The sequence below is a fragment of the Mytilus trossulus genome, chromosome 6 (assembly GCF_036588685.1).
Source record: "Mytilus trossulus isolate FHL-02 chromosome 6, PNRI_Mtr1.1.1.hap1, whole genome shotgun sequence".
Lineage (NCBI taxonomy): Eukaryota > Metazoa > Mollusca > Bivalvia > Mytilida > Mytilidae > Mytilus > Mytilus trossulus.
In genome coordinates, this window is record NC_086378.1 from 79,737,283 (window position 1) to 79,798,230 (window position 60,948).

General features: G+C 32.2%; 3 protein-coding genes across 3 annotated transcripts in view; 2 read left to right on the forward strand and 1 right to left on the reverse strand.

Annotated features, from left to right (window-relative positions):
- LOC134721957 (cilia- and flagella-associated protein HOATZ-like) overlaps positions 1 to 1,029 on the forward strand; it is a 16,202-nt gene extending 15,173 nt beyond the window's left edge. The window contains exon 4 of the mRNA XM_063585296.1: positions 756 to 1,029. Coding sequence (XP_063441366.1) covers positions 756 to 923 — 168 coding nt within the window. The 3' untranslated portion in view covers positions 924 to 1,029. The remainder of the gene's footprint in view (positions 1 to 755) is intronic.
- A 12,960-nt stretch (positions 1,030 to 13,989) lies between these two features.
- LOC134723789 (uncharacterized) lies at positions 13,990 to 18,291 on the forward strand. The gene is made up of 3 exons (XM_063587337.1): positions 13,990 to 14,022; positions 17,368 to 17,447; positions 17,900 to 18,291. The coding sequence occupies exons 2-3, from the start codon at positions 17,387 to 17,389 to the stop codon at positions 18,268 to 18,270; spliced, it is 432 nt and encodes a 143-aa protein (XP_063443407.1). The 5' UTR covers positions 13,990 to 14,022; positions 17,368 to 17,386; the 3' UTR covers positions 18,271 to 18,291.
- Positions 18,292 to 54,673: 36,382 nt separating this feature from the next.
- On the reverse strand, positions 54,674 to 59,638 carry LOC134723790 (uncharacterized). Its single transcript, XM_063587338.1, has 3 exons — positions 59,562 to 59,638; positions 58,676 to 58,791; positions 54,674 to 55,142 (listed from the first exon to the last, which is right to left on the reverse strand). The coding sequence occupies exons 2-3, from the start codon at positions 58,770 to 58,772 to the stop codon at positions 54,769 to 54,771; spliced, it is 471 nt and encodes a 156-aa protein (XP_063443408.1). The 5' UTR covers positions 58,773 to 58,791; positions 59,562 to 59,638; the 3' UTR covers positions 54,674 to 54,768.
- Between the last annotated feature and the right edge of the window lie 1,310 nt (positions 59,639 to 60,948).

Genomic DNA, 60,948 nt, shown 5'->3' on the forward strand with positions numbered 1-60,948 from the left:
CAAACTTTTTTTTATTTGAATATATGGGGTTCTTTGATATGCTAAATGAATTCTTGGATTCTTTGATATGCTGAATCAATCCATGGCCATGTATTTAGAATTTGAATATTGGACCATAATAGGTAAATTTAAATTTTTAAGTTCATAAGGCCACATTCATTTTGTGTCAGAAACCATGATGTGTCAACTATTTAATCACAATCCAAATTCAGAGCTGTATCAAGCTTGAATATTGTGTTCATACTTGCCCTAACTGTTCAGAGTTTGACCTCTGCTGTTGTATAAAGCTGTGCCCTGCAGAGCATCTGGTTATATATCTACTGATACAACTCATGTATGCCTTAATTCTTTAAAATCTTTTTTATTTCCCATTTATGTGCATAATATTTTCTGGTCTGTGCTTCCTTTCCTTCGTTTGTTGGTCCCTCTGTCCTGCCACAGGTTAAAGTTTTTGGTCAAGGAAGTTTTTGATAAAGCCCAATCAAATTGAAACTTAGTACACATGTTCCCTATGATATAATCTTTCTGATTTAACCCCATCTTCAGGGTCCACTGAACATAGAAAATGATAGTTTCGGATGAAGCATCTGTGTACTATGGACACATTCTTGTTTCACAATGTGTTTTTTTTTTTTTTATCATTTATTAAAGCAACAGTGCATTTTCAAAGTGTAATTTATTATACAATAAAATGGCTGTGCATCAGTTTAAATGTTGGAATTTAAAGATACATTGTTTTCATAATTTGCTTTCAGAAAGAAGAAATTTCAAGAGGTAAAAGTACTAATGGAAAGAAGAAAGTTAAGGAAGCATTTGTAGAAAATGACTATGACAATCCTCATGAAGAAACATATGAAGAAGCTTTAAGACAATTAGATCAGTTTCAAAAAAATAAATTTGGTGAAGATTCAGACTCAGATTAATTAGTACAAGTATAGCTATTGGTTTAAATTTATTTTATACTTATTGTGATATCTCATTTTATTGTTTACTACTTGTTGATTTGTACGAATAAATTGGAAATAGAAAGATTATGTTGTGAATAATAATAAGCCAACTTTAAATGACAATGCTGTTGAACATGAAATGTAACTTTGAAGATTTGTACCATTTTGATATTTCAACACTAAATATATGGAAATTTTACAGAAAATCTGTAGCTTTTTCTTGTACATTTATTTTGACACTTCTGTGATTAACAGATAGAGAATCCTTGCATGCGATACAAACCAATGATTCTGCAAAACTAGTATATAAATACAGATTTTGGTTAAAACAAGTATAAATATGGACCTAAGTTATTCAAGATATTTTCATTGATCAGTATAAGTTCTCAGGTTTAAGATCTGTTCTTCAAAATACTCTGCATGATTTTAATTGTTTGATTTGTTATAAGAAGTAACGAATCATATGTTCTGATAGCCATTTACCTTTTTTTTCTATTTACAATAACAAGTTGTCAGGAGTAGGTCTTCTCTGTAACTTATAACACCATTATGGTAGCATCATTCTTCATGTGCAAAGCATTTTTTCTTTTTTAATGATACAGATGAACGATTCATGGCTGAAGTATTTTAACACATAATAAGAGTTTACCAGATTATTATTTAGCTCACCTTGCAGATGAGATATTTTCATCACTTGGAACAATGTATCTTTCATATTTTTGACTTATGAGTTTGAATGTTGCCTTGATATTTTTCACCTTTCTTTTTAATCCATTCAAATGTCCATTGAGTTAAAAAAAAAAATCTCCCCTAAAATACTTGGCAAAAAGTTAAGGACAATCCTCTTTTTGGGGGTATCAGAATGTAAAAATATTTGTCCTCATTTTTGACGAACTTGGGACTTTTGTGATCTGGCAACAAGGCATTATATAACCTCTTAACAGCTTTATATTTTACAAGGTGGAGGACCTGGATGCTGTATGTAGATGCCTTATATTATACTGGTCTTGACCTCATTTTCGTTGTTCAGTTACAAATCTTGAAGAAGAAAAAAATTTGTAATGTTTATTTCTCTCTTATTATAAGTAATAGGATAACTATAATTGAAAATTCGTACTTTGCAAGTTAGTCAGACAGTTTTCACTTGACCTCTCCCTTATTTCATGGATCAGAAAACAAGATTAAGTTTTGTTGGTCTAGTCCATATCTCAGATACTAAAGTAATCTGTCTAGACTAGCATATGTGATATATGGTTCAGTGGTTATAGTTGAGTTCTTGTGTTTTGGTCTGTTTATCTTATACTCTATGCCATAGATCTACTATGTTTAGTGCATGGAATGATTACAAGGTGTACATGTTCAACTGTCAGGTGTCACGTGACCTTGACCTCATTTTCATTGTTCAGTAGTCAAAGTAATTTTTTGAGTTTTAGTGGGTTTTTTTCTAATACTATATGCAATAGGTCAACTATATTTCAAAACTTGGTATACAGAATATTTTATGATGTCACACTCGCAGGTTTTATTTGACCTTGACCTCATTTTCACGTTTCATTGCTCAGTGTTCAGTTTTTGTTTTTTCGGTCCGTTTTTCATAAATTATAAGCAATAGATGAACTAAATTTGTTGATAGAAGGGTTGTAAGCTGTTTATGTCTGTCTGGCATGTATCAACTGGCCTTGACCTAATTTTGGTGGTTCGTTGGTCAATGACAAGTTTTTATGGTTAAGTTTGTTTCTAAGATACTATAGACAATAGGTCAACTATATTTAATTCATAAATGGATTGTAAGATGTACATGTCTGTTTGGCATGTTTAATATCACCTTGACCTCATATTCATGGTTAATTGATCAATGTTTAGTTTTCTTGGTTGAATCTGTATCTTAGAAACTATAAGCAATATGTCAACTAAATGTATTGTATTGAATTGTTGTAAGGTGTACATGTTTTTCACGTTTGTTCTATCTTACCTTAAATAAAGGCAACAGTAGTATACCGCTGTTCAAAACTCATAAATCCATGGACAAAAAACAAAATCGGGGTAACAAACCAAAAACCGAGCGAAACGCATTAAATATAAGAGGAGAACAACGACACAACACCGAAACGCAACACACACAGAAACAGACCAATCATCAGACAAAACACCACGAGAATAACAAATGTAACATGAAAACCAAATACATGAATTTGGGATAGACAAGTACCGTGCCACGTCTTATCTCAATATCTCAAAAATAAGAGAAAACACAAACGACTCAACGTTAAAATGCAACACAAAGAGAAACGAACAATATTATAACAATGACCATCTTCCTGACTTGGTACAGGACACTTTTAAAGGGGAATAAAAGTGGTGGGTTGAACCTGGTTTTAAGGCATGCCAAACCTCGCACTTTAATGGCAAAGTTAAATATAACATTGAAATGACAACATAATATTACAGGACTACAATGCAAATAAATAGGAGAACATATTAGACACAGAAAAACATGATTAATAGATAACAAAAAGCATCAGGTTTAAAATTCAATACGCCAAAAACGCGCCTTGTCCACACAAGACTCACCAGTAACGCCCAGATATAAAAGATCGAAAGTGAAAAAAGTACAAAGTTGTACAGTACTGAAGATCAAAAGTTGAAAAGGTTTCGCAAAATACGGCATTGTTTTTATGCCCGGGATAAGAACATTCTTATTATATAGAACAATTCATGCTATTGCAAACAGTAAATTTTATCAAATGAATATGAAAGAGATATACACAAAGAAACTAAAGTATTACCTAATTACAGAAAACTAAACCTGAATACATAACGCCTAAATATAAAAGATCGAACGTGAAAAAGGTACAAAGTTGTACAACACTGAAGATCAAAAGTTGAAAAGGTTTTGACAAATACGGCATTGTTTTTATGCACGGGATAAGAACATCCTTATTATATAGAATACTTAATGCTATTGCAAACAGTAAATTTTAACAAATGAATATGAAAGAGATATACATAATGAAACTGAAATATTAACTAATTACAGAAAACTAAACCCAAGTTTATCACAAAATAGACACACATCCGACTCAGTCCAGGCGTCAACGTAATTAAGAAAATTGTGACGTCACATACGATGGCGAAAAGGCAGAAACGTTATGCCACATTTGAATTTATGAAATTTAGAAACAGCATGACGTCACATATGAAAAACTATCATTCAAAAATGAGATAGAATTAGGATTGATTTAGAACTAAATACTGATAATTCATTTAAACAAAATGCATGTTGCAATACTTATTAATAGCAATTAACTGTAATATATATATATGTCCAGTTTGTTATGAATCCAACTTCAAACGTAAATTATCGTACAAAATTTAATATAATTAATAAAGAGGAGGTGATTAATTTTTCTATACGTCATACCTAAATATATAATAAGAAGACGTCAACACATTTGACAAAATCTGATGAGAATTACAAATATAACATTAAACATGTAAACTAAATACATGAATTTAGGATAAACAAGTACAGAAACACGTCTTATAATAATGCGAATTCACATTCAGCAAAACGGTCACAATCGGGAATAAGTCACGTTTGGTAATTAAAAGATTAGACGACATAATAACAAACCACAATCTACCATGTGGTATAAATGTCCTTATCTAGTTTGGTTAAAGAGACATCATATGGATCAACCAATTCGTGATGGTGTCCATAAAATTTACGGAGTGTCAATTTCAATCTGTCCTCCTCATAACTTTGTTGGAGCAGTTTCTGCGTAAGGAGCACACTCCTGTATATGAAGTCCGTATAGTGTGAACATGCACGTGAATAACGTATCAATTGTGATATGTAAACACCATACGAAGGGGCAGAGGGTATGTTACTGCTGAGAAATGGGAAATTGATAATTGGGAAGTTGAAATCGTCCCGTTTATCATAGATTTTTGTGTGAAGTCTTCTTGAATCATGTTTAGTTTACCTGATAGTTATAGTAAAGCATTATATGTAGGACTGTCAACATAATATCCATGTTAGTAAAGAAGAAGAGACATTTCAGAGTTTGCACTGTTTTAACTCATCATTGAAGGTAAGAGAAATTTGTATTATTATGAATTATCAAGATTGATCGAGATAAATTAAAGACAGTCTAGAATTTTTCGAGACTAATCAAGACATTTATCAGATGTCAAGAAATTTTTAGACAACGTAAATACTGTCAAGACATATGTCCAAAAAAAACCATGAACATGTTTTAGACAAATACACACTTTGTCAGGAATTTTTCAAAAATATAGCAGAAAAAGACAGAATGTCGAGGAAAAGTCATACATTTCAGAAACATGGCCTCTAGATTAAAGATCGAACGTAGAGAAAAATAAAGTTATGTATCTTGAAAATCATTTAATCAGAAAAAATCTGATATTGCAGAAAAAAAAGTAAAATAACAAAAATACTGAACATCAAAGAAAATTCAAAACGGAAAGTCCCTAATCAAATGGCAAAATTAAATGATAAAACACACCAAACAGATGGACAACATCTGTCATATTCCTGGCGGTATAGGCATTCTCAAATGTAGAAAATGGGGGATTGAACCTGGTTTTATAGCGCTAAACTTCCACTTGTATAACAGTCGCACTAAATTCCAGATATTATCAGAATGTGGAATGCTACGTGCAATCTTTTTATGTCAGATGACTTCTTATAGGAGTCATGCATTGCCATGTATTTCATTGTTTCCTACACTTTTGAAAACTGTGATAGGTGGGATTACCAAAATGATCAACAAGACGAAATCTACTCAAAGTCAACACAGCTGAATTCGTCCGATGATCTCTAAGTAGAGTGTTTGTTTTTAATGAAGAATGTTACCCTTTCTAGCTTTTATCTTATATGTGGGAAAATATGATACATCATTTGAAAATTTCCAGGAATATCATGTATTAAATGACGATTTCTTCCTAATTTATACGTTTTTGTCTTGTTTTCAAGCTAAATAGACTTACATAATTTTGATGCAAACTAGAAATTGTACTTTTTCAACCAAGTTTGTGGTCAAAGATACTTACTAGATGTTCAACGTTATTATTCATAGATGTGTTACAAAACATGAAAAAATCTAGTGTGTTCATGTAGAGAATTCCAGCTTTATATATTTATTGATGGTAATAGTGTTCTTATTTATTTTCGTCACAAAAAATCATATCAATTCATTGAAAATTTTAGGTATTTCACGGGTACGTTTATAAGGTAATACGTGTTCCATACGGTATCAGTTGTGCATAATTTTAAATATCGGACAGGGATCTAGACAATCCTGGATAGTTGGTTTATGAGGGGTAATTGTCTGGATGTTTTTAAAGAACTGTTGATAAAAGGATTGAATTATTTGAAATCTTTCAAAATACCCGTGATAATGGATAAAAGTTCTGCACTCAGAGTATTTATACATATAAAAAGAAGATGTGGTATGATTGCCAATGAGAGAACTCTCCACAAGAGACCAACATCATACCTCTATTGTGTTTTTGATAATGTTCTTTCTTGGTACAGGAATAACCTGGTGTGCAATTCAGCTGCAAGAGGATTGTATAGTTTTATTTCATTTTTTTTTACCCTTGAATTCATATTTATTTAATTTATACTTATAACCAGGACGTACATTGTAATTTTCATATACATTTTTGAAATTACGCAAATTAATAATCAACATTTTTATTCACAAATATGTTGCACAAAATGAATAAATCAACTGTTAAGACGCATATAAGACCAGCTGTACATATTTATCTATTATTATCATAATTTTGGATATATTTTAGAAAGGGTTAAAAATAAAATAAAATAATAAAATAAATCTTCTGATTAGGGGTAAACAATAAAGTAATATAACCTTTTTTTTTTATTAAGGGATACGTTTTGAAGATGTGTGAGAGTTTGATGTTAAAAACAACATGCATAGCCAAACATTTAAAAAAAAATAAGTTATAATAGATGTCACTGAAAATGTCTGGTGACACTGAAGTTTGGCATATGGAATTGAAGATCAAGTTGACGCTGTTGGACAAGTTTAAGAGAAAAAAAATAGAAAAAATCATGACACAGATACAATATATTTGTTTATGTTGACTGTCTGAAATCTGAAGTAAAGCTATCGGTCAGCACACACAAGTTATAAATTTTATAACGTCAATACGTCGTCATCACAAGCATATGGTCCTGAATGCTCTTCAACTTTATTTGACCTTTTAAACATTTTTTGATTCGAGCATCACTGATGAGTCGGATGTAGACGAACCGCGCGTCTGGCGTTAATGTAAAATTTAAATCCTGGTATCTATGATGAGTTTATATGAATTAACAAATATTCAATCTATTAAATGTTGTAAAATAAGACTCCACTTTTCATTACTGAAACATATTCATAATTTATATGAACAATAGAAATTGTACTTTTTCAACAAATTTTGCAGTCAAAGATATTTCTTAGATATTCAACGTTATTATTCATAGATGTTTTACAAAACATAAAAAAAAATCTAGTGTGTTTATGAATAGAATCCTAGCTGTATATATTTTTCGATGTTAATAGTGTTCTTTGTTATTGTCGTCACAAAAAATCATATCAATTCATTGAAAGTTTTAGGTATTTCACGGGTACTTTTATATGGTAATACGTGTTCTATACGGTATCGGTTGTGCATACTTTTGAATGTCAGACAAAGATAGTTGGTGTATGAGTGGTAATTGTCTGAATGTTTGTTAAAGAACTGTTAATAATAGGATCGATCGATGTATTTTAAATCTTTCAAAAGTATCCGTGGTAGTTGATAAAAGTTATGCAGTCAGAGTGATTATACATATAAAAAGAAGATATGGTATGATTGCCAATGAGAGAACTCTCCACAAGAGACCAAACTCATACCACTATTGTGTTTTTGACAAATTTCAAAGTTAAGTGTTCTTTCTTGGTGCAGGAAGAACCTGGTTCTCAATTCAGCCACAAGATGATTTTACAGTTTTGTTTCCTTTTATTTACCCTTGAAATTAAAACTCCAACAGTAGTGGCATCGACCCAGTGGTTGCAAATATACTCGGATAAAGTTTTGCATCACTTGATTTATATTTAAAACCAACACCTACGTTGTACTTTTCATATACATTTTTGAAAAAATTACACAAATTAATAATCAACGCTTTATTCACAAATATGTTGCACAAAATGAATACATTAACTGTTAAGACTTATATCAGACCAGCTGCACATAATTATCTTATCTTATGACAAAGTTAGATCAATGACTTTTCAAAGTTTTTACCTTGTACTTTATTAATGTACTTTACAGTATTGTTAGAGCTGATAAATAAATTAAAAAAAGGTCAGCGACATTTGTACTCTTGGTGATAATTGTTCATTGGCTTTCAAATCACATCTTTTACTCTTTTGTCTACTTTTTTGGCAGTTTTACTTCAAAATCCTCTGAAATTTCAAGTTGTGTTCAATTCAAGAACATATAGAGTAATATCATTTGGTCTTCTACCAGTATCAAACTGGACGTGGTCTTGTGAACCAATCAAGTCAACAGACGTTTTGAACCTATTAGTTTTCATCTTATTTGTGTCTTGTTTTGTCACAACTTCATCGATTTAACTGACTGTTTAGTCTTCAGATAAAGAGCAATATTTAACATCTTGTGAAAAGCTGAGAAATTTTACTGACCCCAACAGAAATTTGACACACTCTCTATGTCTTTCTCTTATATGTACCCAAAATTCGAGGATCCCTAACTTTTTGTTTTTAACTATTTTGAAAGGTTACCTTATGGGTAATTGTGCTTTTTGTTACGTTGCTGTCTTGTGAACATTTACCCGAAATCTCCGTGTAATCATCAATCATATTAATAGCTATATTTCAAGTAATTCAAAGACGTTTTCTTCGCATAGATAGAACACTTCATCAATCTGAGCATTGAGTTAATTCTTTATATCACGGACTATAAATGTAGAAAGATAAAATGAAAAATAAGTGAAATTGTAAATCCCGTTGAGCATGAAAAATGCGTTGCATTTCAGTAATTAACACGTCTTTTCGGTTGACCATAAACACGTATTAGAGGTTTCTAGATTTGCTACCGTACCAACCGTAGTACGAAGTGGGAGCCGTCATTTAACTTTTGAAAATTATTGATGTATACACTTTATATCAACAAATGTTTTAGGAATCATATGCATAACTGTTTAGAGAATTTTTAGCTGTAGTTTGGGACTAATTTCATGTGGTTTCTTCTTGTATTCGTAGAAAACAATAGTGTGTGCACTCGATTATGCTTTCAAGCAACCGTTGCAAGTAACCGTCGGTACGAAAGGTTTATAGTTAAGAGTTATTTCCCCGTGAAACTACATAGATACAAAGAAGCTAAATTACAAAACAAATTTAAAACTTTATAAATTTTGTTTGTAATAACTTTAAGATACGTATTAGAGGTTTCTAGATTTGCTACCGTACCAACCGTAGTACGAAGTGGGAGCCGTCATTTAACTTTTGAAAATTATTGATGTATACACTTTATATCAACAAATGTTTTAGGAATCATATGCATAACTGTTTAGAGAATTTTTAGCTGTAGTTTGGGACTAATTTCATGTGGTTTCTTCTTGTATTCGTAGAAAACAATAGTGTGTGCACTCGATTATGCTTTCAAGCAACCGTTGCAAGTAACCGTCGGTACGAAAGGTTTATAGTTAAGAGTTATTTCCCCGTGAAACTACATAGATACAAAGAAGCTAAATTACAAAACAAATTTAAAACTTTATAAATTTTGTTTGTAATAACTTTAAGATACGTATTAGAGGTTTCTAGATTTGCTACCGTACCAACCGTAGTACGAAGTGGGAGCCGTCATTTAACTTTTGAAAATTATTGATGTATACACTTTATATCAACAAATGTTTTAGGAATCATATGCATAACTGTTTAGAGAATTTTTAGCTGTAGTTTGGGACTAATTTCATGTGGTTTCTTCTTGTATTCGTAGAAAACAATAGTGTGTGCACTCGATTATGCTTTCAAGCAACCGTTGCAAGTAACCGTCGGTACGAAAGGTTTATAGTTAAGAGTTATTTCCCCGTGAAACTACATAGATACAAAGAAGCTAAATTACAAAACAAATTTAAAACTTTATAAATTTTGTTTGTAATAACTTTATATATCATAATGAAATGTTAAAGTTTTGTATCTATGTTGGTAAGTTTTTAGAAAATATGATCAAATAAAATGTATTTGAACAAAATAAATTGACCTTGATAACAAAAGAAAAATGGCAAAATTAATATTAAACCAAATATGCGTTCAATCAGTGCGCGAGAGGTCTATTACACTTGTCAATAAATATAAAATCAAAATCGAAAAAAGTCCAGGGAGACATGATCAGACATTCTTTTTAAAAATTAATACTCTAGCTGTTACAAGAAATCGAAGGTGTCAAAACGCGTGATTTCTGATTACTGTATTGATTATGATCGATTATGAATGTCATTTTACTTAATAATATTACCTTGTGATAATTTTGTGTAATATGTAATATATCTGTTGAAGAATTGAATAAAGATAAAAAAAAAATCAGACATCCGGAATGAAGTTATAAAAAATACAAGGTCGTTTACATCTTCAATTTGAACAATTATGCATAGAGATATGGCTGATGTCGTATTTACTTAGCATCCTTCCTTTTTGGACAATTATCTTTACCGTCGGGCTTAAAGTTTTTCTTTATAAAAAAAACCCTCATAAAATCAATATGTTCTATAAATTTTAGAAACATGCCCTTTTTTAATATCTTTTTCGCAGTAAACCGAGAGAGAAAACTCAGAAAAACTGGAGTTAAACTATTTTAAGTAATATCGTTTTCATGATACTAGTACATATAAACGTGAACCAAATTACAAAGAAACATTTACCAACCGATGAAAATGATCCTTAATTTTGAGTCCATAAATCAGTTGTAAATGGTGCAAAAGACATTATATATCAACACAGTATTTTCCGTAGAACATTACGAAGAGATAGACTGAAAGACATATTCATATTGCATTAGACTAAGTGTAAATATAGCGTCAAATTATTGACGTTATCAGTGAACAAAATACGCTGTGTTGTATGAAGTTTTTCTGGCAATGCTGTACGACAAAAGGATTAATGGATGGATATTGGTTTAATATTACCCCTCGTAGATTATATTATACTACTCGCAGGCATGTGCAATTTTACTCGCGACAATATTTACAAATATTAATGTAATAACAATATCTAGTGACATAACAATAATAAGCTAACACGATGAAGTAACATCGTGATGATAAATATTTCTACTCAAAAAATGGTTTTCGTTAGTGTCATAAAATTTATATTCACTAGAACACACCCGTGATATCGCGGGTCCGTCACTGAATTAAAGTATACAACTATGCGCAAGCCTTATTTTAGTATTAGTATTGTCATCTGATAAAGTCATGCCGATTATAAGATACACAGTTTTCTCTGCTTTCAAATCTTCCTGTTTGAACCCGTCGAACTGGAACTTATCATTTTTTTGTAATATTAATTATTTGGAAAACAAAAGGTCCTGGAATGGAGTATTTTTTAATCAACATCATTGTCCTATATTAGTTATAAATAAAGTTGAATTCTTTGATTCGCTGTTTAACGTCATGCCCGCTAACAAATTGAAAACTGTACCTATACGCCTTATTTTTAGTCCAGATTTACAATAGGTAACAATTTGACAATTTAGTAGTGTCAACCCTGTGATAATGACCCGTGTATATAGCATATTAATCCTGAATACACCGTTTGGTGGTGCGCCTGTCAGATGCGGAACGTACAGATGAGGTAATAGGTAAGAGGTGAATATACTATTGGTATCGGTATCGGACTCGACCCGGAACTTCTTAATTATTGGCAATATTAACTACGTGGAAAACAAAGGGGCCTGGAGTGGTGTAATTTTTAATCTACACCTTTGTACTATATTAGTTATATATAAAGTTGAATTCTTTGATTCGTCGTTTTTACGTGATGACGGCTGACAAATTCGACCTCGTAATTTTAGTATTATAGATTCTTTAAGTAATTAATATAATCAACAATTTTATTAAAAGTTCAGTGACAAAATATAAGGAAAGGGATAGATCGATAGATTTACAATGTGTGTGTTGCGTTTTATGAAAAAATGTTGCTCAAATGATCGAAAAGATAGCTCAATTAATAAAAATTTATTTAATGAGAAATCAATACAATTTTGAACTCATTTTTGCCATTAGCACGTGTACTAGTTCAGTGACGCATCCAGAACTTTTCATAAAGGGGGGGGGGACGCTCCATCCATGCTTCAGTGATTCCCTATATAATCAACCAAATTTTTGCCACGAAAAAGGGGGGGGGGGGTCTCCAAGCCCCCCTTCCCCTGGATCCGTCTATGTAGTCATTAACGACACCAGTAAGGTACAAGTAAGATATTATTAATAAGTAATTTCTAATTATTCCAATTTATATTTAAGTATTAGAAAACTTTCTTTATTCTAATCCTTTTCTTAAGATACAAAAAACAGAAATATAGCCATACAGAAACGCAAATCTATATTTAGAATATAAAGGTCGAGGCAACTCAGTTCCAGTAAGGACTGTTTGATTCATTCTCTTGTGCACAAAATAAATTTTATCGTATAATATCACGTGCAAGGTTTTCTTGAAGCAGTGAAATCGTAATAAAATAAAAGATAACGGTTTTTAGTACTGATATGCAATTTTGTTTTTCTATTTTTATCATGATACATACAATAATCTCATGCATTAAATGAAACCTCCCAAACAGCACCAACGGTTGTGTTACGTACCAACCGTACCTGATAGGTAGCAAATCTGGAAACCTCTATTAGTCCATCATGCATTGTTACTCATTAAGAGGACTGTTCAAAAACTCCACTTTGAATATATAGTGTTTTTACCACGGGTTGTCCCTTTATGTCGATATTTTACCCCTCCCTATCGCCCATTTCATCTCCACATCCTCCATCAATTTAAACAGGGAAATCGGTTTTTCGACGGAAGATTCTTGGAGTTAGATTGATGTTTAGACGAGTTGCATATACATTGTTGGGTCGTCTAAATATCAACACAACAATGTTAGATCTGTACATTTGCTTCGCAAACATGTTTTATTCTTCCCTCGCCGGGATTCGAACCCATGCTATTGAGAGATCTTGACACCAAACCGCCTGCACTGTAGCCGTTCATCTAGACCACACGACCACCTGGGCTTCATATAAATAAATCTTTCGGTGGTCGGGTGTTACCTTTCCTCGTCAGTTTAAATCTAGCGTCGTACTACAGTAAATAATATATAATACATGAAGATGTTAGTCTTACAGATCAGCTAAATTATCTATAGTAAAGGATCCTACAAATTAATGTAAGATACAGTTACAGAAAACAGTTATATGTAAAAGTACGTCTAGGGCCAGTGACCATTCCACAACAGATTTATCCATCGGATCACCAGCAGTGATGGTGATCTGTATGTTTGATACAACTATAATGTTAGAAATTCTATTCTTATCACAATGATTTCACAATTTAGTAAATATATATACAAGTGTGTGTCAGAGTAACTAATCTTATCAAATGGGATTCACAACATGGTGCGAGTGGTCAACATCAGAAAAGAAGATATCAGTGATAATAGAAAATATCAAACATGATTAAAATGGGGGGACCAGACACACACATTCACAAGCGACCGAATATGGTCATATTCAAATGTAATTAACAATACAAAGATTAATATGCCCAAAAATATCAATGATATTATTCAATAAATTATACATATTATTTACAAACCGCCTACTAAATCACAAAATCTGCCAGCGTAGAATTTAACGTAACATTCGCAATATGTTACTCTATCTGAATACATTAATTGTTTGCATGACTATAAAACAGACTGTTCGTCCCTCTCCGTGACAAGATCACGGAGCAGCAGGATCATCATCTGTGAAACCTTTTAGGACCAGGTAGGTGAAAAGTGTATTATCATAGGATCAATCAAAGCATTAAAAGCTCGGTATGTCCAGTGATGAGTGGTATCAATTAAACTATTATAGATTTTTGAATTATATAAAAAGCATATTTTATTGATACATATCAGACTTTTTAGACTCGCAGTTTATATGATTGACAGATAGTGTTCGCACACATTGTATGAAATTTTTAGAGAAAATTACTCATATTTCAATTATGTTTTTAAAGTTGTTTATGCATCAATTGAAAATGCAATGGAAAACGTATAGCAGTTCACTTTGATTGACCCTTGTGGAGGTTTTTTTATTAATGCGTTTTTTAGTGCAGCTGAATGGAATACATTGATAGATAATGAAGTTTTAAAAACCTAATTACGGATGTTCGCTTGTAATGTTTTGGAAATCTTGTCAGATTTTCCGAATCCTCGGGTTTTATCCTTTTGAGTGCCATTATCAAATTTACCCATTGTCCCCCATTTTTCTTTTAATAACTTTTGAACATGTTTAGTGATAAGCCATCTGTAAAAGTCTTATAAAATTTTAGTCAATTTTTAATAGATTTTGAGAACTTAAACGTATCATAGATAAAGGTATGAAAAGTCAAGAGCGAACATTTACCTGCTTACATTTCAATGGCTTATAATTTGAAACAAGCACAGTGACTTCCGTAATTGTTTTGCGCTTTTGATTCCTTTATTAATCCCCTATTAATATAAACTAGTTTTTTGAAAAGCTTATTATTTTGAAACTGAGAAGCGAACTCCCTTTAACAAACACTGCGATTTTCTGTCTGCAAAAGCATGATTTTGTGTAAACAAATAAATCTGTAGAGTAAATTTACATAACATAGAGTTATTTTATTGACACATTATTCACAAATTCTAATGAAGAAGCTGTTGTTTATTTATCGTTACATAATATGAGTATGTATTTATTACTGAATTGTAACACACGCCTACGTTTAAATCCCAAATTACAGAATTCTAACAGACCTTAGGAATTTTGAAATTCGACATTGTTTTCAGCTACAAATTTCAAACATTTTGTTATAAATTACGGGAGATACTTCATTCAATTATAGTTTTATGTTGTCTTTCTTTTTATACAAGATATTTAAAAATTCACAGCACAAACAATGTATTTGAATAGTACTGCTTCGTGTAAAAGCTTTTCTTTATGTACAACAATAGAATTACAAAATCGTATATGTCACATAAAATATTGTTCCCGTTTGGAATGTTGTCTGCGTAAAAAATGTTAAAAATAAGGCGTATTAGAAATCATTGAATATAGTTTTTACACTACAAAAGTCAAAAAGTCTGAAAAGACCAGTTTTTGTCTGAATTTGCATGAATTTTTACTTGACATTCTTAACTTGTCTGCATAATTTATAAAAATTATTGACATAGTATTAGTTTGTCTAAAAAGGTTCTTGATTTTTCAAAACAAGTGTCTTGACATTATTACCATTGTCTTAATATTTCTCAACACTTCCTGTATCATCTGATAAGAGTCCGTATTAGTCTCGACCAATTCTTGATTGTCTTAAATTTGTCTCGACCTGTCTTGACATATTCTTGACATTCTTAATAATGTCTGAATATGTCATGACATATTCTTGACATTCTTAATAATGTCTGAATATGTCTTGACACATTCTTGACAGTATTAAATATGTCTTGACACTATCTCAACAATATAAATTTCGCCTGAAATGTGTACAGACTTATTATGCACTTATTATGCACGGTTTATGACATATTTTTGGTTTTTGTGGCTAAAATAAGAGGAGGGGGAGGGGGGCTTTCGTGTTGGTCAAATAATTTGTTCAAAACTCTCTTTTTTAGAACAACCCAAAAACATTTTTTATTCAAATTTGGGTGTTGATTTTTATAATTTTTTATCAACAAAAAAATGTTTAGATCTATATTATGTATGTATGTTTGAGACCAATGAAATCATTGATTAAAATTTTTTAAATTCAACACTCAAATTTGCATAAAAAAAAATCATTGATGGGACCCATTATGAATACTTTTTTTTATTATTATTCCTGGAGAAGATAATAATTTTCTTTTAGTCTTTGAATTCATTATGGCAGGTCAACTGATAAGTTGAATGGCTGCTTACAGGTAAATCAGTAATTTCTATTTGACGTGTGCGTGTATTCTGGAGTGTGTAATACCTTAATTTTATAGGGATCCTGTCCATGTGTAATACTTAATATATATTCCAACAGATGACGTTACACACATTTTTCTTCTGTTAAATGAATAATTTTTATATCATCATAATTTGCTATTTATGTAAACGACATTTTTGTACAATAATTATTTACCATATTAACATGTATGAATGTAGAGTGAATTATGTATACCGTATGATTGGTTTTAATCATTTTTAAATTAATAAGATTTAGGAATCTAAATTTTTAAATTTTTAACAAACCCACATTTAAATTGTTTAATATCAACACACCCTCATTTAAATCATTTTGTACATTAGATTTCATAGCCGTATTTGCATTTGTGAAACTATTTAAATACCCAAATTTTTAATTATTTTACATGCCCAACTTTTATATTTGTTGTAAGAAGTGTAACTTAAAACAACAGTATATTATGTAATAAAGAAATAAAGATTAAAGTTATATTATGATTATTTGTCATGGTTTGTAAAACTCAGAACTGTCAAGTAAATTTAAGACACAATCAAAATATGTCAAGCCATACTGAGAATGAATAAGAATGTTGAGAATATGTCGAGAAATTTCAAGACAGTATTCAAATGTCAAGAATTTGTCAAGTAATTTTAAGACCATAATCAGGATGTCAAGAATATGTCGAGTAAATTGCATACAAATTTGATAAAAATGAGATTTGTCAAAAAATAAAAATTAAGACACAAGTCATACTTTTGGAGAATGTCAGGTAAAAGTTCATGCAAATCAAGATAAAAACTGGTCTTTTCAGACTTTTTGACTTTTGTAGTGTTAACGATCTTTCTATTTTGTGTTAGTGTGATAAAGTGATAATATTGTAAAACTGAAAAACTTCATCTGCCCGAAGCGCATGTCTAGATTTACTTTCATCTGGACATCTCAAAGTCAAATAGTTGACCTTTCTTTCTATTCGTTTCACTGTTTGATATAGTTGAGAGTTAGATATTTTTTGGGGATCAACTGACCTTTTTCACTTTATCTTTGTTTTGTTTTTTTGATAATTTTTGTATTTAATATTGATTGTTGGTTGATTAACTTCCAGTGGCAAATAGCGGATGCATATATATTCAGGACAATTGTACTTAATAAGATGATAATATAATTTGTTTGTTTTGCAGATACGCTTACCAACTGTCAATGATGATGACTCACATGTTAACATGCATCTTGTTAGTGTTGATGTATCGTACTAGCAATGGTAAGCTTTCATGCAAATTTCGAAAACTTTATTTTGAATCAAGACAGTTCCGATGCACTAAACCACCTCTTCGTATTAAAATATGTGTTGTAAAAATTACATTCTACGTTAAGATACAAGATCTAGAACGGTCCATGCGAAGCAGAAATTTTGCTCAAGCCCATAGCTTAGCTGAAGACATTAATTTAAAATCACCCTTTATCTAAGATATAAAGTATCATCAAGATAACGGTTAGTGCTGCTGACTCCATTGAATGGAATTAAGACCAATATCTACTGAGTTAAGCAATACACTATAATCAGTTAAGGAACAAGTGAACATTCAAATAAAAAAAACCAGCTGAATGAAGAAAAAAATGTGCTAGAAATTTAGTAATGAATTCAAACACTGAATATGCGGTTATGTTTATGTGTAATTATACATTTTTAAATTCTTTAAAATATTTTTATAGCTGGATTCTCAGTGACATTACCCGGTGGTGCTAATTCGTATGCGCTAAATGCAATGATCAAATACAACCAGATGCTTTATACTGATGGTGTTTACAATAAAGATACCGGTATTTTTATAGTTGGTGCAGGAATGGCTGGTAATTACTTGGTGTCTGTTTCCATGATGTCAGGCACGGTGACGGGTTTCACTACTCTAAAGAAGAATAATATTCCTTATGTGTATCTATATACTAGACCACCATATGAAATGGCAACCCAAACAGTCTACATACAACTGGCAGTGGGAGACACGATTTGGGTGGAAATGACCATCACGGCATCGAGTCTCTTTGATGTATATAACACGTTCACTGCAGTTCGTATATCTTAATGTAACATAAAAGCTATGCATTTTTACGTTTGGACACCAAAAATAAGCAGTGAATGCTATTAAATGAAATAAACAATTCTGTTATTGTTATTGTTAGATTTTTTTAACAGGTAATGAGCTAATATACGCATTCGACATACTTGTTTGTTTTTTAAGTTATTAAGATTAGCACACAATTTTGACTGCTGGGTATTTGACATTTGTATGTCTGTTTATTTTGTTTACGCATCGTTGTCAATATCAGGGAATTCGATGTGAATGTCATATAAGTGAGAGTTTTAGCTAGCTATAAAACCTGGTTCAATCCACCATTTCCTGCATAAGAAAATGCACGATTGATCCTATGAAAAAAAAGTGTCTGTGTAATACATGTTCAAATAGTCAACTTATCTCGAAGAAAATAATTTAACTTGTCTCATCAATTTTGAACGGTGTGCTGCGAATTGATCATAATTAGAATGACACGTGTTTAATCACATATACACTTAAAATAAAATTGAAAATGAAAATAGAGAATCTGTGAAAGAGACAACAACCAGATCAAAGAGCAGAAACCAGCCGAAGCCAACCAATGGGTTATCAACACAGCTAGAACATCTCGCACCCGTAGTGTGTTCAGTTGGCGGTCCCAGAGCAAAACTGTGGGCTAGTTCAGTGATAGTGGACGTCATACACATCTCTGAAATATTTAAATTAAATTAAATTAAAAAATCATACAAAATGTAAAAAGAAAAGAAACACAAGAGACCAAATAACATAGGAATTAACTACTATAGGTCAATAATGAGCAAAAACCATACCATATAGCCAGCTATAAAAGTGACAAATGTAAAATAATTCAAACGAAAAAAACTAACAGGCTTATTTATGTACAAAAAAGAGGGGAAACAAAAGTGTTACACTTGCTGCTGACTTGGGACAGGCTTTTACATACAAAATGTGGCGGAGTTAATCATGTAAGTGGGATCCAAATCCTCCCCTTTCATGGGACAAAAGTATAACATGAAAACATAAGAAACTATAAAATCAGTTGAAAAGGCTTAACTCGTCATATTGATACAAAAATAAACACTACACAGAGTGGACGTAGCCCCAAACTTGTATATCCCAACAACAGAACGACAATAATAACTTCAGATCTGAGAGTACTCGCAGTTACCGACAGCTAGTTCAAAGCCACTTACAAGTAATAAAAAAAAGCATGCATCTTAAACTAATATGCCTATATATCTAATAACGAGATAAAATCGTTTATTTTTATAACATATCATTCACTCGTGAAATGTGAAATTCATTCTTTGAATACATAATACTGTTTTTGAATTCAGACATACAATTTTATGATTTTCAAAGAGAAATGAGAGATTGAAAAGCACATCCTGAAAAAATTAACAAACAAAGAATCAAACCAGTTAATTTTCAATTTTCCCCATAAAAAAACAAATGTTTAGCTTGCTTACGTCTGAAATTTTGTTCAGACATTATTTCTTCCGAAGTTGCATTTTACAAAATCTCAAATAACATTGTGTACAATATTCATCTATCACTTGGAATGGTTTGGGGTTTTTTTTAATATAAGATTCTTCAATTTATTTAAGAAAACTAAACTCTTGGCTGATCGGAAATGAAACAAAATTATGTTTAAACTGCAACTTACATTAACTTGCATATGGCCATGATACGCCACTCTTTATAAAAGACCCAAATGATGCAAAACACTTGTCTTATCTCCATGACAAATATGTTGTTGTCCCAGCAGATAAAGCCCCAAATCTCATTACATAAACTGTTTGATCAATGAATTAGGTATAGACATTTTACTTGGGAACTCAATATATACCCACACGACACTTAACAAAGTGGAAATAGTGGCTAATCATATGTCTGTTCTATTTTCCTTTGGAGTTTTAACCAAAGATAAAGGAGCTGGATCTTCCATCACTGAATTGGACACTTAAACTAGTACTACATGTGCCCTTAAAACAACAGTATATTGCTACGTCCGTGAGGTGCTCTACGATTCCTCTTTCTAAATGTTTCACAACCATTGTATTATCAATCAAAACCAGGCTTAAAGTTTATTGCGAAACTGCTTATTCTAGTGGTGGCGTGAACCAAATGTGGATACTAAACAATCCAAAGATCTTTTAGAGTACATACAATCTAAGAGTCTTCATCTGCCAATAAAACTAAAGCATTTGACTCCTCATCACTTAACACAAGTATTCCTTATTGCAAACTAACAGAAAAATTGAAACAGTTGGTACTGCTTTGTTAAGGAGAATTGGCCAACGTAGATACATGTGTCTTGTCTTATATAGGGATAAATCCTTCTTTGAAAACACTCTGAATCAAACAAAAATTTCCCTGAAACTGACATTATCAAGATGTTTGATATCTTGATTGGCAACACATTTGTTAGGTGTGGAGGACTTGTTTTCAACCAACTATCGGCACTGCCATGGTAACCAATTGTGCCCCTTTTCTTGTCGAATGGTTCCTTTATTCTTTTGCGTGTGACTTCATACAGCATCTTTTTAGCAAGAAACCAAAGCAGTTAGCAATATTCTTTATCTTTACTTTCCTCTCTATGATGATGTTCTCTCACTAAATAATTCATCATTTGGTGACAATGTTGAACGCATCTATCCAATCGAACTAGAGATAAAGGATACAACAGATTAAGTTCAGGCTGAATTATGTCTTGACTTTCATCCAGAAATTGACAATGAGGGTCGGGTGAAAACAAAACTTTACGAAAAAAAAGATGATTTCAACTTCCAAATTGTGATCTCTCCATTTCTATGTAGCAACCTTCCATCAACGCCTGCATTAGGAGTATATCTCTCTAAGCGGATACAATATTCGGGACTTGTATTTACTATCATTATTTCCTTGACAGAGGGTTGTTGTTCACAAGGACGCTATTAAAGAAAGCGTTCAAAAGAATGAAGTTGAAATCATCCCTTGGTAAATTTTACGGACGTCATTACGAGTTGGTTGACCGTTAGGGAATATCCATTTCACAGCTGATATCGGTTATGTCGTAACTAAAATCCTGTTCCCATTTTACAAATGTGACTTACCGAATGAGACGAGTTTGTTTTACCATAAGCAACATATGACGGGTGCTAAATGTGGGGCAGGATCTGCTTACTCTTCTGGAGCATCTGAACTCACCCCCAGTTTTTGAATTGGGTTCGTGTTACTCAGTCTTTAGTTTACTATGTTGTGTCATTGTTCTATTATTTGTGTGTTTGCCATTTTCTTTTTAGCCATGGGTTTTGGTGTTTTCCAGCTCTATAAGTTTGAATGTCCCTGTGGTATCTTTCGCCCCTATCTTTTTTAAGATAAGAATAAAAACAAGTTAGGACAATTCAATGTTACTTTAAATACTTTAAATCTGAAAGGTGCTCACTACACGAGTCTAAGTTTAATCAAATAATAACAAAAGAACTACATGTATACTGTAAACGTATTATTTATTAGAAGATGGTACACATATGTAGAACAAAGATATAAAATATAAATTATTGGGTAGTTAGTTAAACACTGTGTCAAATAATTGGATGCATTGAAATAGATGAGTGCAATCCTAACCTGTAAAACAATTTAACTTTGAGCAGACTTATTGACTGCTTCCCAATTCAACGTCGTTGTTATTGGACCAGATCTAGGTCTACATTTTTATGACTGCTGGAGACCTACTGACGAGTCTGCTCCAGACCAAACCTATGGAAATGTGTGCTGTGGACCAGTCCAAATGATAGGTCTGCTATATACTAGCCTGACCTGTGGACAAGTCTGCTCCAAATCAGACCTGCGGACAAGTCTACCAAATTACTATACTTGTTAGACTTTGTAAGGACAGTATTCACATTAAAAACTTCTTTTTCATTTCATATTTTTATAAACATAAAAAAAAAAACTATAAAATCAGACACTTCTGATCGACAAATATTCATGCAGCTATAAATTATAATAAGAAAAAAGGTTTTATTTATTAGAAGGCGGATAGGAAGGTTATCCTTAGCATCGGAAAACATCTTTTTATGCTGGGATGTAAACATCATGGTTTACGTTGTTTTGTCCGCCATTTTTAACAGTCTATTTCTAAACATTATCAATTTTGATACATGGATTTTTCATAGACCATTTTTCACCTTTACATATAGTTAACGATTTTATTATTGCTAAGTATTCAAAATAAAATTGTTAAGTGTCGGAATACAATATGTGTTGTATAATTATGAACTATATCGTCAATTTTGACGGATTTATCCTTACCTATTATACATAATATAATATACATTTGGGACGTCCGAAAAAAAATATTCTGGTTTTGAACATAAATGAAACATTTGCCCCTTGACGTTTAACTACAAACAGAATCAATCAACCGACATAATATTCTGACAGTATACTATTCCAAGAAGAAAACCTCTCATACAGCTGTAGCAAGCCTCCGGGTGCAGGATTCTCTCGGTGTTTTGAATACCAATTGATGGCCTTCGACTTTTGTCTGCTCTTGGACCTGTTGTTGTCTTTGTGACACATTCCCCATTTTCATGCTCAAATGTTTGCACCTGTCCTAAGTCAGGAATCTGATGTACAGTAGTTGTCGTTTGTTTATGTAATATATACGTGTTTCTCGTTTCTTGTTTTGTTTATATAGATTATACCGTTGTTTTTCCCGTTTGAATGGTTTTACACTAGTAATTTTGGGGCTCTTTATAGCTTGTTGTTTGGTGTGAGCCAAGGCTCCGTGTTGAAGGCCGTACTTAAACCAATAATGGTTTACTTTTTAAATTGTTATTTGGATGGAGAGTTGTCTCATTGGCATTCACATCACATCTTCCTATATCTATCAATTTTATTTTAATTATGAAGAACTCATGAAATCAAATATTGTCAGTGTTGAATGATGCAGTTAAATTGTTTTGTTAAATACTAACTATCCTGAACTTCTGACGTTATTGACAGGGTAGCATTTTGAATACAGAGAGGAAATGCTGGCACTCTAAATTGATGGCGACAACGTTTTTTGTTCCTACATGTATACTGATGTCATTTGTATATTTATTAAATTCTAATCATCAAATCTGACATAAAATTTAATTAAAAGGGCACGACACTGCAAAAGTCAAAAGTCAAAAGTCTGAAAAGACCAATTTTATGCTTAATTCGTCTGAATTTTAATTGGACATTGCGTTTTATTTTTTCTGACAATTTCAGATTTCTATCAAATTTGTTTAAAATTACTCGACAAATCTCAATATTCTGAATATTGTCTTAAAATTTCTAGACATGTTCTTGACATTCATTTGTTTTCTCAGTATGGCTTAACTTTAACTGAACATTTTGAATTGTGTCTTACATTTACTTTACATTAACGAGTTTTAAAAAGCATGACCAATATGTTTCCTTATCCTTATTTCTTTTGATAAAATTTACTGTTATTTCAAGTGAAATTTATTACAAAAACACGAAAAAAAAAAGGCGTGTAAAAATGATTTATAATTTAAAATTTGGGTGTATTAATATTTTTTTATGAATACGATAATGCGTAAGAAATTTTAAATATAATTAACAGATTCGAAATTGTGATTTTGTTGATATAAATCAAAGTAAATATGGGGTTTGTTAATAATTAATTATGTTGATTTACAAATATCATAACTAATTGCTAAATGATTAAAACCAATCATATTGTAGACATATTTCATTTTTTATGCATACTACAAAAATGTATTCAAAATTATTGTACCAACATGTGGCTTTCATAACTAACAATGTATTGAATCTGAATACTTCTAAGTTTAGTTTAGCGTTAATAGAAGTATGTATTAATCAGCCGAAGAAAGTGTTAAAGTGTCAGGAATGTGTCTATATACACAATTCAGGCGAGAGTTATACTGTTCAGATAGTGTCAACACATATGTAAGACCATCAAGAATGTTTCGAGAAATATTCAGACATTATTAAGAATGTCAAGACTATGTCAAGACTGATCGAGACAAATTTAGCCATGCTATCTGTCAAATTCATGATCACCGATTTCACTCACATTCTCATATTTGATTTATAACAATGGGAAACAATAGTAACACACAGTAGTTTCGATAGCTCTGGCTGACCAAAACTGATCGTATTTGCACTATATTATTATGGCAATCTTTATAGCCATATTAATAATCAATAATTTTATTTTGTTAAGATAGATTGTATAATACAAATGATAACATCATTTGGACATAATGCTGACATAACTTTTAGTGCATAGATTTAGAGAGTAAACATTGTATACAACATCTTCAAGATATAGACTTGAAACACAAAAAAAAGCAGTTGATTTGAAATCTCTGGATGACTCGTATACCAAATTATTTGACGGCAACAAACTAAATCGACAATATTTGCACTTTATTATGTGAATTCATATGGCAGCATATTAAATCAGAAGGTTTTTGTAAAGGTCATGATGGATTGAATAATACAAATGACAGCAGTATTGGAACATAAAATTTTGTCGGCATTAACTTAGAGTGTCAGCATTTCCTCTCAAGATATTGCCCTGTCAATAAAGTCAGAAGTTCAGGATTGTTTGTATTTTACATAAACGAGCGAATCGTACAAGTTGAGATATAGAAAAACCGTAAGATGGCGACAAGGGAACGTCACCATCTAAAAATGGATAATTAACGACAGGAAATGAAAATTCATCTCTTTTATCATATATTTTGGTATTACGCTTTCCGTTAATGATAAAGATATGAAGATCGTGGAAAGGGTAGTGGTCATTGTTAGTATTAGATTTATTCAAATTAAGTTCAACAGGATATTTTTTTGTTAGTATGCATACTGAAGTCGTCATTATTGAGAGCCAATATTTCATCCAAATATCTAAAAGTATTGTTAAATTTTTGTATCAAATATTGTTTCGATGGGTCTTTGCTAATCTTATTCATAAATTGTAACTCATAACAATACAAAAACAAATCAGCAATAAATGGGGCACAGTTAGTCCCCATTGGAATTCCAATAACTTGACGATATACGGAATCTCCAACGCGAACAAAGTTGTTATCAAGCAAACTTTCAAGCGTATATATAGGGTCAAAGCATGTCAAATTGACATAGTTCTTTTGCTACTAAAAAATTACATAAACGAGATTGAACATATGTACTCGCAAATCTGACTTTTTAAATGCCTAGTTAATTAGGGATGTGGTTTTTTTTCTAAGATAAAAATATGAGGCAAAGTGGTATATAGGGTAGAAAAATCAAAACTTCGAACAGATTAAAAATCTCCAATATGTATGAAATTGAGAATGGAAATGGGGAATGTGTCAAAGAGCCAACAACCCGATCATAGAAAAAACAACAGCAGAAGGTCACAAACAGGTCTTCAATGTAGCGTGAAATTCCCGCAACCGGAATGCATGCAATTTATCAAGTACTTCCAACGAGTTTTTGACACTCCACAAGTAATTAATTCCACTATTTTCATAGGCCTTATTTGAACAATTGATTATCAAGTTTTTTATTGTACCAAGTGTACTAGTAAGTAGAAAAGACAATTTAGTAGGGGAAAAATGGATTGAAGATGAAATAAATCTATATTTGTTAGGTTTTTTTGTGTAGCTTCGGAAGCCAGTATTTAGTTCTGCTTGTAAAGAAGAAGCTTAAAGTTTGTGTTTGTTTGTATGTCGTTTACTGAAAAGGAAGTCAGTTGGAATGTTGATGAATTCGTGATTTCTTTTTGCAGAAACTCAATATAAAATTACGTCAAACAATAATGATATTAAAAGCAGCTTAATCAGCCGGGGCAAAAACAAATTCCATGGCTAGTTCCTTAAGTTTATGTTTGATACGCGAAATAGGGTTTTTGTGATTGTTGTTAAAAGTTAAATGTTCTTTAAAATGTTGTATTCGAATATCAACTATCTTCATTACTGAATTAAAAAAAGATTTTTTGTCAGCTTTTTCCCGTTTTACCCATTTTAAACAGTAGGTTCGGAGTAATTCGTGGACGATAAAACGACACTCATTCCAATTAATAATTGACGGGGGCAATATTTAGGTCCTTTACCGAGGAATGTATTTTCAATGATATTTACATCATTACAAAAATGGCAATAATTAATCACATGTTAATAATTTACGTTTTTATTTACTGATATGTTGCACAAAATGAATAGATCAATTGTTTAGACGCATATTAGACCAGCCGTATATAATTATCTAATCTTATGACAAAATACAAGTTAGATCAATGACTTTTCAAAGTTTTGCCTTGTACTTTGATAATGTACTTTACAGTATTGTTAGAGCTAATAGATAAGAAAAATGTACAGCGAAATCGCACTTTTGGTGATAATTGTCTCAATGGCTTTCAAATCACATCTTCTTACTTTATATTCTTTTCTTTTTTTTGGCCTTCTAACTTTAAAATCCTCTGAAATTTCAAGTTGTGTTCAATTCAAGATCATATACAGTAATAGCATTTCGTCTTCCACCAGTATCAAACTGGACGTGGTCTTGTGAACCAACCAAGTCAACAGACGTTTTGAACCTATTAGAATTTATCTATTGTGTGTCTTGCCTTGTTAAAACTTCATCGATTTAATTGACTGTTTAGTCTTAAAACAAAGAACAATATCATAACATCTTGTGAAAAGCTTAGAAACTTTAGTGACCCCAATAGAAATTGGACAAACGTAATATGTTTTTCTCTTGTATGTGCCCAAAATTCGAGGATCCATTACTTTTTGTTTTAACTATGTTGAAAGTTTAACTTATGGGTAATTGTGCTTTCCATTGTTATAATGGCTATATTTCAAGTAATTCAAACAGTTGTTTCTCCGTATAGAAGGAACACTTCATCAATCTGAGTATGGAGCGAAATCTTTTTATTAGGGACTAAAATGTGAAAAGATAAGATGAAAAAAGTGTAATTGTTAATCCCGTAGATCCCATTAGGGGTCTTGAATATATCGTGAATCTACTACGGGTTGTCCCTTTATGCCGATATTTTTTCCCTCGCTATCGCCCATTTCAATTCCACATTCTCCATAATTCTACAGGAAAAGCGGTTTTTCAATGGACGATTGGATTTTTTTTTCTAATTTGGCCATAAATATGTTGGCATATGATGGAAGTTCCATGCAGGGGTCCAGCTTAAGCTTTTTGTGTACTGGCCAGCCGGACCAGTGGACTGAAAATCTACTGGTCCGGCTCCAAATCTACTGGTCCTGCAAAAAATACATTAATTTGACAAACACTAATATAAATGACAGATGATGATTTTATTTTGATGCTTTCGTTTACACAAGTTAGACGGTAACAAAGGAATAGTCTTTATTCTAATTTTGATAAAGGCTTTGGTAATCTCAATGATTTTCGTTATCAAAATGAGGATCAAGGACAGAAAAAATATCAACATTGTCTTCCACGTCATCGCAATCCTCAAGACGACCATAGGGTGCCTGACTAGGTCGTCTGTAACGCTGTCCAGAAATATTCCACATTTCAATAGCCGGTACCTAATCAAATGATGCTATATCTTCAGTGGGAAACATAATGATTAAAAGATCTGATTTGGTATTTCTGTTTCCTTTTGTCACTTTCGTATACTTTATTTCGATCATGGAACCGTGTTGGTGCATATATATATATTTCTCTAATTCTATGTAAATTTATCCCTTTTCGAACCCATTGTATAAAAAAAAATTAATCAACGTGTGGTTGCTGGTGATCTCAGAAGATCATTGGATGATTTTAAGGGTCATGACCTTTTTGGCTGACTGGATGAACCAAAATATGATAACAGGTGTTAATGAAATTGACAACTTCGTGCAATGTGAAAGGCACTCGAAGGGGATTTTCGGAAAACAAAAAAAAAATGTCTTTTTAATCATTAGAGAAACAGATTCTTACATAGTTACTCGTGGATTATCGAATTTATCCAATCTCGATAGTTAAATTATAAATTTTAAAGTTCGAGCCGCCTCCACTGGTATCAATGTAAGAATCTATATATATATATATGTACACAGCCATGTATCACCATCATTGATGGCGATCCGATGGATACATCTGTTGTAGGGTTGTCACTGACTCAGACGTACTTATGAATATAATTATTTTCTGTGACTGTATCTTACATTAATTTGTAGGATCCTTTACTATAGATAATTTAGCTGATCTGTAACAATAACATCTTCATGCCTTATATATCATGTACTGTAGTACGCCGCTAGATTAAAACTGACGTGGAAAGGTAACACATGGCCACTGAAAGCTCTTTTTTTGAGAGCCCAGGTGGTCGTGTGGTCTAGCGGGACGGCTGCAGTGCAGGCAATTTGGTGTCACGATATCACAGTAGCTTGGGTTCGAATCCCGGCGAGGGAAGAACCAACAATTTGCTAAAGCAAATTTACAGATCTAACATTGTTGGGTTGATGTTTAGACGAGTTGTATATATATATATATAAATATATATAAGTACGTCTGAACCAGTGACAACTCTACAACAGATTCATCCCCAACAGTGATGGTGATACAAGGCTGACAATACATTTTGAGTATACAAGTCTTCTTAACATCAGCCCAACAATGTTAGTTGTTAATGTCTGTGTCATTTTGTTCTTTTGTGGATATTTGTCTCATTGGCAATCATACCACATCTTCTTTTCTATAGATATGGAAATTTGCTTACGCATCTTTTTTTGTTCTTCCATTATATGAATATATGTTTGATACAACTATAATGTCAAATGTTAAATTCTTATCAGAAGGATTTCACAATATAGTAAATATATATATACGAGTATCAGGTCAGACTTCTAATCTTATCAAATAGGATTCAAAACATGGTGCGAGTGGTCAACATCAGATAAGAAAACATCAGTGATAACGGAAAATATTGATCATACATGGGAAGGAGGGGACCAGACACATACATTCACAAGCGATCGAATATGGTCATCTCCAAATATAATAAGCAATACAAAGATAAATATACCCAAAACCAATCATAACATTATCCAATAAATCATAGATATTATTTACAAACCGCCTACTAAATCACAAAAAAAGACTTTTACGCGTGGTATTTGCAATATGTTGTTCTATCTGAATACATAAATTGTTTACATGACTATAAAACAGACTGTTCTTACCTCTCCATGACAAGATCACTCAGCAGCAGGATCATCATCTGAGGAAACCTTTAGGACCAGGTAAGTGAAAGGTGTATTATCATAGGATCAAAATCAAATCATTAAAAGCTCGGTAAGAAAAATGTTAAGGGGTATGAATAAAACTATTATAGACTTTATATCAGATGATACTTATCAGACTCTTAAAACTCGCGGGTGTTTTTATTGACAAACAGTGTTCACACACATTGTATATATATATTGATAGATAATGAAGTTTAAAACCCTGATTACGGAGACTCGCTTGTCATGTTTTGGATTTTTTTTTCATATTTTCGGAATCCTCTGGTTTTGTCCATGTGAATGCCTTAAAAAAAAACGCTTGATCCCCATTTTTCTTTTTAGAAATCTTTCACATGTATAATGATTAGCCATCTGTAAAAGTCTTATACAATCTAAGTCATATTTTAATAATTTTGAGAACTTAAACTCATCATTGATAAAGCAGTGAAATGTCAAGAGAGAACATTTGCCTGCTATTTCAATTGCTAATATCTCGGAAACAAGCACATTAATTTATGGGTTTTTTTACGCTTTTGATTCCTTCTTTATACCCTATCAATATAAACTAGTGTTTGGAAAAGCTTATTATTTTGAAACTGAGAAGCGAACTCCCTTAAAAGAAACACTGTCTTTTTTTTGTCTGCATAAAAACGTTTTTGTGTAAAACAAATAAACATAAAAATATTTTTTTTTACAAATTATTCACAAATTCTAATATAGAAGCTGTTGTTTATTCATCGTTACATAAAATGAGTATGTATTCATTACTTAATTGTACCACACGTCTACGTTTGAATCCCAAATTACAGAAGTCCGGCAGAACAATGGAACTGTGAAACTCGACATTGTTTTCAGCTACAAATTTCAAAAATTGTTATAAGGTATTCGAGATACTTAATTCAATTACAGTTTTACGTTGTTTTTTCTTTTTATAAATTGACAACACTAAAGATGTTTTTGAATATTACTGCTTCGTTTAAAGCATTTCTTTATGTACAACAATGAAATTCCGAGTTCGTACACGTCCCAAAAAATATTGTTCCCCTTTGGAATGTTGTCTGCGGACAAAATATTAAATACAATAGTCTCCTTGGTCACGAAATGTTGTCACTTCCTTCTTGACAATAATATTATATAAAATACTGTTCTTGACAACATTAACTGTGAAGTTCTGTCCTGGCTAATTTGTCACTTTTGCTAATTGCTTAATATCTAATTGTGTCATCTCCAAAGATTCTTCTACCATAAACTCGTAAGCTTTACTCGGTATAAAAACATTTTTCATGAAAGGTAAAAGTATGAACATAAATTGCTTCATAAATTAATTAAGGAGGTTTGTTTTGTTATCATCAATAAAAAAAACTAAAGATATAATAATTCATAACATTAACTTTCTACAACCTCCATTTAACGAGAGACTTTTAATGACGACCCATCTATGACATATTGCTTCAATATACAACCTTGGATACCATATCTTTAACATCTGGTGTCTAGAGTTTTCCTGGATTTTAACATTCCTAGTCCCCACTATCTCTACTGGAACTTTGATGGACCAGATTAATAAGACTTTTTCCAACATTTTTTTTACAACTAAAGTCTAGTAAACACTGTTGTACTTTAATCGCTGGTCATGAACGATCATGGACATCAATTATTGACATCCTTTATAAGTTGTTTAACAGCTTGGTCGATATCACTACTGGTTCCTATTTCGCCAATAAGCCAAAAGAAATATGGATGCCAAACATTCACTGTCAACAAACCGCAATAAGACTCATACGTATTAGAAATTAAGATATTTTATAACACACTGGTTTTCTTTTATTTCCAGTGTAGAAGTGATGATCAATGTAACGATCTTTCTAATTGTGTAAGTCTGATAAAATGATAATATTTTAAAAAAGAAAAACTTCGTCTGCCCGAAGCGCATGTCTGGATTTACTTTCATCTGGACATTTCAAAGTCAAATAATTGACCTTTCTTTACATTCGTTTGATATAGTTGAGATATACATATTTTAGGCCGGTGACCAAAGTCGGAATTATGAAAATTTAATCGTCAAAAATGGTATACGGCTACATCATATATCATTGGATTCGGAAATATGTGTACTTTGCGATTCTTCTGGTCGTCAAAAGAAAATATGGTGCAGTTTTTCAGAAACCTTTATCAAAGGTCACATGTCGTTTTCAAGGAAAAACAAAATTGAATATATAACTCCAATTTAAATACCATTTTACAGTAGAATGATTGAAAACTTAAATCTATTTTCTTTCTTATTCAATTTTTCATAAAAAAGTGGAAACCCATTATTATATGAGATTTCCGACCAAGCGTATGCGACTTTACAAAAAGGGGGGTAGTTTTCAATTTTAAATGATTTTAAATGAAGAACGTCTGTCAAAACTTTACAAAATTTATAGAAAATTATGGAAAAAAAAAAGTATTCATCAATATAACCATCTAGTATTCATCAATGAAAGTGAAAACTTAAGTTTAAGCCATATACGTTGAATTCTCTACACGCAAAACAGACAACAAAAATTATTTCAAAATTACTTATAATTGAGTTTTTACAATGTCATGACGATTTCTATGAAATAAATTTGTATTAATAGGAAAACAAATCATTTAAAAAGATAAACTTACAACTTTAAAAAGATATGTTTTATGATAGAACAGCCTTTTATTCGTTTAAAAATGGAGAAAGTTTTGGTTATTCAATCCCAAACTAAGTGACGCAAGATCATATTTTTTTTATGCAGGATATATTGACATAGCTCTACAAATACGTAACTTCAATCAGTAATTCAGACCTCAAATGACTTTTGTAATGTGGGAACGTTATAACGACGTTCTGGCCATTGGTTGGAATACATATGTTAGCAAGTGGAAGGTTTGGCAAATCTCGAATGTCAGTATTGGTCTATAGTGTTTAAAGAACACGACAAAACTCTAAAGCCACGAATCCTTTAATAATATTGCAAATATCAATGATAAACTTCAGACATTTAACGTGTTGTGCATTGCAATATAGTGGTGGTCAAATGTTTGTGTACCACATATAGCGAGCTTTTATTCATCACCATTGGACATCATCGTTATTATAAAATACACTTTGGCTATGTCAATCTATTTTATGGGGGACATAAAACAATTGAAATATCAGTGCACCTCTGGGACAAATGTCAAAAGAACCCTGTATTGAAAGAAACGTCTTGTCCTGCTGCTTGTAATTCAAAATATATCTAAACAAAAGTCTAGAAAAAAAAACCATCTGTAATCCGAATCGACAGTATACACTAGCTATGATCACATGACTGTAGTCTGAAATGTTTCAGATTGTCGTGGTCGTTATGCCCTACAGTCTGGTCTGTATAAATGATTTGATATCTGAAATAGGGATAGCATTTATATCGCACTGCTGGTGGTATAACACTGTTTACTGTGAATGTTCTTGTAATTCAGAATAAAACAGTTTGACTCCCAGTAAAGGTATATATTGGCTTTATGACAAATAAGCATTAAACAGCCTTTACGTTAAGGTTCTGTTTTAGAGAACGAAATTCCTTGTCTTTAGTGTAGTTTTCTTGACAATAGATGCAAGCATATGAAAGAGAGACGAAAGATACCAGAGGGCATTTGAAGTCAAAGGCCAAAAATAAAGTGACAACGCCACGGCCAAAAAAAGGAAAACACCCACAGATAAACAATAGTACACATAGCACAACCTTTGATAGCTGTGACTTTGATTTCTTGACTTGAGCCGGCTGCCATTTTGTTTGTATGTCTTAAAAAATATTACAGGCAACAAGACATAAGTTACCGATGGTTATGTTTTAAACAAAACAAGGGGAATTCCAGAAAAAAAATATAGTTCAATTTGGTTGTGTCAACAACATGTTACCCGTGTCATGCGAATCAAAAGTATCAATATGTTACAAACGTGAATGGAAAACAAATTAATTGCAAATTTTCAGATCTGATCTGATACTTACTAGTAGTATCTAAAAATTGTAAACCGCAAAAAGATGTTGCTAGTGAGTTGGGCAACGACAGAGCTTAAAGGTATCATTACTCGTGATACGGTGATATAAAAACTTACTTTGTATCTATTTCTGTCGCCAGTTTTTCAGAATAAAGTACATGTCACCAAAATTAAATTGCCACGTTCTACACTCAGGTGTTACAATTGAAACAATCTTCTAAACCTTCCGGGGGCACACGAAATAACCCCTGGTTTTCAGTATGCGTGATGTTTATCTTTGGTGGTCTATGTAGAGATTTGCAGGCTTTTGTTTGTCCTTTACGTCGTTCTTCTACTTTTATCCTGCCGTCTTGATATTATCGTCGACTAATATGTTTTAATATCCCTTTAAATCCTGTGACCTGTTTTGAGTAGTCAGCGGTACACCCCTGTTCTTGAAGTATGTATTGACTCAACACGCACCAGCGTAAGGTATCATTTGAGATATGTGCACATTATACGATGGCGCAGAGGGGTGTAGTACATTGAGACCTAGGGAAAAGGCATTTGAAAGTTAACATCGTCCTCCAAAGATTGTCATAGATTTTTGTTTGTAGTCGTCAATCCTTCTCAATATCAAAGAAAAGGTCAAGATATGAAGCGAACATTATAATTTCTGTAGTATCCTTTATCACAAGCTAACTGGGAAATGTAGGTACTGACTGACTAATGTGTAGGTAAAAAAGAGACAGGATATCTTCAATATATCTGAATTTTGAAATCAAAGAACTAAGCTAAATGGTTTACTTAAGGTCTTGAAAAGGTTCTGCATTTCAAACAGCAGTGCAAACTGTAAATATCACTATGTCATGTATTCTTTTACATTTTTATTATAAACAGTTTTCAAGCGAATAGAATGAACCCGATGATAGACGCACATCTATGAATTAAAGTCACAAGTATCCACGCAATTTCGGGTATAATTCATCTTACACCGATCAACTGTGTCAAAATACCTCAATTTACTGTACGTTGGTAAACATAACACTCACACCACATCTTCCTATATCTATAAATCAATTATTCCGCTTCCGCATTTAAGAAAATAACACTATGTAAGGGATTAAAGTTAATGTTTGCTTCTTTGAAATAGAACAGCAAAGTTTCAACGGACGTTCCAGTTTTGTTTTCTTTTGTGGATTTTATCGGATCACTGTTTATTAAATAAACTACTAAAAAACTTATTTAGCCTCTTACATAAATAGAATAAAATTAACACAACCTTGAAAAAGTTTTACGCACACCAAAATAATTCAACGAAACAATAAAACACTAACAAAAACAAGTAATATGAAGGCCAAAATATTACAGGAAATTTATGTCTCAGCCCAACCATGGACAGGACACAACTAATCCGGAATTTTTTTAAGTAAATGATTGATTAGCAGAGATTTTTAAAATGAAAAAAAAAACTATCGTTTTAAATAATAATTCCTTATAAAACATGTGTACATGAAAAGAAGAATAGCACTTTTATTACTTTATAGTAGATACGATTTAATCCTCTCACCAGCGCTTTGTTATATGATGTTGGAATCGGGTAAAACACAAATCCCCGTTAACAGTAGTTTTTACCTTCATAATTTGTCATCAAAAAGCTTTGACTGAGGATAACTCTTTTTGCCTAATGCATAGAACATTATGTCTGATGTTTGAATAAACAAAAAAGAAAGATAAGCGATGGGCTTTTGAATAAAAAGCAAATTTGCATGCCACTAATGATCTGTATTTGATGTCAAATTTGCTGACTAAAAGCTGAAATAAAAAAATGCACCATACGACTTTTTGACGATCAATCTTAAATTCAAATAAAATCATTTTTCTAGTACTGTGCCAATTTTTAGCCGTGTACCATGAAGTGAAATTAAACTCCTTTAATAATCGACTTTTTCCTATTCTGTCACCGCACTATTTTTGGGGGTTCAACTGAACTTTTTCACTTTATCTTTGACTTTTGTGTTGACAATTTTTGTATTTAATACTGATTGTTGGTTGATTAACTTCCAGTGGCAAATAGCTGATGCATATATATTCAGGACGATTGTACATAATAAGATTATAATATATTTTGTTTGTTTTGCAGATACGCTTACCATCAATGATGATGACTCACATGTTAACATGCATCTTGTTTGTGATGATGTATCGTACTAGGAACGGTAACCTTTCATGCAAATTTCGAAATTTTTGTTAGATATCAAGACAGTTTCGATGCTCTATACCACCTCTTCGTTTTTGAGATATTATTGTAATAATTACACGTTAAAATGCAAGAACTTGAACGGTTAGTAGGAACAGAAATGTTACTCAAACCCATGGCTTAGCGGAAGACTTTCATTTAAAATCACCTTATATATAATATATGAAATATCATCAAGATAACAGTTTAGAAATACACTATGATTAATATCAGTCAAGGAACAAGATTCACAAATACAAAAAAACAGTTAACTGAACATGCTGAAGAATAAAATGTGCTAGAAATTTAGTTATGAATTCAAACACTGAATGTGCCGTTATGTTTATGTGTAAATAATACATTTCTAAATCTCTAAAAAATCTTTTTTATAGCTGCATTCTCAGCGACATTACCCAGTGGTGTTAATCCATATGCGCTAAATGCAATGATCAAATACAACAAAATGCTTTGTACGGATGCTGATTACAATAAAGATACCGGTATTTTTATGGTTGGTGCAGGAATGGCTGGTAATTACTTGGTGTCTGTTTCCATGATGTCAGGCACGGTGACGGGTTACACTACCTTAAAGAAGAATGGAAATATTTATGTGTATCTATATACTGGTACACCATATGAAATGGCAACCCAAATAGTCTACATACAACTGGCAGTGGGAGACACGATTTGGGTGGAAATGACCATCAAGGCATCGAGTCTCTTTGATGTTTATAACACGTTCACTGCAGTTCGTATATCTTAATGTAACATAAAAGCTATGCATTTTTACGTTTGGACTCCAAACAATAAGCACTGAATGATAAACAATTCTGCTATTGTTATTATTAGATTTTTTTAACAGGTAATGAGCTAAGATACCCATTCGACATATGTGTTTGTTTTTTCAGTTATTAAGATTAGCACACAATTTTGACTGCTGGGTATTTGACATTTGTATGTCTGTTTATTTTGTTTACGCATCGTTGTCAATATCAGGGAATTCGATGTGAATGTCATATAAGTGAGAGTTTTAGCTAGCTATAAACCCAGGTTCAATAAAATCCACCATTTTCTCCATAAGAAAATGCACGATTGATCCTATGAATAAAAAGTGTCTGTGTAATACATGTTCAAATAGTCAACTTATCTCGAAGAAAATGATTTAACTTGTCTCATCAATTTTGAACGGTGTGCTGTGAATTGATCATAATTAGAATGACATGTGTTTAATCACATATACACTCTTATAATAAAATTGAAAATGAAAAAAGGGAATCTGTCAAAGAGACAACAACCAGATCAAAGAGCAGAAAATAGCCGAAGCCAACCAATGGGTTATCAACACAGCTAGAACATCTCGCACCCGGAGTGTGCTTCAGTTGGCCCTAGGGCAAAACTGTGTGCTAGTTCAGTGATAATGGACGTCATACACATCTCTGAAGTATTTAAATTAAATCAAATTAAAAAATCATACAAAATATAAAAAGAAAAGAAACACAAGAGACCAAATGACAAAGGAATTAGCAGCTATAGGTCAAAATGAGCAAAAACCATACCGTATAGTCAGCTATAAAAGTGACAAATGTAAAATAATTCAAACGAAAAAAACTAACAGGCTTATTTATGTACAAAAAAGGGGGGAAACAAAAGTGTTACACTTGCTGCTGACTTGGGACAGGCTTTAACATACAAAATTTGGCGGGGTTAAACGTGTAAGCGGGATCCAAATCCTCCCCTATCATGGGACAAAAGTGTAGCATGAAAACATAAGAAACTATAAAAATCAGTTGAAAAGGCTTAACCCGTCATATTGATACAACAAGAAACACTACACAGAGTGGACGTAGCCACAAACTTGTAAATCCCAACAACAGAACGACAATAAGAACTTCAGATCTGAGAGTACTCGCAGTTACTGACAGCTAGTTCAAAGTCACTTACAAGTAATAAAAAAAAACATGCATCTAAAACTAATATGCCTATATATCTAATAACGAGATAAAATCCTTTTTTTCATAACATATCATTCACTAATGAAATATGAAATGTATTCTTTGAATACATAATACTGTTTTTGAATTCATACGTACAATTTTATGCTTTTCAAAGTGAAATGAGAGATTGAAAAGCACATCCTGAAAAATTTAACAAACAAAGAATCAAACCAGTTCATTTTTAAATTTCCCTACAAAAAAACAAATATTAGATTCGTCTATCTATTTAAGAAAAAAAAGCTCTCGGCTGTCGGAAAGTGAAACAAATTATGTTTAAACTGCAACTTACAATAACTGGCATATGGCTATGATACGTCAATCTTTATTAAAGACCCAAATGTTACAAAACACTTGTCCTAGCTCTATGACAAATATGTTGTTGTCTCTGCAGATAAAGCCCCAAATAACAACGTTTTTTGTGTTTAAATCTCATTACATTGACTGTTTGATTAACAGTTTTCTTTGTTGTGTCATTTTACTATTATTTGTCTGTCTTTTTTTTTTAAGCCATTCCTTGTTAATTTTTTCCAGCTCTATAAGTTTGAATGTCCCTGTGGCATCTTTTGCTCCTCTCTTTTCTAAGATAGGAATAAAGAAGAACCTAGGACAATTCAGTTTCTCTCAATCGGAAATTTGCTTCCTGCACGAGTCTAAGGTTAATCAAATAATAACAAAAGTAATGTACTGTAAACGTATAATGTATTAGAAGATGGTATACATATGTAGAACAAAGATATAAAATATAAATTATTGGGTAGTTAGTTGAACACTGTTTCAAATAACTGGATACATCGCATTTGATACCACTATGTCGGAGCAGACAGTTTGACTGCTTCCCAGGTTAAATTCATTGTTATTGGACATGTAAAAAAGAAGATGTGGTATGATTGCGAATGAGACAACTATCCACAAAAGACCAAAATGACACAAACATTAATAACTATAGGTCACCGTACGTCCTTCAACAATGAGCAAAGCCCATACCGCATAGTCAGCTATAAAAGGCCACGATAAGACAATGTAAAACAATTCAAACGAGGAAACTATCGGCCTTATTTATGTAAATGATCAGCATTTTTATGACTGCTCCAGACCTACTGACAAGTCTGCTTTAGACCAGACTTATTGAAAAGTGTGCTATAGACCAGTCCAATCGACAGGTCTGCTCTAGACTAGCCTGACATGTGGACTGCTGTACACCTGCTGACGAGTCTGCTTTGTGTTGACGTCTATATTTATGTGTTGTGGTGAAGAAAATTAATCATCGCCTTCATTTATCAGATTTGATTTTGTTCAACGTAATCTGTACAATGTTTTACGTTTGAAGTTAGAATCAAAACAAACCGGACATAGCTATATAATATAGTTAATTGCTACCTTAGTTTGCTATTGATAAGTATTGAAATGTGCATTGTTATTCATTCATGTCCAGTGCAGGATGTTTATTTAATATTGTCGACATCGCGATATCTACAATGTTAAAACGATATCGTGTAAACATCGTTTACATTGTTTGAACCCTTATATATTGTTTACATCGTTGACATCGTTAACATTGCGATGTATACAATGTGAACACGATATCGTGTCAACATCGTGTACATTGTTTGAACTCTTATATATTGTTTACATCGTTGACATCGTTAACATCGCGATGTTTACAATGTTAACACGATGTTTTGTCAACATTGTTGACATTGCAGGGGCGGGTCCAGGTAAGGGCGTAATGGGCGTGCCCCCTTTAAAAAGTAAAAAAAACAAAAACAAAAAAACTATCGTTATAATCTGCTAGTATTGTATTGAATAATGGCAATTTATCATATTCATTAATTAAACACATACTCTGATTTCTTTTTATACTGATTCCCCAATCTGATGGGTCATCATCAACCGTAAATCTTCGTTTCTCAGAGTCCGGCGTGTTCCACTATGCGATTAGTATCCATTGTTGTTGATGTGATATAAAGAATTCGCCAAAGATGTCGATGTCCAAAAAAAAACAGAGTCAATAACATCAACCTTAACTGATGTAAGGGCATGCTGGACTTTTTATCCAAACATCATGAAAGTTCTCTTCTTACTTGCTTTGACGAGCGTCACGTCAAGCTCCACAGAAAGAGCTAACTCATCCCTTAAGTTGATTAAGAATGATTTGAGAAGCACCATGAAGGAGGATCGCCTAAATGCTCTGCTTCTTTTATATGTTCACAGAGACATTAAACTTGATTTTGATAAAATTATTGACGATTACGCCATAAGAAATACACGTAAAATGGTTCTAATGAATCCACTCTAGTAATTGAAAATGAGAGTCCGTCAGTATTTTTCTGTTTTCATTTTAGGTTTTGCGTCAAGGTACATGTATACTAGAAATGTGTATATTTCCACATTAAAGCAATACTCAGAACGAAAGAACTTTATTCTTCAGTGTTTAATCGTCTTGTATCATGTGTGTCGTTCAACGAAACCCGAACTTAATCAAAAATAAAGGGATTACTTCATAATTTGATGCTAAATTGTTGAAATTCAGAAGCTTCTGAGCTTCCCCATGGACCCTCAACCGTAATCACGCCTCTCGTTCATAAAATCCTGGCCTAGGAATTAAAATGTTAAGTAACTCCTTATACCCTTGAGTTTGGAATTTCTCTTTATTGGTCTACTGCTGTTAAGATCCATCCAATCATTTTAATATACCATAGACAATTAATGGAGAGAACTCGGCATAAAAAATGTCACACCCTGACACTTTAACTATATATAATATACATGCTCCAAGTTAGGAACCGTTACATTAGTGCAATTCTCTATTATTTTATGTTTTTAAGCCAAAAAAAGGTCCAAATTTTTTTTCGCATTGCTTCGCCCTGCGAAATATATGATTGTTCGCCCCCCCCCCCCCTTCAAATATCCTGGACACGCCCCTCAGTGCATTGTTTGAACTCTTAGATATTGATTACATCGTTGACGTCACACTATACGCATCATTTTGGGTGCCGCTATAGTGTCGTGACTGTATTATGACGTCGCCGTTTTCGAGTCCGTCGTAAAAGTTGCTAATTTGTAAGATAGCGAGTCGCACAAAGGAAAGTCCAACTAAAGCAGGAAAAAGATAATGAACATATCATTTTTTTACAACTGTTATAATTAAATTAAAATAACTTGTCCATAAGGAAGGGTCTGATTGTATTGGGGTTTACGGAATACAAAACAATGGATAAATGCTGCAGAATAAAAGTTAAAAAAAAAAGGAAGAAAAGATTAGAGAATGATGAGGTGCTAGAATATAAAGAATAAAAATATTGGTAACACAAACTTAATATTACTAAATGAATTACCCTCTATCCAGACCCTTATGATAAAAAAGAACGTATCTATTCAAAACACATAATCAGTAAGAACGTTTGAAATTCATAGCATATTCAATATTATTAAGGTAGTTCAGGGGTATAGAAAAAAATCGACAGAATTTTCTTATACTTTGTGAAATTTAACTTTGAAGTATTATAAATGAAAAAATTCAAAAAAAATTGGGGGTCACCGGCCATCTAAGAGATATTTTGACCTCTGAAAATGAGTGCAAATAGGTTATAGGAAATTATAGGGAAAATGGACACAAATATACTTTGATTGAAATTTCAGAGCAAAATAAATGACAGAAGTGGCTAATTTTTTCATACTGTATAGCTTGATGTCTCTATTTTATAAAATTGAAATAAAATTTGGGGGTCACCGGCCATCCAAGAGATTTTTTTACCTCTGAAAATGAGTGCAAATAGGCTAAATATAGGAAAAACAGACATAAAATCTCTTTGCTTGAATTTTCAGAGCAAAATAAACGACAGAAGTGGCTCATTTTTTCATACTGTATAGCTTGATGTCTCTTTTTTATAAAATTGAAATAAAATTTGGGGGTCACCGGCCATTCAAGAGATTTTTTGACCTCTGAAAATGAGTGCAAATAGGCTAAATGTAGGAAAAACAGACATAAAATCTCTTTGATTGAAATTTCAGAACAAAATAAACGACAGAAGTGGCTCATTTTTTCATACTGTATAGCTTGATGTCTCTATTTGATAAAATTGAAATAAAATTTGGGCGTCACCGGCCACCCAAGAGATTTTTTTACCTCTGAAAATGAGTGCAAATAGGCTAAATATAGGAAAAACAGACATAAAATCTCTTTGATGGAATTTTCAGAGCAAAATAAAAGACAGAAGTGGCTCATTTTTCCATACTGTATAGATTGATGTCTCTATTTTATAAAATTGAAATAAAATTTGGGGGTCATCGGCCACCCAAGAGATTTTTTGACCTCTGAAAATGAGTGCAAATAGGCTAAATAAAGGAAAAACAGACATAAAATCTCTTTGATCGAATTTTCAGAGCAAAATAAATGACAGAAGTGGCTCATTTTTTCATACTGTATAGCTTAATGTCTCTACGTTATAAAATTGAAATAAAATTTGGAGGTCACCGGCCATCCAAGAGATTTTTTGACCTCTGAAAATGAGTGCAAATAGGCTAAATATAGGAAAAACAGACATAAAATCTCTTTGATCGAATTTTCAGAGCAAAATAAATGACAGAAGTGGCTCATGTTTTCATACTGTATAGATTGATGTCTCTACTTTATAAAATTGAAATAAAATTTGGGGGTCACCGGACATCCAAGAGATTTTTTTACCTCTGAAAATGAGTGCAAATAGGCTAAATATAGGAAAAACAGACATAAAATCTCTTTGATGGAATTTTCAGAGCAAAATAAACGATAGAAGTGGCTCATTTTTTCATACTGTATAGCTTGATGTCTCTATTTTATAAAATTGAAATAAAATTTGGGGGTCACCGGCCATCCAAGAGATTTTTTGACCTCTGTTAAATGAGTGCAAATAGGCTAAATGTAGGAAAAACAGACATAAAATCTCTTTGATTGAAATTTCAGAGCAAAATAAACGACAGAAGTGGCTCATTTTTTCATACTGTATAGCTTGATGTCTCTATTTGATAAAATTGAAATAAAATTTGGGGGTCACCGGCCACCCAAGAGATTTTTTTACCTCTGAAAATGAGTGCAAATAGGCTAAATATAGGAAAAACAGACATAAAATCTCTTTGATGGAATTTTTAGAGCAAAAAAAAAGACAGAAGTGGCTCATTTTTCCATACTGTATAGCTTGATGTCTCTATTTTATAAAATTGAAATAAAATTTGGGGGTCACCGACCACCCAAGAGATTTTTTGACCTCTGAAAATGAGTGCAAATAGGCTAAATATAGGAAAAACAGACATAAAATCTCTTTGATCGAATTTTCAGAGCAAAATAAATGACAGAAGTGGCTCATTTTTTCATACTGTATAGCTTGATGTCTCTTCTTTATAAAATTGAAATAAAATTTTGGGGTCACCGGCCATCCAAGAGATTTTTTTACCTCTGAAAATGAGTGCAAATAGGCTAAATATAGGAAAAACAGACATAAAATCTCTTTGATGGAATTTTCAGAGCAAAATAAAAGACAGAATGGGCTCATGTTTTCCATACTGTATAGCTTGATGTCTCTATTTTATAAAATTAAAATAAAATTTGGGGGTCACCGGCCACCCAAGAGATTTTTTGACCTCTGAAAATGAGTGCAAATAGGCTAAATATAGGAAAAACAGACATAAAATCTCTTTGATTGAATTTACAGAGCAAAATAAAGGACAGAAGTGGCTCATTTTTTCATACTGTCATGACTGTATAGCTTGATGTCTCTATTTTATAAAATTGAAATAAAATTTGCGGGTCATCTGCCATCCGAGATTTTTTTTAGCAAAATAAATGACAGAAGTTGTTCATTGTTCAAAGAGGGGTTGACCTCTGCGGTTGTATAAAGCTGTGTCCTGCGGAGCATCTGGTAATTATTGTGCTTAAACCATATTTGTGACAACATATTTAAACTGTGAGCTGACAGTCTGCTTAGTTTTTATCAATAAGTCTCAATCTGAATTTCTATCTAAAAGGTTTTTATGTGTCAATATTTGTGTTTCAATACAAAAGGAAGATATGGTATGATAATTGATTATTTATGAGGCAACTCTCCGCAATAGACAAAATGACACAGAAGTTAACAGCTACAGGTCAAAAGCCGTTATCGCATAGTGAGATGTAAGAGGCCGTTCAATGACTAATGAAAAACAATTCAAATGAGAAAACTGAAGGCATATAAATGTACAAAATGATGAACTAAAAAAAATATGTGACACAACAAAAGACAACCACTGTCTGAATTACAGGTTCATGACTTGGGACAGGAACATACATAATGAGCCACTTCTGTCACATACATAATGTTTGAAGGTGACAACCCTTCCCCTTAACCTGGCCATGGGACAGTGGTATAATTTGGTACAACATAGGCATGATAGGGGTTTTATCAATTTGTATTATTCATTTTTGAACTCTAAATCTAGCGAAAAGTAGATTATCACAGATAAATTTGCAGAATGAGTTGTATGAATAGTCAGGACCCTTGTTTTACAAACTTTATGGAGCAAAAAAAATGTGATGAGGTTTGTATGTACATAAAGTCTGTCATAAAATTAAAGGATTCAGTATATTCACATTTTACAATATTTTTTGTAACTGCTGTATTTCACATGTTATTATCTTTTCTACTGTAGGATAGTAAGTGGTTCAAATATACATGTATGCCTCTTGAGACTTAAATTACATGCAATAGAAATCAGCCCCCCCCCCCCCCCCCAAAAAAAAAAGCAAATTTTAATAACTTCAGGTCTTCAGCTGTAATATGCATTTTTAAATGTAATGTATGTGCTAGGGGCCTAAATTGACCCTGAATTATTTCAAGTGTTTTGGCCTAAGGATTTTTAATACTTAAAGTACTATTAAATTATTACATGTATATTGTAATATACTATGCAATTGGTAATTTCCTTTTTATTTAAAGTACATTTTAAACATATGGGAGGATTCAGAGGCAGCCCTAGGAAAAATTTGGTTAATTATAATTGGAATCACTGGAGCATGACCTGAGTGGGTCCCCTTTAGGGCAGTCAGTGAGCCCCCTCTTATGAAAAATTCTGGATCCGCCACTGGGATTTTTTATACAACAAAAACATTCATGAGGTTTTAAATTGCAGGAAAATATCACCTCTTCTTACAAGCCCCCCTTTTTTTCATTCAAAAACCTACTAAACATGCTAAAAGTCACATACATTCATGACATTTGTACTTATACATTTGTATAATTTTGACTTTTGAATAATTATTAAATATTCTACATATATCAGATACATGTACATCAATTTAGTCTGTAAAAACATTTTGTCTATAATATATATCTTATAATTGCCATGAAACTTGGTCCGTAGGCTTTTAATTTAGTAATCTCTGGTCATACAAAGATGGTTAAGATCAGTTAGTTTCTACTATCCTATTACACTGAAGAAACATCCTTTGATTTTATCTTTATTTACAAAATAAAGACTCTTGTGTGGACATTACCATGCGTTCCACATGAAAATCAATTATATAATCATTTTTGTAAATTTGATTACATATCTTGAAATATTTTTTTCATACACCTTTAATAAATATGCCTTAAAGAGGAAGTATTTTAAAAAGAGTTGAAATTATACTGTAACTTTTGGTCATGAATGGACCACCTAAAAAACCTTAAGAAATGTCTGAAGCCATCATTGAAAAGAAAATGACACCCACTTAGTGCAGGTGTAATTTTTTAAAGTTTGCATTTAATGTCTTTAACATATTAAAGAAATGCTCTTCGAAATAACTGTGTTGACCCCTAACAAGCTTTTAAATTTAGAAAAATATCACTTTATGACAAGACCACTTTTCCTGTTTAGGTAGTAAAAGTTTTGTTTTTCTCTCATGAAGATTCTGTGGGATCAAATATATTATAGGGGGGTAAGGAAAAGGTTTAAAGAATAGAGAATAATGCATGTAATGTTCACAATCAGGGTTTCCCCTGGGTCAATTATTTTTTTCGCCACCTCTTTTGCCAAAACAATATACTTTTCGCCACTTTATGAGTCACAATACATTTGTAAATAAAAGAAATTAGACATACATGTAACAATGAAGAAAAACTGGGTTGTTAAATTATAAGAAGTACAGAAAAATGGGAAAAAATAAATAGAGATAAATCGTATAAAGAATTAGTTAGGAATGAAATGAAGGACCCTCAATCCAGACCATTGGTAAGAAAGGTAGTTTTGTGAAATGATTCATTTTAAAAAATTATTTATACAGTCTAGATCCTGCTAACTTGTTTAAACTCTCCACATTATTCATGTATGTGTCTGTCCCAAGTCAGGAGCCTGTAATTCAGTGGTTGTCATTTGTTTATGTGTTACATATTTGTTTTTCATTCATTATTTTACATACAAATAAGGCCGTTGTTTTCTTGTTTGAATTGTTGTACATATGTACATCATGTACAATTTACATTGTCAAATCTGGGCTTTTCATTGCTGACTAGTATATATATACATGTATGTGGTATGGGCTTTGCTTATTGTTGAAGGCCGTACGGTGACCTATAGCTGTTTACATGTATGTAGGTGTCATTTTGGTCTCTTTTTGGATACATTGAAGTTGTCTCATCCAAGCAATCATACCACATCTTTTTTATGTAGATGGTTTTTGTTCTAACATGTCTAAATTTTAAGTGTGCATTCTTAACGAAAAATGTTATAACTGGAATCCCGGCAAAATCAACTCCATTCACATTTGAATACTCCAGGTTTACAACAAGAAAATTCTTTTTGCATTTGCATGTAATACACCTCATCGCTATTAGCCTACTTGGCCGGCCAACCTGGTCGCTTGACCTTTTGACGCATTCAACAATCACTTTTCCATTGTGACATCAGATATTTTGTTTTATGATGTCAAAATGTACGGGAACCTGTGTGATATCCAGTAATGGTGGACAAATAGCAATAAGGTGTATTACATGTCTTACATGTATACAGAGACATAATCATGACCTTTACTCCCAGAAACCTAAATGGTCTGAACCCTATGCAGATGACATATTTCTCAGGTCCACAAATTTCAAATCTATTACATGATAAAAGTACCATGAGCTATGCTTTTGGTTGCATTAATAATTCATTTTCAGCCTGAAAAGGGGGAGGGGTCATTGTTTTGTTGTTCCGACACGGATATTGTTCTGAAATTATTTTCGCTTGCATGTTATTTTTCAGTGGTCGTGAATCGCTCTTGAACATTTATATTCAATTCAATAGTACTTACTTGTCAGTTTAAATTTCCCCTTTTTCATGATTTGTTTACATCATCTTTCGCATGTTTGTCGGACCTTTTCTAATGTAAGACAAGAGTGAAACTGCTTCATAAGCTACCAAAATGAAGATCGTTATCTATAATTTCGATCTGCATTACAGTATTCATGAAAAGCAGTTCACGTGTTCGATAAATGTTAGTTATTCTCTTTTCATTCTTCTCCTTCGTCAAAAACATGGCATTTATTTTTAGAACGGAAGTCCTATTTCAACAATGACAATTTTAACAATAAATTTTATTAAGTTTTAAAATTGCATTTAAAAGTTATTTAACTCTTTCTCAATGCATTTGAATAAAAAAGATTTTAAATGATCATATTTTACTGTTACGGAAAATTACGACTCTGTACATCACTTACGATATCAATGCGCAACTTTATGCGCAGACGGCGCGAAAATTTAAACCCCCGAACTACCTTAAGTACCCTCTAGAACCATTTTCTTGAAAACAAAGCACATGACATATACTTTTTTTTTGGAGCGTATTGTCGCGATGCTGTATTTAGGGTTCATGGTATATTTTTGGGGGGGAGGGGAAGAGGGATATTAATAGGTCAAGAATAACAGTATGTTAGCGTACAGCTTCCGGAATCTGTAGTTTTCTGTTCATCCAAGGAGGTTACATGATAACCTTCTTGGTTCATCAGAGTATTGTAAATAAGAACAATGAGTTTCGACTTTCATTATTTTCATATCACATGCAGAAAACGTCATAACTATAGTCTTCTATTCTACATGTATAAATAATTTCGACTCAGCCTGTCGGGTTAATACAAAAGCAGGGTCAAAATTAATATGTTCTTATTCTGGATATTGCATTAAACTTGCCACTGGACGTAAATTATGTTTAAAGTGCTATTTGAAATCGTGATTTATTTTACATGTGACGATAGAAATTATCAAAGTGTTGTCCATCTTCCCCAAATGTTCCTATGACATCTTTAATACGTCTTTTATTTTTTTTTATTGTTTTTAGGAGGGGTGGGGTTGGTGGGTTGACCATGGAAATGAGTGATTCGTATCTAGTAATCATGGTTTTTTTTTTAAATATTAAACGTTAATAAAATAAAGCACCCTATTAAATTGTACATGTTGCTCATAATTTTGACAATAAAAACATTATTTTGACAATAAAAACATTATTTTGACAATAAAAACAATATTGGCACAAAAATAAGTTATATTTTGTTGTACTTCTTTAAACTGTCGTTAACGCACTGTAGGACCAGCAAGTTAAACATAAGGCCGCTATAGACGTCAAATAATCTGGGAACATCAAACGATATGCTTAGTTCTATTTTTTGGTACTATTGATTAACTACAACAACAATGAAAAGCTTCGCTGAGAGCAGCCTGATACGCCCGCAGATGTTGAATCATGAACAGTTGGAGCACGTTTGGACACAATATTCTGATACTGTCTGAGTTTGGATTGTGATCATCAAATTTGTGAGATAATATAGGTTTCTGACACAAAATATATGTGGTCGAAGGTCTTAAAAAACTATTGTGCAAAATATGACAACCTGCCCCCTTTCCACCCCTCTTAGAATAATTACCCAAAAACTCAATCCCAGCCTTTCCTTTGTGGTATTGAACCTTGTAGTGCATTTTTAGATAGATCCACACACTTAAACACAAGTTATTGTCAAATAGTAAAACTAGCAAAATGCTTGTTTTTGGCCCCTAATTCCTGAAGGTTTTGAGCAATTACATGCACCCTAAACTCAATTTCAGCCTTTCATTTGTGATATGAAACCTTGTGGTACAATTTCAGAGAGATTCATTACTTCTCAATGTCATATTAGAAATTTATGAAAATCTAAAAGGAATTTATAACAACAGATATAAATAATTCATCAAAGTTGTATGATAATTGGTGGAGGCATTTTAGAGTTATCGTACAAAAACTGGAAAATCCCCCCTTTTTTAATGAATAAAACCCCATATCTCTGAAACGTAAAATCGAAAATCTATAAAATTCTATTGGGAGCTTACATAATGAGATATGACCAATTCACCAAAGTTTTATGAAAACTGCTGAAAGCAATATTTAGTTGTTGTCCGAAAACGGATAAATCCCCCTTTCATAATGAATAAAACCCTATAACTGAGAAATATAAAATCTAAAATTCATAAAAAAAAATAAAGGGAGCTCACGTCAATAGATATAAACAATTCACCAAAGTTATATGTCAATTGGTTAAAGAGTGTGACGTAATGATGACGGACGGACAGACGGACAACGATATACCATAATACGTCCCGTAAACGAAGGTATACCAATTTAGCACGTATTATACATTTGGCTGAAAAAGTCTACATCAGTAGAAATATTTAACACACAAACACGTATTTATGTAGAATTACATGCTAAATAGTAACCAACACATTAATGGTCCGTCTGGTGAAAGAATATAACACTCATATAGACAAATATTGATGATGTTTATGTAATATTTGCCACTGAAAGTTTTGCAAAATTCAAGAAAACAATGGAAAAAACACTAAAAACAAGTTATAATAGTTGAGATGTAGGTTCGTGTTCAGGTTACTTAACGTGACCACTTGGCTGTAGACAGTGATGCAGTGAGATTGTCGGATTTCGACCATGACTGAAAGGTTAACCAGTTCTTTTAATACAAAGGTAGCTGAATAGCTCTTGATTATTTGGTTCTTGTGAGAAAAAAATGGCCAATATGATAAAGCAGAAAGTGCTTAAATTGGCACACAGATACAATCAGTTATTTTCAACTTAACTATCATTAATCAGTATTGGCAAAAAAGGTACACATACCGTAATAAAAGATAAATGTAACAAAAGAATATACATCGAAGGAAAAAGAGGTGCACCTATAGAAAATAGAAACTGCAATCTTACTCTTAATTTCATCGGAGCTTAAATAACTCTTACAAGAATTTTTACTCTATTTAACAGTAGCAATTTTCATACGTGTGCATGTAAAAACAATTTCGTTGTAGAAGGGTCCAAATACAGCACAAACAACACGATGTAAACATAAAGGTAAAGACTCTATATATCCAATATAAACACGATGTTGACACAATTTTGTCAACATCGCGATGTATACGATGTGAACGATGTAAACAGAAAGGTAGAGACTTTATATATATATTTACAATATAAACACGATGTTGACACGATATTGTCAACATCGCGATGTATACGATGTGAACGTTGTAAACATAAAGGTATAGACTCTATATAGAGAATAATACACGGCGAAATCCGTATCATATGTCGTATCATCCCGAGACATCAATATCAGCCCAAGTAGCTCGATATGGATTAAACAGCAGGCTATTTATCACATATGCAAAACTACTGTATTTACTACTAAACATGTGATAAATATACAATATAAACACGATGTTGACACACTATTGTCAACATCGCGATGTATACGATGTGAACGATGTAAACAAAAAGGTAGAGACTTTATTTATATATATATACAATATAAACACGATGTTGACACAATATTGTCATCATCGAGATGTATACAAGGTGAACGATGTAAACATAAAGGTATAGACTCTATATATACTATATAAACACGATGCTGACACAATATATTGTCAACATCGCGATGTATACGATGTGAACGATGTAAACAGAAAGGTATAGACTCTACATACACAATATATCCACGATGTAGACACGATATTGTAAACATCGCGATGTTTACGATGTGAATGATGTTATCAGAAAGGTATAGACTTTACATACCCAATATAAACACGATGTTGACACGATATTGTTAACATTGCGATGTATGCGATGTGAACGATGTAAACAGAAAGGTATAGACTCTATATATACAATATAAACACGATGTTGACACAATATTGTTTAACATTGCGATGAATGCGATGTGAACGATGTAAACAGAAAGGTATAGAACATATTGATAGGATACAATGTAAACACAATAACGACTCTATAAAGTTGGCATTGCGATGTTGACAATCGTTTTTGTTGACAAAACATTGTGCACTGGACATAGTTCTTGTTATTAAATGTATTATCAGTATTTAGTTCAAATATAATCTTAAATCAATCCTAATTCTATCTTTATATTCATTCAAATGTGAAATCATTTTTAATTGTTTGATGATTTGTTATACAAATTCAAATGTGACGTCATTTACTGTTTGCAAAAGTAAAAATTATTCAAAATAATAGGGATGTTCTGGTACCTAACAGAAAACTCTGGCTGTTTATGGCACAACTTTTTTGAGATTTTGGTCTTCGATGCTGTTCAACTTTTTACTTGTTTCGGCTCTCAAATTTTTTTTATCTGGGCGTCACTAGTAAGTCTTGTGTGGACAAAATGTAGTTCCGGCGTATTAAAATGTAAAGACGTTACGCGCGATCTTCGTACATGTAAGCGTAACATAACGTCGCGAAAATGTCATAACGTTCAAACCAAAACTTCGACTAAAACGTTGGTTTTAAGAATGTGCGACATTCTTGTAAGACTCCTCAAAATCGACGGTGCGTTTTAACTACTTATCGAAAATTGATGTACTTTAGAATTTTGAAAAATTCAGAAAAATAACATTTTGAAAAATAATAAAATTCTACCATTATAAGAGCTCTGATAAGCATACAATTGACGTAAATTTGAGTTGAGTTCGTTTTTACGTCAAAAAATGGCGGCGCGACAACCTTGTAAGCCTTTGAAAAATCGCTCATAAATTACCATATATAATTTTTCAGGATATTTGTCTTTAAATTCATAAAATTAAGCAAAATAACATTGATGTAGTAAATACAAATACTAACCTTTTTCCTTTTAGATAAATGTTTTTGATTCTCAAATCTGGAATACCATATTTTTTTCTCCCGTGGGACAGATTTGCCCTTGTAGTATGGAACACTTTATTTTTTCAATGACGTCATCAAAACGTCATAAAAAATGCATACAAAATGAAGAAACCTTTTTGTTAAATAATGGAAAAGACCGTTTTTTAAAATATTACATAGTTTAGACGAAAATCACAGTTTAGTGGTTATAATAAATGAAATATGTTACGCGGGACAGCCTAAAAATAGCCGTTTTTCAAAACTGAAGCTTGTCGCATGTAGCATAAAACATAGTTTCAACAAATATCTTTATTTCTTATTTCAAAAACAACATTTTTGTTCAAAATGCGTATAATAACAATGAATATGATATCACAAAATAAAATATTTTGGACTTGCATCATGTCAACTACACCGATTTTGCAATGAGGTACGAACATCGCGCGTAACGTCAAAGCTTGTTGCCTTTTGTTAGCTATTATTCGTGTGTTTCTTTGTCAATTGTGTTCTCCTATTTATTTATATTGTAGTCCTGTAATGTTGTGTTGTCATTTTATTGTTATATTTCACATGGCCATAAAAGAGGGAAGTTTGGCATGCCACAAAACCATTTTTTCCTTTTAAAATGTCCTGTACTAAGGCAGGAATATGGCCATTGTAATAGAATTTTTTTTTTCTGTCTGTCTTACTTTTTAACGTTGTGTTTCCGTTGTGTCGTTTGTTTTCTTTTATTTTTGAGTGTGAATTCAAATTACTATAAGACGTGTCACGGTACTTCAAATTCATGTTTTTGGTTTTGATGTTATATTTGTTATTCTCATAGAATTCTCATTGAAATTATTAATTTTTAATTAGACAAACCGGTTTTGACAGGTAATAATCAATGTAATTAAAAGTATTGGGGCATTATTAGACCGCAATTCGGAATTCGGAATCCACAGGGTCAGGTTTACAAAGGATATTTTAACAAAGACTTTGAAGGGGGATAATGGGACTTCATTTTCAGCCGGAATGGACAGGAAACCGGTTTATTCAGGGTCCGGTTTAATCAGGTTTGACTGTATAAGTATTTAAAAGTGAAATTTAATTTTCCTAGCTTCTTTCTATTCATACCTTAGAAAAAAGAAAGGAGAAAGATACAACAGGTACATTCAAACTCAGGGTCAAAAACAAACCGACAAAGTCATGGCTTAAAAACAACAGACAAACAGACAAATAATAGTACAATGAAACAACATAGAAAACAAAAGACTAAGCAACTCGAACCCCTTCTAAAACTGTGGGTAATCTCAGGTTCTCCGCTTCACATGTTGCATCCGTCCGGTTGCAAAACAATGTCCCTGTGGAATCTTTGGCCTTTCTTTCATAGGAATACCGGAACAAGTGTTCAAGAAGAGGGGCACAATTGGTTTCCATTAAAATGCCGATAGGTTGCTAAAAAAGTGTTCTTCAAACCAAACAAATATATCGTCAACGAAGAAATCCAGCATCTTAATAATGTCAGTTTCAGAAAATAAAATTGATTCAGAATGATTTTTAACAAAGAAGGATTTATCCTTCCATAAGACAAGATAATTGTTTCTACGTTGGTCGTTCGATTTTATGAAACAAAGCATTATCTCAAGTAGTTCATTCAATTTTTCTTTTAGTTTTGAATGGGTAATAGTCGTGTAAAGCGTTGAAAAGTCAAATGTTTTAATTCTATTACAAGATGAGAGAGTCTTAGATTGTATGTTCGTTAAAAGATCTTTGGATTTTTTTAGAATCCACATCTGAATCACGCGACCTCTAAATTATGCAGTTTCACAATAACTTTCAAGCATCGCATTGATTGATACCATTTTAGTATGTCAGTAACTTCTAGTATTCCTTTGTAAGTGTATGAATCATTATCATTTTGTTTAATTTTCTTTTGTAACCTTTCCTGACATTTGACTCTGACTTCTTTTGAACTGTGCGTTTTTATTGTGCGTTTTTTGTTTTTTCTACATTGGTTCCAGGTATAGTGGTAAGGTAGGGATCTCACAAAACCCCACCGCATTGTTCCGTCTGTTCCAAGTCAGGAACCTCTGGTCTTTTTTTTCTATCTTGTATGATTTTAAATTTATTTCAATTTATATATTTCGGATTTCAGTAAGCAACTCCGGGGGCGGGATTTTCTCGCAGTGTTAAAGACCAATTTGGGGCTTCTGGCTATTTTATGCTCTTTGGTCTGATTATTGTCTCTTTGACACTGTCCCTTAGTCTGCTTTGTTTGAATTGTTTGACGTTATTGATGCAAACCCAAATATCTAAATTAAAAGAAAGGACATATATCGGTAAATCTAGAATGTGTCCCTAGAACACGGATGCCCCATTTTCACTATCATTTTACATGTTCATTGGACCGTGAAAATGAGGTTAAAAAAAGATCATATAGTTAACATGTTTACTAAATTTAAAGTTGATTGGACTTAAACTACATCAAAAACTACCTCGACCAAAACCCTTTAATATGAAGTGGAACAGAGGGATGAACGGACGGACGAACGAACGAACAAACAGACAAACAGAAACACAGAACAGAAAACGTAATGCCTATAATTGGGGCATAACAAAAATTATCAAATCTCATTGAAATATAAAGTGCCAATAAACTCACTGATTATGCACGAATGGTTCTATTCATAAAAAGTGTCCTTGTAACAACTGAAAGGTGGCTGTGTATCATCTAACAAAATGGAGCATCCGTTTATTAACTTTTTTTTCTTTTTTTGTTAAAGGTAACAACATTTCGAAGACGTGGATTAGCTTATTACACGTTAAAAAAATCTAACATTGACAGAATTGTAAACTTTATTGAATAGTATTCACTGCTTATTTTTTGGGGTCAAAACGTAAAACTGTATCGTCTTAATCATGTTAATGGTACATCAATTTATCCGAACTGCAGTGAAAGTGTTATAAACATCAAAGAGACTCGATGCCTTGTTGTTCATTTGCACCCAAATCTTGTCCCCATCTGCCAGTTTCATGCAAACAGTTTGGGTTGCCATGTCATAATGGTAACCAGTATATAGCCACACATAAATGGCTCCATTCTTCCTTAGAGTAGTGTGAGCCGTGACATGTAGGCCTGACATCATAGTAACAGATACTAAGTAATTACCAGCCTTTCCTGTACCAACTGTAAAAGTACCCGTATGATAATTGTAACCATCATCCGTACAAAGCATCTGATTGTATCTGATTTTTTCATTTAGCCCATAATGATTAGCACCTCCGGGTAACGTCGCTGTAAATGCAGCTGTAAAAAAAAGATTTCAAGGGATTAAGAAATAAATAAATAAACTCATCATAGATACCAGGACTTAATTTAGGGTATACGCCAGACGCGCGTTTCGTCTACAAAAGACTCATCAGTGACGCTCGAATCCAAAAAAGTTAAAAAGGCCAAATATACGAAGTTGAAGAGCATTGAGAACAAAAATTCCTAAAAGTTTTGCCAAATACAGCTATGGTAATCTATGTCTGAGGTAGAAAAGCCTTTGTATTTCAAATAATTCAAAAATTTGTTAACAGTAAATTTATAAATATAACCTTACCAATGACAATTCATGTCATCACAAAAAGTACTGACTACTGGGCCTGTGATACCCTCGGGGAAATAAATCTCCACCAGCAGTGGCATCGACCAGGTTTATTTACACATAAACATAATCGCATATTTAATGCTTATTGATGGAAATTCATTACTTAATCTCTAGCGCATTTTATTCTTCAGTCAACTGTGTTTGTACTTGTGAATGGCCACTTTATGGTTATTTGACGGAGTCATACAGTGTATGGCAAAACTCAGTAAAGATCGGTCTAAATTCCATTTCATTGAGTTAACAACACTTACCGTTATCTTGATGATATTTTATATATTATAGGGTGATATTTAAAAATAATAAAAAGGTGAGATTGGTAATCGAAAACCTGTACGAAAATGGTCCATCAAAAGGGTTCTGTAAATTATGTGTTTGTTGAATAATGATGGACATTGAATGCAGTAAAAAGACTTTAAAAAAGAAATTATATTGACATAAACTTTCTGATATTACTGGGTGTAATTTCAGCAGATACTTCGTATATAGAAGGTATAGGTTTTAAATGTTATCAGATGTGTATGCTTTATTGGCAAGTAAACCAATTACTATTACAATATACATGATATACATATGTTAAAAAGTATCAACAAACATTTACAAACAATGTTTTAAACAATACACCAACATATATACCACATACCAGTATCTTTACATCTATTTGGGTATGACTGATTTGAATTTGGTCTTAAGCAAGACTCTTGAATTTTTTTATGTGTTGTATAACCTTATTTTTCAATTGAGGTAAAAAAAAAAAATTAAAAAGGGAAGCGCTTTGGACGCACAAACTGAAAGAGTTATTTTATGGATCTGAGTTCATACCACTGCTAGTAAATACTCGATTTTAAAATTATTAGCATTCATGATGAAGGTCAGTCTAGCGCTTTTTCACTCCAAATTGATATTCTTATTTTATAAATATAAATCAAAGGGGGCTAAAATTAGATCAAGGGAGAAATGGATAGAACTAGGGGAAAAGAATAAAAATAATAATTCTGGAATTATAAAAACAGCGACAGGTCAAAAAATCTATTCATAAACTCAAAAATGAAAATAACGAGGTAACAACAAATCAAGAACAAATTTTAAAAATGATTAAAAACTATTATAAAATATCATATACAACCACGGCTCCAGATAAAGATCTACTGCATAAATATGTAGGTAATACTGTCATGGAAAGGGAGATAAATGTAAATGATTCTAAATTTGTGATGGGGAGGTTTCTTTAGATTAATGTACTAAAGCTATTAACACGATAAAGTTAAATAAATCACCGGGTCTAGATGGTTTAACATTAGAATTTTATAAGACGTTCTGGGAAAAATTAAAAACAATGTTAGTAAAAGATCTAAATAAGGGACATGAGGAAAAACTTCTTTCATATACACAACGAACAGGTGTTCTTACTTTATTATTCAAGAAAAATGACCCATTATCTTTAGACAATTATCGTCCAATATCATTATTTAATGTAGATTTGAAAATACTATCTCATGTTTTAGCACAGAGACTAAAAAAACTTCTTCCTAAATTAATTAATGAAGATCAAACAAGGTATGTAAAAAGTCGTTTTATTGGATTTAATTAACGGCAAATCCAAGATATAATGGACTATGCAGATTCAAACGGAATAGATGGGGCTATAATATTTGTTGAATTTACAAAAGCTTTTGATTCTTTGGAATGGGAATTCATGTTAGGTGTTCTAAAACATTTTGGTTTTAATGAATCATTCATATCATGGGTGGAAACATTATATAAGGGAATACAGACGTGTGTAATAAATAATGGATGGGTATCCGAAATTTTTGAAAACTCTAGAGGAATCCGTCAAGGGTGTCCTTTATCGGCTTAACGTTTTGTTTTATGTTTTAAATTATGGTCGAGCGATTGAGGCAAACATCAGACATAAAATGTTTTCGTATTACTATAGATAATAAAACACATAGCATCAAAATATCACAATTTGCTGATGATATAACTCTGTTTTGTAGTTCAAAATCAGATATATCTAAAGCTATGAATATAATTGAAACATTTGGCTCTTTCTCAGGGTTGAAGGTAAACCGTAATAAAACAGAAGGAATTTAGATTAGGGCACTTAAAAACAGCGTAGATAAGATTGAGGGCATACGCTGGACAGACAAACCTGACAAAGCTTTAGGCATTTATTTTGGTCACGAAAATAGATAACATGAAATCATTAAATAAAACATGGGAAAAAAGAAAATTAACAATGGTTGGGAAAATATTTATCATAAAATCTTTAATATTACCAAAATTTACATTTTTGGCTACTTCGTGCAAAGTTTCAGATATTTACTTGAAAGAAATTGAAAGCTGCTGTTTCAAATATATTTGGGAAGGAAAAAAGAAAAGTAAAAAGAAACACACTTATTGGCGAATACTAAAAAGTGGGATTAAGAATGATCGATTTTGACAGTTATTTTTACAGCACTGAAAGCCTCATGGGTCTATAAATTAACAACAATCAATATGCCGAATTTGAAGATTATTCCTACTAAATATTTTAACAATCTTGGAAAAAACTTTCTTGTTTTTAACATGAATTTAGATAATATTGAATCAATAGATGGACTTGCAAAAATAGCGGATTTTTATTTACAAGTAATTTCAAGTTGGGTTAAAACAGGAGGAGGTTCATCAACATTTTTTAATCACTTTTCTGATATTAGAAAACAGATTATTTGGGGGGGGGGGGGATATATTAAATATCGCAACAACTGCTTGTTTTTCCCGAGCTGGGTTAATTGATAAAAAAGAATATTTATCTGTTGAAAAAAGAAAGATAATCTTATTTTTATTTAATCTTTTTTATGATCCTTTTTATTTAAACGCTATCTAAAAAGTTTTGTCCTCAATGCTTTTCAACTTCATAGTTTATTAGGCATTTTTAACTTTTTGGGATTCGAGCGCCACTAATTAGTCTTTGTATACGAAACGCGCGTCTGACAGTAAATACAAAATTTTATCCTCGTATATATGACGACTTTATTCACATGTATTAAATTATCAATACATTCATATAGTGATATTTTTGTAACTTAATAGTTATAATTTAGTACGACAGAAGCACATTTCGTCTACATACGTCTCACCAGTGACTCTCATATCAAAATATTTATAAAGCCAAACAAGTAAAAAGTTAAAATCGTGGTAACCATACCTTTTACCGGAAGAGGATCACCACCACGACCACCACCATAAGTTGTACGACAGATGAACACAAACAAGAGGCTTTTTAAAATATAAGCCATTATCATTGACAGTTGGCAAGCGTATCTGCAAAACACATATTTGATAATACACGCATGAATGAATCCAAAATATTTTTTACTGTACACGTATATTTTAACACACAAACAAAGATCTTACAAAATCTAAACAAAATTTAAACAAACAATTATCAAACCAAAACAAAATTAAACTATTTCGACCAAATTTGGGATGTTATCCATGCGTGTGCTACTATTATGTTGACAAAATACATACTCATTGTATGAAACGATGAAAAAACAATATCCTGTACATAAGAATTTGTGAATAATTTGCAAATAAAATAAAACAACCCTATCTTTTGTAAAATTTGCTCTACAGATTTTTTTTTGAAATTTGCTCTACTGTAACTGCTTTTTTTAAACCAAGTTATGTTCATGCAGACAAAACAATCACAGTGCTTGTTATAATCAGGTTTTTTTCAATTATCTATTAATGTATTCCATTCAGCTGCAGTAAAAGAAGCATAAACAATAAAAAGCCAAAAACGTCAATCAAAGTCAAATACCAAAGTGAGTGAGTTTTCTATTACATTGTCAGTTAATGCATGAACAACTTTTAAAACATAATTAAAATTTAAGTTTTTTTCTCAAAAAATATGCGTTAACACTATCTGTCAATCAAAAAAACTGCGAGTTTTAAAAGTCTGATATTTATAACTCAAATATGTTTTTTTAAATTATTTATATAATAATAGTTTAATTCATACCATTTACCACTGTTCATACCGCGCTTTTAATGTTTTGATCGATTGTATAACACTACTTTTCACTTACCTGAGTTGATGATCCTGCTCCTGTGTGAACTTGTCACAGATAGGGAAGAACAGTCTGTTTTATAGTCATGTAAAAAGTAAATGTAAGCAGATTGAGCAACATATTGCGAATCCCGCGTTAATATATTAAATGATTTGCTTGCATATTTTGTGATTTAGTAGGCAGTTTGTAAATAATATGTATAATTCATACCCTTAGCCAGGGGGTTCGGGGTGTTCGGATGACCCCCCCCCCCTTTTGAAAACAAATAAGCACTGTTAAAGGCAATGTTCTGTTCTAATTGTGACTGTTAAAGGCGAGTTTGTGAGTCAAACGAATCCCGCCCCCCCCCCCCCCCCCCTTGGAAATTCCTGGCTACGGGCCTGTGATTTGTTGAATTATGTTATGAGTATTTTTTATCATATTAATGTTTTTATTGCTTATTACATTTTGATATGACTATATTCAATCGTTTGTGAATGTATGGGTCTGGTCTCCTCCTTATCGTGACTGTTTAATATTTTCTATAATTACTGATATCTTCCTTTCAGAAGTTGACCACTCGCACCATGTGGTGAAACCCATTTGATAAGAATAGTAAATCTGACACGATAATCTTATATATATTTACTTTATTGTGTCATCATACTGATAATAATAGTCTATTATGTATAATAATTGTATCTAAGTACAGGCAACAGTAGTATACCGCTGGTCGGAGTCATAAATCGATTTAGAGAAAAAAAGATCCAGGTTCCAAACTAAAACTGAGGTAAACACATCAACTATCAGGGGAAAACAACGAAACAACAAAAACACTGAAGTGCAACAAATTATCCAAACCGACAAAGCAACACACACAGAAACAAATTATAAAAACAACTGCCACTTTCCTGACTAAGTACAGGACATTTCGATAAAAATAATGGTTGGGTGAACCTGTTTATGCGGCTATCTACTTTGAATAGAGGTAAAGTAGGAGGGTTTAGATCTCCAAAAATATGTTGAACCCCGCCGCCATTTATGCGCCTGGTACAGGACAGTCACTTCTGGTCTTTGTTAGTCTTGAATGATTTTTAATTTCAGTTTCTTTATATATAACTAGGAGTTTAGTATGGCGTCCATTATCACTGAACAAGTATACTTTTTGTTTCGGGGCCAGCTGAAGTACACCACCAGGTGTGGGAATTTCTCGCTGCATTGAAGAAACATTGGTGGACATCGGCTGTTATCTGCTCTTTGGTCGGGTTGTCTCCTTGACACATTCTCGATTTCCATTCTCAATTTTATATCATATACATCTGATCATGTATTGCCGTTATATATGACTCCGAATGTGAATATCGTTTGATGTCGTTTGATGTCTATGTATTAAAACATTCTTAACTGTTACCAAAGTTTTGGATTC

Bases quoted from the DNA above. Each gene is read 5' to 3' on its own strand.
- LOC134723789 (XM_063587337.1), top strand. From the start codon at position 17,387: ATGATGATGACTCACATGTTAACATGCATCTTGTTAGTGTTGATGTAT. The intron at 17,448-17,899 runs GTAAGCTTTCAT...ATATTTTTATAG, and splicing joins GATGTATCGTACTAGCAATG to CTGGATTCTCAGTGACATTA.
- LOC134723790 (XM_063587338.1), bottom strand. From the start codon at position 58,772: ATGATAATGGCTTATATTTTAAAAAGCCTCTTGTTTGTGTTCATCTGT. The intron at 55,143-58,675 runs GTATGGTTACCA...TTTTTTTTACAG, and splicing joins TGATCCTCTTCCGGTAAAAG to CTGCATTTACAGCGACGTTA.